The sequence below is a fragment of the Staurois parvus genome, unplaced genomic scaffold (assembly GCF_062004578.1).
Source record: "Staurois parvus isolate SC_StPar_1 unplaced genomic scaffold, SC_StPar_1.0 ptg002668l, whole genome shotgun sequence".
Taxonomy (NCBI): Eukaryota; Metazoa; Chordata; class Amphibia; order Anura; family Ranidae; genus Staurois; species Staurois parvus.
Window position 1 is genome coordinate 191795 of NW_028320464.1, and position 72089 is coordinate 263883.

The 72089-nt window shown below is 45.5% G+C and overlaps 1 protein-coding gene across 1 annotated transcript; it reads left to right on the plus strand.

The window, feature by feature from the left end:
• The first annotated feature begins 31855 nt into the window (after positions 1–31855).
• On the plus strand, positions 31856–33284 carry LOC149429991 (olfactory receptor 1G1-like). The gene has a single exon (XM_089666276.1). The coding sequence runs from the start codon at positions 31856–31858 to the stop codon at positions 32774–32776; it is 921 nt and encodes a 306-aa protein (XP_089522402.1). The 3' UTR covers positions 32777–33284.
• Positions 33285–72089: the final 38805 nt, after the last annotated feature.

Below are 72089 nucleotides of genomic sequence, written 5' to 3' on the forward strand. Positions count from 1 at the left end.
ACTTGTTAATGAGGGCCACAGAATCGTTATTTAGGGACAAAGAAATGCTAGTTAGGGCCACAGAATTCATACTCAGGGACAGACAGAATTTTCACTCAGTGCCAGAGAATTGTTACTTAGGGCCACAGAAACGTTATTAGGGCCACAGAATTTTTACTCAGGGACAGACAGAATTGTTACTGAGTGCCAGAGAATTGTTACTCAGGGTCCGACAGAATTGTTACTGAGTGCCAGAGAATTCTTACTCAGGGCCACAGAATTCATTCTCAGGGACAGACAGAATTGTTACTCAGGGACAGACAGAATTGTTACTGAGTGCCAGAGAATTGTTACTCAGGGACAGACAGAATTGTTACTGAGTGCCAGAGAATTGTTACTCAGGGACAGACAGAATTGTTACTGAGTGCCAGAGAATTGTTACTCAGGGACAGACAGAATTGTTACTGAGTGCCAGAGAATTGTTACTCGCACAGACACAAAATTGTTACTTGCACAGACACAGAATTGTTACTCGCACAGACAGAATTGTTACTCAGGGCCACAGAATTCATACTCAGGGACAGACAGAATTGTTACTGAGTGCCAGAGAATTGTTACTCAGGGACAGACAGAATTGTTACTGAGTGCCAGAGAATTGTTACTCAGGGACAGACAGAATTGTTACTGAGTGCCAGAGAATTGTTACTCAGGGACAGGCAGAATTGTTACTGAGTGCCAGAGAATTGTTACTCGCACAGACACAAAATTGCTACTTGCACAGACACAGAATTGTTACTCGCACAGACACAGAATTGTTACTCAGGGCCACAGAATTCATACTCAGGGACAGACAGAATTGTTACTGAGTGCCAGAGAATTGTTACTCAGGGACAGACAGAATTGTTACTGAGTGCCAGAGAATTGTTACTCAGGGACAGACAGAATTGTTACTGAGTGCCAGAGAATTGTTACTCGCACAGACACAAAATTGTTACTTGCACAGACACAGAATTGTTACTCGCACAGACACAGAATTGTTACTCAGGGCCACAGAATTCATACTCAGGGACAGACAGAATTGTTACTGAGTGCCAGAGAATTGTTACTCAGGGACAGACAGAATTGTTACTGAGTGCCAGAGAATTGTTACTCAGGGACAGACAGAATTGTTACTGAGTGCCAGAGAATTGTTACTCGCACAGACACAAAATTGTTACTTGCACAGACACAGAATTGTTACTCGCACAGACACAGAATTGTTACTGAGTGCCAGAGAATTGTTACTCAGGGACAGACAGAATTGTTACTGAGTGCCAGAGAATTGTTACTCAGGGACAGACAGAATTGTTACTGAGTGCCAGAGAATTGTTACTCAGGGACAGACAGAATTGTTACTGAGTGCCAGAGAATTGTTACTCGCACAGACACAAAATTGTTACTTGCACAGACACAGAATTGTTACTCGCACAGACACAGAATTGTTACTCAGGGCCACAGAATTCATACTCAGGGACAGACAGAATTGTTACTGAGTGCCAGAGAATTGTTACTCAGGGACAGACAGAATTGTTACTGAGTGCCAGAGAATTGTTACTCGCACAGACACAAAATTGTTACTTGCACAGACACAGAATTGTTACTCGCACAGACACAGAATTGTTACTCAGGGCCACAGAATTCATACTCAGGGACAGACAGAATTGTTACTGAGTGCCAGAGAATTGTTACTCAGGGACAGACAGAATTGTTACTGAGTGCCAGAGAATTGTTACTCAGGGACAGACAGAATTGTTACTGAGTGCCAGAGAATTGTTACTCGCACAGACACAAAATTGTTACTTGCACAGACACAGAATTGTTACTCGCACAGACACAGAATTGTTACTCGCACAGACACAGAATTGTTACTCAGGGCCACAGAATTCATACTCAGGGACAGACAGAATTGTTACTGAGTGCCAGGGAATTGTTACTCAGGGACACCTAATCGTTGAATTAAATAGTATGTCAGACAACATGCAGAGGAGTGGCAGAGGAGGCAATGTTTTAGGAGCGAGCAGACGTGGCAGCAGAGGAAGGGGTCGAGGCAGCAGTATTCGCAGCCAGAGGCCAGTGCTCCCGGTGTCATCCAGCGGTCGTGTCTCCACCGACAACCCTGCCGTCATTGATTGGTTGGCTCGGTCGTCTTCCTCTTCCCAGGTCACCTCTGACACCTACAGCCAACGGTCGGTGGGTACGTCAGACACAACCGTTAGTTGGCATGGCCCGGGAGCAAGCCCACTGAAATCACGTGTCCTCTACCTGCCCCTGTCCTTTGCTGTTCCCTCACCAAGCGAAGTATCGCATGCTGTGGGCTCAGCCCCACTGTACAGTGAGGAAGAGCTAACAGAGGGCGGTCAGGAACGGGGGGAGACATCGGCCTTTTCAGCAGCCAAGCGAACAAGTACTGGCGAGGAGAGTGGCTCGGTAGCCGGTCTAGAGACAGGTCTGTCTCCTGACCCAGACGCAGCCGAGGGGGCTAGTAGTGAGGCGGAGACCCTACTTGATGATGAGGAGGTTGATCGCACTTGGCAGCCTCGTCGTCATCAGGCAATTTCTTCCGCATCATCAGGAGAAGAGGGTGGCAGCTTGGCAGCGAGCAAAACAGTCGGTGGGTTGCCCAGGAGACAGCAGCAGGGTCGCATCAGTGTCAGTGGAGCCAAACGTCCACGGAGTAGAGCACCAGCTCCACTGCAGCCTACCACCACGGCCAGTAGTGGTGCCGGTGCGCACGGAGGAAGTAGCAGTCAGCCAGTGAAGAGTAGCGGGGGCAAAGTTTCCTACTCGGTGGTGTGGCAATTTTTCCTCAAGCCGCCCGAGGAAGTAAACGTAGCCGTATGTCGACTATGTGGCCAGAAATGCAAGCGTGGCCAGGGGGCCCATGTTGGGACTACAGCGTTGCGTCAGCATATGCAGCGTCACCATTCGGTGGCCTGGGAAAACCGTGATAAACATACGGCGGTTCTGCCTGCCCCAGCCCCCGCTCCATCACCCGCTCCGTTACTTGCTCCGTCACCCGACGTCGTCAATCGCCCTCTATCAGCCAGTCAAGGCTCCAACACCTCTGCTGAGGGGAGTTGTCGCTCGTTGGCATCTTCCGCTCGTTCAGATGCTCCTTCTCCTGCTACTCCTCTTCTCGGATTCCGTCAACAGTCTTTCTTGGAATCCGTATCCAAGAGACAACAGTTTGCGAGCACGCACCCGACGGTGCAAAAGCTGAACGTCCTCCTGTCCAAGTTGCTGGTGCTGCAGTCCCTCCCTTTCCAACTGGTGGACTCAGCACCTTTCCGAGAAATGATGGCTTGTGCCGCGCCGCGGTGGAGAGTGCCAAGCCGTCATTTCTTTGCCCAAAAGGCAGTGCCAGCCCTGCATTCACATGTAGAAGAGATGGTGGGCCAGTCTTTGAGCATGTCGGTCTCTGCCAAAGTGCACGGCAGCGCCGACGTGTGGAGCTGTAACTACGGTCAGGGACAGTACATGTCATTTACGGCCCACTGGGTGAACGTGGTGCCGGCACAGCCGCACCAGCAACTTGGACAGGTCACGACGCTTTTGCCTCCACGTTTGCACGTCCTTGGTCCAGCAAGCATGTCCGCCTCTACCACCTCTTTTTCCGCCGTGTCCTCAGCCGCCACCCCCGTGCCAAGTCCCATTACCCGACCGGCATATCACATGTGCAGGGCGCAACGGTGTCACGCTGTGCTGCACCTGGTATGCCTTGGCGAACGTAGTCACACAGGGGAGGAACTGCTGAGTGTAATGAACAGAGAAATCGACAGATGGCTGTCTCCGCGCAAACTAAAAATCGGAACCATGTTGACTGACAACGGAAAGAACATGGTGTCTGCTCTGCGTCAAGGAAGGTTGTGCCATGCGCCATGCATGGCTCACGTGTTCAATCTGGTTGTCAAGCGGTTCCTAAAATCCACCATCCCACTGCAAGACATCCTTAAAATGTCACGTAAACTGTGCATGCATTTCAGCCATTCCTACACCGCAAAGAACACCCTCATTGAGCTGCAGCGGCAGAACGGAATTCCACAGCATCGCCTGATCTGCGACGTTGCAACAAGGTGGAATTCAACCCTACACATGTTAGACCGCCTTTACGAGCAGCGAAAGGCCATCACCGATTTCCTGATGTTACAAGCGGATAAAGGTACTCCCCTGTGTAACTTAGATGTCAGCCATTGGCAGCTCATGCGTGACACCTGCCGCTTGCTCAGGCCCTTTGAGGAGGCCACGCTATTCGTGAGTCGGCAGGACTATGGGATGAACGACGTCATTCCTCTGTTGCACGTCCTGGAACAAATGCTGTTAACAATGGCTGGTCAGGGTGCGGTAGACGTGGCGCACAGATCTCAACGCCACATGACCCCTGTGGGGGCAGGACAGGAAGAAGAGGAGGAGGTAGAGGAGGACATTTGTGCTCAGGAATTATTGAGTGAAATGGGTGGTTTTTCCACTCAGCGGACAGGAGTGGAGGAGCAGGAGCATCTGGTAGAGGAGGAGGAGGAGGAGACAGAGGACCCAGACGCACCGTGGCAGTATGCTGTGGAGATGGAGGCAGGGAGTCCCTCGCATTCCTTGGCACAAATGGCCCATAGCATGCTCGGTTGCTTGCGTAGCGACAGCCGAATAATAACCATCAGACAGAGGGATGACTTTTGGCTGTCCACCTTGTTGGACCCTCGCTACCGGTCCAAAATGGTGGCCTTTTTCACACCTGCTGAGAGGGAGGCCAAAATTACGTACTATAAAAACCACCTATGTAGTCAGTTGGTCTCTGCCTTTGTGCGCCAATGTCCATCCTCAGACACTGTGGGCCCTGTGCGCTCGCGTTCCGCTGGCATGGCAGCAGGGGAGGGGTGGGGTGGTAGGAGCAGTGGCAGCTCCACCAGCAGTGGCTGCCTCAGTCTGCAGTCGATGATGAGTAGCTTTCTTCACCAGCGCAGTGAGGAAACTACTAACCAGCCGCAGCAGCAGCAGCAGCATCAGGTGGACCTGGAGCAGGAGCTCAAACAACAGGCTTGGGCCTACTTGGACAGCACCCTGCCAACCGAGGTAGACAATCCCCTTGACTACTGGGCAACGAAACTTGACCTTTGGCCCCAACTAGCTGAATTTGCCCTTGAAAGGCTGTCATGCCCGGCCAGTAGCGTGGCATCGGAGCGCGTGTTTAGTGCGGCAGGAGGTATTGTAACTCCGCGGAGGACACGACTGTCCACCCAAAGTGTGGAGAGACTCACGTTTGTGAAAATGAATCAGGCGTGGATTAGTCTGGATTTCAAACCACCAGTTCCTGACACAACTGACTAAATCCGCCATGAATCATGCCTCAAACATGTGCCACTTTCAGGTCTCCTCACACTGCTGGTGTGTTTAATTTTTTGACATAGGGTGCTGGCAGATTACGGGCCTCCTATAGCTGCTGCCAGGCCCCTAATCTGCCATAGGCCCCTATATACCGCCTCCTCATGCTGCTGCTAGGTCCAGAGTCTCTCATGGGTCCCTGTACGGCCTCCCATTGCTGCTGTCTCCATCGCCACACTCTGCTGCCATGTGCCACTTTCAGGTCTCTTCACACTGCTGGTGTGCTAAATTTTTTGACATAGGGTGCAGGCAGATTACGGGCCTCACATAGCTGCTGCCAGGCCCCTAATCTGCCATGGGCCCCTATAAACCGCCTCCTTATGCTGCTGCCAAGTCTAGAGTCTCTCATGGGTCCCTGTACGGCCTCCCATTGCTGCTGTCTCCATCGCCACACTCTGCTGCCATGTGCCACTTTCAGGTCTCTTCACACTGCTGGTGTGTTAAATTTTTTGACATAGGGTGCAGGCAGATTACGGGCCTCACATAGCTGCTGCCAGGCCCCTAATCTGCCATGGGCCCCTATATACCGCCTCCTCATGCTGCTGCCAAGTCCAGAGTCTCTCATGGGTCCCTGTACGGCCTCCCATTGCTGCTGTCTCCATCGCCACACTCTGCTGCCATGTGCCACTTTCAGGTCTCTTCACACTGCTGGTGTGTTAAATTTTTTGACATAGGGTGCAGGCAGATTACGGGCCTCACATAGCTGCTGCCAGGCCCCTAATCTGCCATGGGCCCCTATATACCGCCTCCTCATGCTGCTGCCAAGTCTAGAGTCTCTCATGGGTCCCTGTACGGCCTCCCATTGCTGCTGTCTCCATCGCCACACTCTGCTGCCATGTGCCACTTTCAGGTCTCTTCACACTGCTGGTGTGTTAAATTTTTTGACATAGGGTGCAGGCAGATTTTGGGCCTCACATAGCTGCTGCCAGGCCCCTAATCTGCCATGGGCCCCTATAAACCGCCTCCTCATGCTGCTGCCAAGTCTAGAGTCTCTCATGGGTCCCTGTACGGCCTCCCATTGCTGCTGTCTCCATCGCCACACTCTGCTGCCATGTGCCACTTTCAGGTCTCTTCACACTGCTGGTGTGTTTAATTTTTTGACATAGGGTGCTGCAAGATAACGGGCCTCACATAGCTGCTGCCAGGCCCCTAATCTGCCATGGGCCCCTATATACCGCCTCCTCATGCTGCTGCCAAGTCCAGAGTCTCTCATGGGTCCCTGTACGGCCTCCCATTGCTGCTGTCTCCATCGCCACACTCTGCTGCCATGTGCCACTTTCAGGTCTCTTCACACTGCTGGTGTGTTAAATTTTTTGACATAGGGTGCAGGCAGATTACGGGCCTCACATAGCTGCTGCCAGGCCCCTAATCTGCCATGGGCCCCTATATACCGCCTCCTCATGCTGCTGCCAAGTCTAGAGTCTCTCATGGGTCCCTGTACGGCCTCCCATTGCTGCTGTCTCCATCGCCACACTCTGCTGCCATGTGCCACTTTCAGGTCTCTTCACACTGCTGGTGTGTTTAATTTTTTGACATAGGGTGCAGGCAGATTACGGGCCTCACATAGCTGCTGCCAGGCCCCTAATCTGCCATGGGCCCCTATATACCGCCTCCTCATGCTGCTGCCAAGTCCAGAGTCTCTCATGGGTCCCTGTACGGCCTCCCATTGCTGCTGTCTCCATCGCCACACTCTGCTGCCATGTGCCACTTTCAGGTCTCTTCACACTGCTGGTGTGTTAAATTTTTTGACATAGGGTGCAGGCAGATTACGGGCCTCACATAGCTGCTGCCAGGCCCCTAATCTGCCATGGGCCCCTATAAACCGCCTCCTCATGCTGCTGCCAAGTCTAGAGTCTCTCATGGGTCCCTGTACGGCCTCCCATTGCTGCTGTCTCCATCGCCACACTCTGCTGCCATGTGCCACTTTCAGGTCTCTTCACACTGCTGGTGTGTTAAATTTTTTGACATAGGGTGCAGGCAGATTACGGGCCTCACATAGCTGCTGCCAGGCCCCTAATCTGCCATGGGCCCCTATATACCGCCTCCTCATGCTGCTGCCAAGTCTAGAGTCTCTCATGGGTCCCTGTACGGCCTCCCATTGCTGCTGTCTCCATCGCCACACTCTGCTGCCATGTGCCACTTTCAGGTCTCTTCACACTGCTGGTGTGTTAAATTTTTTGACATAGGGTGCAGGCAGATTACGGGCCTCACATAGCTGCTGCCAGGCCCCTAATCTGCCATGGGCCCCTATATACCGCCTCCTCATGCTGCTGCCAAGTCTAGAGTCTCTCATGGGTCCCTGTACGGCCTCCCATTGCTGCTGTCTCCATCGCCACACTCTGCTGCCATGTGCCACTTTCAGGTCTCCTCACACTGCTGGTGTGTTAAATTTTTTGACATAGGGTGCAGGCAGATTACGGGCCTCACATAGCTGCTGCCAGGCCCCTAATCTGCCATGGGCCCCTATATACCGCCTCCTCATGCTGCTGCCAAGTCTAGAGTCTGTCATGGGTCCCTGTACGGCCTCCCATTGCTGCTGTCTCCATCGCCACACTCTGCCATGTGCCACTTTCAGGTCTCTTCACACTGCTGGTGTGTTTAATTTTTTGACATAGGGTGCAGGCAGATTACGGGCCTCACATAGCTGCTGCCAGGCCCCTAATCTGCCATGGGCCCCTATATACCGCCTCCTCATGCTGCTGCCAAGTCCAGAGTCTCTCATGGGTCCCTGTACGGCCTCCCATTGCTGCTGTCTCCATCGCCACACTCTGCTGCCATGTGCCACTTTCAGGTCTCTTCACACTGCTGGTGTGTTTAATTTTTTGACATAGGGTGCTGCAAGATAACGGGCCTCACATAGCTGCTGCCAGGCCCCTAATCTGCCATGGGCCCCTATATACCGCCTCCTCATGCTGCTGCCAAGTCCAGAGTCTCTCATGGGTCCCTGTACGGCCTCCCATTGCTGCTGTCTCCATCGCCACACTCTGCTGCCATGTGCCACTTTCAGGTCTCTTCACACTGCTGGTGTGTTAAATTTTTTGACATAGGGTGCAGGCAGATTACGGGCCTCACATAGCTGCTGCCAGGCCCCTAATCTGCCATGGGCCCCTATATACCGCCTCCTCATGCTGCTGCCAAGTCTAGAGTCTGTCATGGGTCCCTGTACGGCCTCCCATTGCTGCTGTCTCCATCGCCACACTCTGCCATGTGCCACTTTCAGGTCTCTTCACACTGCTGGTGTGTTTAATTTTTTGACATAGGGTGCAGGCAGATTACGGGCCTCACATAGCTGCTGCCAGGCCCCTAATCTGCCATGGGCCCCTATATACCGCCTCCTCATGCTGCTGCCAAGTCCAGAGTCTCTCATGGGTCCCTGTACGGCCTCCCATTGCTGCTGTCTCCATCGCCACACTCTGCTGCCATGTGCCACTTTCAGGTCTCTTCACACTGCTGGTGTGTTTAATTTTTTGACATAGGGTGCAGGCAGATTACGGGCCTCACATAGCTGCTGCCAGGCCCCTAATCTGCCATGGGCCCCTATATACCGCCTCCTCATGCTGCTGCCAAGTCCAGAGTCTCTCATGGGTCCCTGTACGGCCTCCCATTGCTGCTGTCTCCATCGCCACACTCTGCTGCCATGTGCCACTTTCAGGTCTCTTCACACTGCTGGTGTGTTAAATTTTTTGACATAGGGTGCAGGCAGATTACGGGCCTCACATAGCTGCTGCCAGGCCCCTAATCTGCCATGGGCCCCTATAAACCGCCTCCTCATGCTGCTGCCAAGTCTAGAGTCTCTCATGGGTCCCTGTACGGCCTCCCATTGCTGCTGTCTCCATCGCCACACTCTGCTGCCATGTGCCACTTTCAGGTCTCTTCACACTGCTGGTGTGTTAAATTTTTTGACATAGGGTGCAGGCAGATTACGGGCCTCACATAGCTGCTGCCAGGCCCCTAATCTGCCATGGGCCCCTATATACCGCCTCCTCATGCTGCTGCCAAGTCTAGAGTCTCTCATGGGTCCCTGTACGGCCTCCCATTGCTGCTGTCTCCATCGCCACACTCTGCTGCCATGTGCCACTTTCAGGTCTCTTCACACTGCTGGTGTGTTAAATTTTTTGACATAGGGTGCTGGCAGATTACGGGCCTCCCATTGCTGCTGCCAGACATGTAATCTGCCATGGGCCCCCGTACCGACTCCTCATGCTGTGACGTTGCAACAAGGTGTAATTCAACCCTACATATGTTAGACCGCCTTTACGAACAGCTAAAGGCCATCACAGATTTCCTGATGTTAAAAGCGGATAAAGGTACTCCCTGTGTAACTTAGATGTCAGCCATTGTCAGCTCATGTGTGACACCTGCGCTTGCTCAGGCCCTTTGAGGAGGCCACGCTATTCGTGAGTCGGCAGGACTATGGGATGAATGAGGTCAAATCGGCCATGGGCCCCCGTACCGCCTGTTCACGCTGATGCTGGTCCCACAGTGTGACCTGGGTCCCTGTACGGCCTCCCATTGCTTCCACTCTGCCATGTACCTCTTTGAAATCTCCTCACACTCCTGCGGTTGTCCATTTTGTCATAGGTTGCTGGCAGATTAGCGGCCTTCCATAGGTGCCGCCAGGCCCCATATCGACCATGGGCCCCCGTACCTCCTGGTCACGCTGCTGCTGAGCCCACAGTGTGACCTGGGTCCCTGTACGGCCTCCCATTGCTTCCACTCTGCCATGTGCCACTTTGAAATCTCCTCACACTCCTGCGGTTGTCCATTTTGTCATAGGTTGCTGGCAGATTACAGGCCTTCCATAGGTGCCACCAAGCCCCATATCGGCCATGGGCCCCCGTACCGCCTGGTCACGCTGCTGCTGGGCCCACAGTGTGACCTGGGTCCCTGTACCGCCTCCCATTGCTCCCACTCTGCCATGTGCCACTTTCAGGTCTCCTCACGCTCCTGCTGGTTTCCATTTTGTCATAGGTTGCTGTATGGCCTCCCATTGCTGCTGCCTCCACCGCCACACTGTGGCTCCAAACACTGGTTTTGGCCCCGTGACTGGCCAAAGGAGTGAAGTGTGCAGTGATTCTAAGATCGACGGCACTCATCTGCATGTCATACTGACAGACAGTATTATTTCTCTTCCCCAGCAGACTCCAAGGGCATTTAAATTAAAGGTACAGTGTTCTGCACTAATATTAAGTCTCTCTGAAGCCTAGAAACACCCTTTTTTAAGTTAAATTCACAGCGAATTTATTCGACTCGAATCGAATATTGTCCACGAATTCGCCGAATCAGTCGAATCGAATTTTTCATTTCTTCGCTCATCTCTACTACCGACCATCATCCTTGGGGACTTCAATATCCCCATCAACGACAACAACCCGGCTACTTCCCAACTCCTCCACCTAACCTCCTCTTTCGCGCTCACACAGTGCACACAGTCCTCCACCCACACCGACGGGAACACCCTGCACCTCGTTTTCTCCCACCTCTGTACCCTCCACCACTTCACTAACACCCCCTGCCCTCTCTCTGACCACCACCTCCTCACGTTCTCCATCTCCCCATCCTCTAACTCCCCCCCAAAGCGTCAAACCATCACCAGCCGTAACCTCCGCAACCTGAACCCGGCCCCCCTCCATTCGGCAGCTGACCGTCTGTACGACAGTATCCTTCCACTGTCATGCCCTGACCTGGCCACTACTGCATACAACGACTCACTGTCAGCTGCCTTAGACTCCCTGGCACCCCTAACCACACGTAACATCAGACTCAGACCGCTTCAACCCTGGCAGAATGACCATACTAAATGTCTCAAACGACGCAGTCGTACGCTGGAGCGATTATGGCGCAAAACCAGGTCCCCTTGAGCGTTCTCCCTCTACAAATCCGCCTTCCTCACTTACACCTCCATGCTGCCAAACAAGCCTACTTCGTAACCCTCATCAACACCCTCTCCACCTGTCCTCGCCGGCTCTTCTCCACTTTCAACTCCCTGCTCTCTCCCCCCCCCCCCCCCCCACCTCCACTCAGTACCTCACTCACCGTCCACGAGATTGCCAATCATTTCCGAAACAAGATTGACGCAATCCATAAGGACATTGTCAATTCACAATCTACCTCTCCACCTAGCCTCCCCCCCTCCATCACCCCCTCAACTCTCCCTCCTCTGACCTCACAACCACACTGCCCCCCACCACACCTAACGTCCTGCACACTATAACCTCCCCAGCACTCTGCTCCTTCAGCCTTGCTACCACCGAGGAGGTCACTAAGGTCTTCTCAGAAACCCACCTCACCACTTGCCCCCTGGAACCTATCCCCTCTCAACTCTTCTGGTCACCCCCCTCCTCCATCAACCACTCCCTCACCCACATCTTCAATCTCTCCCTCTCTACTGGCGCATTCCCCTCCCCCCTAAAGCACGCGCACATTACCCCTATACTTAAAAAACCCTCCCTAGACCCCACCGACCTGAACAACCTTAGACCCATCTCCCTGCTGCCACTCACTTCCAAACTCCTTGAACGCTTAGTCTACAATCGCCTAAGCACCCACCTTACTGACAACAACCTCCTTGATCCACTACAGTCCGGCTTCAGTCCCCTACACTCCACCAAAATCGCCCTCCTCAAAATCACTAACGACCTGCTAACCACCAAAGCTAACAGCCACTACTCAGTGCTCCTACTCCTCGACCTCTCCGCGGCCTTCAACACAGTCGACCACCCCCTCCTCCTTAATAAACTACACTCCCTTGGCATCAGGGACTCTGCTCTCTCCTGGTTCTCCTCTTACCTATCCCAACGCTCCTTCAGTGTTACCTATAACGCTGCCACCTCCCCCTCGCTCCCCCTCTCTGTTTGGGTCCCCCAAGGCTCTGTCCTCAGACCCCTGCTCTTCTCCATCTACACCTCCTCCCTTGGCAAACTTATACACTCCCACGGCTTCAACTATCACCTCTAATGACACACAAATTTACCTCTCCACCCCTCACCTCACCCCCTCAGTCTCCGCCCGCATCACCCACCTCCTAAACAACATATCAGACTAGATGTCGCTCCATTTCCTCAAGTTAAACCTTTCCAAAACCGAGCTCCTAGTTTTCCCCCCAGCCCACGCGCCCCCATCCTCTCCATCATGACCAACAACGCCACCATCAATTCCACCCCGCAAGCCAAAGTCCTAGGTGTCACTCTGGACTTAAACCTTTCCTTCCAACCTCATGTCCAATCACTAGCAAATTCATGCAGGCTCCGCCTCCGCAACATCTCCAAGATACGTCTGTTCCTAACTCCAGACACCACTAAACAACTCGTACACTCCCTTATTATCTCACGTCTGGACTACTGCAACTCCCTCCTCACCGGCCTACCCCAGCGCAGGCTATCCCCGTTTCAGTCTATCCTGATCTCAGCGGCTAGACTCATTCACCTTACCAACCACTCCACTTCTGCCACCCCCCTCTGCCTATCCCTTCACTCGCTTATCGGGATTTATTTTTATTTTACCAAAGACATGCAGCAGAATACATTTTAGCCTAAATTTATGTACATTTTGATTTTATTGGATATGTTTTATGACAGAAAGTAGAAAAAAAAAGTTTTTTTCTGCAAATTTTTTGGTAATTTTTCATTTATATAGCAAAGAAATAAAAATTCAAGTTGTCATCAAATATCACCAAAAGAAAGCTCTATTCATGTGAGAAAAAAAATGTCATTTGTGTACACTGTTGCATGACTGACCAATTGCCATTTAAAGCAGTGCAGTGTTTAATAGTTAAAAAAAGGTGGTAGAACCTTTCGGAGGGCAAATGGTTAAACAAGCAGTTAGCTGGCTTTTAAAGGATAAGTTCACCTTTGGGAACATGTTACATATTCCACCTGTTTTTTGGGTGGAGGGTGTAACATGTTCTCAATACTGCAGCCATTGCCAGATCCCCCCCCCCCACCCTGTGACAGAAGTAGTGAGAAGTTCTCCATACTAACTGTCAGATTTTGAAATCAGTGCAGCCGCGCGAGGCTTCACCAACACGGCCGCGTCATTCATTCACAGAGTTCCGTGAATGAATGAACTACAAGTCCTGACGCCCCTGGCAGCTGTCGACTTGTAGTTTTCAATGAATTACCACGTTGCTGTGGAGCGCCATGGTAGGTCATTGATTCTTCCTCTCTGTATATCTGGTACATCCCGTACATCCTATACAGGCAAGCAGATATACTGACAGGTCTGCAGGAGACCTACATGGCACCAGCGATAAGCTTTACAGGCTCCTTCAACCAAATATAATAAATGCACATTATTTTACATGGAAACAAATGTGCAATTATTATTTTTTGTTAAAAAGAGAACTTATCCTTTAACAAGCTTCAAGTAGTGCTGATGAATAATGAAGCCTGCTAGCAGCTTGCCTAAAGTGATCATCCAAAATTTGTGTTTAAGTTCCCCTAACTGGAGCTGCATAGAGCTGGCAAAACTGCTTTGAGCTTTCTAAAAGTGTTACAAACCTGTTGCATCATCTTGTCGTACAAACTGCTGCAATACAAAGAACAAAGGTATACCGCTCAGGGAAACAATGCAGATCAATCCACAACAGGTGCCGGCTCTGGCTCGCCACCAGGGGCGGACTGACAACTCATGGGGCCCCTGGGCAATAGGGGATCATGGGGCCCCTGTGTCCTTGCCAAAACTAAAAAAAGCCTATGAAAAAGGTAACAGGGGCATCTCATGGGGCCCCCTACTGCCCCCGAGTTTCCAAATGGTCAGTCCGCCCCTGCTCGCCACCACACACGATGCAATAGGAAGAAGGGTCAGCCGCACACCGGAGAAGAGATAAATACAGATGAATACAGGACCTGTTAACGCGTTTCACCACCAATTTTATGAATAAGCACAAGATCATGTGAAACGCGTTAACAGGTCCTGTATTCATGTCCTGGTGTTTTGCGTGTCCTATGAATTAATAAATACACACTATATTCATCTATCCTCCGGGGTGCGGCTGACCCTTCTTCCTATTGCTGCAATACAAGCTAAGGCAGTGTGTACAAGGTCTAAATGTCCTGCATTTACCAAAAAAAAAAAAAATCAGTTTTTATCACTGGTCACACCACTGCGATTTGTGTGCAATTTCAGCGCGATTTCTGAAGACTTTATTGCTACTTGTGAAGATTTTTAATGATTTCTTGCAATTTATATATTTTATGTGTGTGAAATTGCAAAAAAACTGCAGAAAAATTCATGCAAGAACTACTATAGAAATCGTGCTGCAGCAATTCGCACATCTTAAGACACCGACATTCACATTCATTAGATGCAGGGGCGAACTGACCATTTGGAAACTCGGGCACTGCCCAAGGGCCCAGGGTCAGTAGGGGGCCCCATGAGATGCCCCTGGTACCTTTTTCATAGGCTTTTTTGAGTTTGGGCAAGGACACAGGGGTCCCTTGATCCCCTATTGCCCGGGGGCCCCATGAATTGTCAGTCTGCCCCTAATTAGATGTGATTTAATTTCACAAATCAAACCTGAAATCACACCGATACGGCCAGGCACTTAGCCCCCGGTCACATCGGGTGCGATTTGGCATGTGATTTGCATGCCAGGAGACTTGCAAATCACATGCCAAGTTGCATCCTATTGTCCACAATTACAGCGGTCAAATCGGTGCGGTTCTGATTTGGTTGGATCCGCACCGATTTCTAAAGTAGAACATGCACTACTTTTCCTGCGATTTGCATAGACAATTGTGTCAGATGTCTTGCAAATCGCACTTGAAATCGGCGGGTCCCCCGACTTTGAAATTGTATGACTTCACCGTAAGTCACACAATTTCAAAGTTGGGCTTGATGTGACCGGGGGCCTAGACTTGTTAGATAATGAGTTTATGTGAAATCTCCATTAAACACTGTAAATAATATTGTATTATGAATATATTTCAGGTAGAGCTGTATCAGTGTGGATGTGCAATATGTCTTCCCATAAATTCCTCTTCTATAGATACCATAGTTGCCAAAGGGAATATTCTATGAATTACACTTCTTTACTGTATAACAGAAATCTTTGCTGAGAATCCTCTTTCAGACAGTTTGGTGTCAGAGTTAGTTTATCTAACAATGGGACAGACCTGTTGGCTTCCCAAATATGCACTTCAAAGGATAACTCATTTAGATATGCAGTGAAGGTGGCCAGCCATTCATGAATACTTAGTTTCTCAGGAAAATGTCATGAACTGACTTGCTTAAATTCCATAAAGGGTGTGCCAAGATTTGCCTTAAAGGGGGTTGGTGTATGCTAAATACAGGGGATCTGAAGTTGGCCAATTATGAAAGGGAATAGACTGGCCAACCAATCAGAGCTACTCCATGAAATTTAATGGAGGAGAGGACACTAGAGAGAGAGAGGCTCTCTTTGGAACACCAGGGAAGGGAATGGAACGTGTATGTCCAGTTCCATGGTAATTATGGAATATATCCCTTGCACTTATATCTAAATGTTTGTCTTATGTCTTTTCTGTCTCATTGTTTGTGTTTTGTAATATGTTTGAGCTTTCTTAATAATGTTTCTTTTATGTAACTAGATAGATTGTTTGTGTTAGTTTAGACTTCCATCCTATTCACAAATACATTTTGGTTGTTGTGTAAAACTTTTCACTTCTGGGTAAGAACTCTTCATTTACCAAATCATATCAGAGAAATATTATATTTCATAATCTGTAGATTTGGTCAACAAGACTCATGACCCTTTACACAAAATTCACAACATGTAGCAAGATGCAAGTTTTAAAAAAAAGTTTAAAGAAAAGTTTGTTTCAGTTAGTTATGTACCAGGAGATTAGAAGTTTAGCGAAGTTGTAACTACAGATAGTAATAGTTTTGTCCCGGAAGGTTTCTCTTTGTTTCTTGTTCTTAGTAATGATCAGATTATAACATGTTCAGTAGAGGCTGATGTAATGGTTTTGTCTTGGGAGCTTTCTCTTTGTTCTTACCTCGGAGCAGACTATAAATACAGCTTTGTTTGTGTGTCTGATTTGTAGGAAGATCTATATCCTACCTATTGCTTTTCAGGTAGAAGATGTCACATTTCTATTATATACTCACTAGGTGTCTGAGGATTCGGCCGTATTCTCTTCACTGGGTTATCAGTCGGTCCGTATTTGCAGCAGGAAATTCCTACTCTGATATAGACCCGGGATAGACAGAGGATACAATCTCTCTACTACTGAAATATGTCACCGCTTATTGGTAGACACCCCATTGTAGGAAAATGAGATCAGAGTGCTGGGAATGTGAAGATTATGGTGTCCGTTTATGACACAGAGAATAGCTGAGATTCAGAGGATCGCAGCTATTCTCTGGTCATTCCCAGTTTATGACACCCAGGAGAACATGTTCAGCCCTTCACTGGAGATCTGTGTTCTCCCTCCAGATTCTCCATCCCAGAGCTGGAGAATTGGGGGACCGCAAACTAAGCAGAGATAATTTACCTCTGCTTAGTAAACTGATCTTTTACTGTAATCTCGCGAGATTATAGTAAAATCAGCCGCTTTCCAGTGTTTGTAGACCGATCTCCCTTCGTTTGGAGAACTGATCTACATATGCTTCATAAACGGCATTTGCAGGAGAACTGTGTTCTCTGAGAATGCCGGAGAACTGAGCAGCGATCTATTACTGCTGGTTCATAAACCAGCAGTGTGTGTTTTTTTTTCCCTTCCTTTGTCTTCTTTTCTTGCTTTCTTTGTATTTCCTTTTTCTGTGATTTAATTACAAATATGGAACTAATCTCAGTGGGGCTCTGTGGTGCATCCCCCGTGAGCAGCGTGCATATTGTTATTATATAGATTATTTGTCTTTTTTATTTTTTTAAGGGTCTTCAGCCGAGTAGATTCATAACTACAAATATGAATTCTCTATGTTACTTCTATGTTTAAAGTGCAGATATCATATGATACTTAGGCTATAAACTAGAGAAATATAATATATAACTACAAAGACATGCTGGTAAGTTACTTGGCTCCTGTCTAGATTGTCCCTAGTATGTGTATGTATGAATGTGAGTTAGGGACCTTAGATTGTACACCCCTTGAGGGTTAGGGACCTTAGATTGTACGCCCCTTGAGGGTTAGGGACTGATGTGAATGTACAATATATATGTAAAGCTCTGCGTAAATTGATGTCGCTATATAAGTACCTGTAATAAATAATAAATAAATAACATAAGGGGGTTTTAGAGGTCTGATTTATAAGCTATTAAAACTCAAAATGTTTGCAACTTCTTTTTATATTGAATTGTCAATTTATATAATGAATGGAAAAAAAACGTTCTGCTACTTTTTTCTTTAAATATGTATTGTGCATGTTTTTTAATATTTCGCATATATGTGTTTTTTTTTCAACCACACCATGAATGATAGGTATGTATTTAGGTTTTCTTGCATAGCTGCAGTGAGTTTGCATTTATTGGTTATGGGTGTGACATTATTTTATTTTTTTTTTTAATTATTTTTTTTTTTCTTGTTCAATATTTTACTGCTTTAACATCAGACATAGTACAAACAATAGCAATGAAAAAGTCCAGGATCGAAAATGGGTATGGAACAGAATAAATAAATAACATAAGGGGGTTTTAGAGGTTTAATTTATAAGCTATTAAAGCTCAAAATGTTTGCAACTTCTTTTTTATACTGAATTGTCAATTTAAATAAAGAATGCAAAAAAAATGTTCTGCTACTTTTTTCTTTAAATATGTATTGTGCATGTTTTTTAATATTTCGCGTATATGTGTTTTTTTTTTCAACCACACCATGAATAATAGGTATGTATTTAGGTTTTCTTGCATAGTTGCAGTGAGTTTGCATTTATTGGTTATGGGTGTGACATTATTTTATTATTTTTTTTATTTTTTTATTATTATTTTTTTCTTGTTCAATATATTTTTTTATTATTTTTTTTATTGTTCAATATTTTACTGCTTTAACATCAGACATAGTACAAACAATAGCAATGAAAAAGTGCAGGATCAAAAATGGGTATGGAACAGAATAAATAGATAACATAAATGGGTTGTAGAGGTTTAATTTATAAGCTATTAAAGCTCAAAATCTTTGCAACTTCTTTTTATATTGAATTGTCAATTTAAATATAGAATGCAATGCTACTTTTTTTTAAAATATGTATTGTGCATGTTGTTTAATATTTTGTGTATATGTGTTTTTTTTTTCAACCACACCATGAATAATAGGTATGTATTTAGGTTTTCTTGCATAGCTGCAGTGAGTTTGCATTTATTGGTTATGGGTGTGACATTATTATTTTTTTTTTTTTTTAATTATTTTTTTTTCTTGTTCAATAGTTTACTGCTTTAACATCAGACATAGTACAAACAATAGCAATGAAAAAGTCCAGGATCGAAAATGGGTATGGAACAGAATAAATAAATAACATAAGGGGGTTTTAGAGGTTTAATTTATAAGCTATTAAAGCTCAAAATGTTTGCAACTTCTTTTTTATACTGAATTGTCAATTTAAATAAAGAATGCAAAAAAAATGTTCTACTACATTTTTTTTAAATATGTATTGTTCATGTTGTTTAATATTTTATGTATATGTGGGGTTTTTTTCAACCACACCATGAATGATAGGTATGTATTTAGGTTTTCTTGCATAGCTGCAGTGAGTTTGCTTTTATTGGTTATGGGTGTGACATTATTTTATTATATTTTTATTATTATTTTTTTCTTGTTCAATATATTTTTTTATTATTTTTTTTTCTTGGTCAATATTTTAGTGCTTTAACATCAGACATAGCACAAACAATAGCAATGAAAAAGTGCAGGCTCAAAAATGGGTATGGAACAGAATAAATAAATAACTTAAGGGGGTTTTAGAGGTTTAATTTATAAGCTATTAAAGCTCAAAATCTTTGCAACTTCTTTTTATATTGAATTGTCAATTTAATTAAAAAATGCAAAAAAAAATGTTCTGCTACATTTTTTTTTTAAATATGTATTGTGCATGTTGTTTAATATTTTGCGTATTTGTGTTTTGTTTTTTTCAAACACACCATGAATAATAGGTATGTATTTAGGTTTTCTTGCATAGCTGAAGTGAGTTTGCATTTATTGGTTATGGGTGTGACATTATTTTATTTATTTATTTATTTTTTCTTTCTTGTTCAATATTTTACTGCTTTAACATCAGACATAGTACAAACAATAGCAATGAAAAAGTCCAGGATCGAAAATGGGTATGGAACAGAATAAATAAATAACATAAGGGGGTTTTAGAGGTTTAATTTATAAGCTATTAAAGCTCTAAATGTTTGCAACTTCCTTTTATATTGAATTGTCAATTTATATAAAGAATGCAAAAAGTTCTGCTACATTTTTAAAAAAATTTGTATTGTGCATGTTGTTTAATAATTCGCATATATTTGTTTTTTTTTCAACCACACCATGAATAATAGTAGAGATGAGCGAATTATTCAAAAATTCGATTCGGCTGATTCGGCGAATTCGTGGAATAAATTTGATTCGAGTCGAATATATTCGCTGCGAATTTAACTTATAAAAAGGGTGTTTCTAGGCTTCAGAGAGCCTTTATATTAGTGCAGAACACTGTACCTTTAATTTAAATGCCCTTGGAGTCTGCTGGGGAAGAGAAATAATCATGTCAGTCAGTATGACATGCAGATGAGTGCCGTCGATCTTAGAATCACCGCACACTTCACTCATTTGGGCAGTCACGGGGCCAAAACCAGAGTGTGGAGCCACAGTGGTGGAGGCAGCAGCAATGGGAGGCCATACAGCACCCTATGACAAAATGGAACCCACCAGCAGTGTGAGGAGACCTGAAAGTGGCACATGGCAGAGTGTGGCGATGGAGACAGCAGCAATGGGAGGCCGTACAGGGACCCATGACGCACTCTGGACCTGGCAGCAGCATGAGGAGGCGGTACAGGGGCCCATGACAGATTACGGGCCTGGCAGCAGCATGAGGAGTCGGTACGGGGGCCCATGGCAGATTACGGGCCTGGCAGCAGCAATGGGAGGCCCGTAATCTGCCAGCACCCTATGACAAAATGGAACCCACCAGCAGTGTGAGGAGACCTGAAAGTGGCACATGGCAGAGTGTGGCGATGGAGACAGCAGCAATCGGAGGCCGTACAGGGACCCATGACACACTCTGGACCTGGCAGCAGCAAGAGGAGGCGGTACAGGGACCCATGGCAGAGTGGCGAAGCGTAAGCAGCTTAAATTGAAGGCCATACAGAGGCCTATGTTAAAAAAATGGCAGAGTGTGGCGATGGAGACAGCAGCAATGGGAGGCCGTACAGGGACCCATGACACACTCTGGACCTGGCAGCAGCATGAGGAGGTGGTACAGGGGCCCATGACAGATTACGGGCCTGGCAGCAGCAATGGGAGGCCCGTAATCTGCCAGCACCCTATGACAAAATGGAACCCACCAGCAGTGTGAGGAGACCTGAAAGTGGCACATGGCAGAGTGTGGCGATGGAGACAGCAGCAATGGGAGGCCGTACAGGGACCCATGACACACTCTGGACCTGGCAGCAGCATGAGGAGGCGGTACAGGGGCCCATGACAGATTACGGGCCTGGCAGCAGCAATGGGAGGCCTGTAATCTGCCAGCACCCTATGACAAAATGGAACCCACCAGCAGTGTGAGGAGACCTGAAAGTGGCACATGGCAGAGTGTGGCGATGGAGACAGCAGCAATGGGAGGCCGTACAGGGACCCATGACACACTCTGGACCTGGCAGCAGCATGAGGAGGCGGTACAGGGGCCCATGACAGATTACGGGCCTGGCAGCAGCATGAGGAGTCGGTACGGGGGCCCATGGCAGATTACGGGCCTGGCAGCAGCAATGGGAGGCCCGTAATCTGCCAGCACCCTATGACAAAATGGAACCCACCAGCAGTGTGAGGAGACCTGAAAGTGGCACATGGCAGAGTGTGGCGATGGAGACAGCAGCAATCGGAGGCCGTACAGGGACCCATGACACACTCTGGACCTGGCAGCAGCAAGAGGAGGCGGTACAGGGGCCCATGGCAGAGTGGCGAAGCATAAGCAGCTTAAATTGAAGGCCATACAGAGGCCTATGTTAAAAATAATAACTTGTTTGGGGCATGATTCATGGCGGATTTAGTCAGTTGTGTCAGGAACTGGTGGTTTGAAATCCAGACTAATCCACGCCTGATTCATTTTCACAAACGTGAGTCTCTCCACACTTTGGGTGGACAGTCGTGTCCTCCGCGGAGTTACAATACCTCCTGCCGCACTAAACACGCACTCCGATGCCACGCTACTGGCCGGGCATGACAGCCTTTCAAGGGCAAATTCAGCTAGTTGGGGCCAAAGGTCAAGTTTCGTTGCCCAGAAGTCAAGGGGATTGTCTACCTCGGTTGGCAGGGTGCTGTCCAAGTAGGCCCAAGCCTGTTGTTTGAGGTCCTGATCCAGGTCCACCTGATGCTGCTGCTGCTGCGGCTGGTTAGTAGTTTCCTCACTGCGCTGGTGAAGAAAGCTACTCATCATCGACTGCAGACTGAGGCAGCCGCTGCTGGTGGAGCTGCCACTGCTCCTACCACCCCACCCCTCCCCTGCTGCCATGGCAGTGGAACGCGAGTGCACAGGGCCCACAGTGTCTGAGGATGGACGTTGGCGCAGAAAGGCAGAGACCAACTGACTACATAGGTGGTTTTTATAGTGCGTTATTTTGGCCTCGCTCTCAGCAGGTGTGAAAAAGGCCACCATTTTTGAACGGTAGCGAGGGTCCAACAAGGTGGACAGCCAAAAGTGATCCCTCTGTCTGATGGTTATTATTCGGCTGTCGCTACGCAAGCAACCGAGCATGCTATGGGCCATTTGTGCCAAGGAATGCGAGGGACTCCCTGCCTCCATCTCCACAGCATACTGCCACGGTGCGTCTGGGTCCTCTGTCTCCTCCTCCTCCTCTACCAGATGCTCCTGCTCCTCCACTCCTGTCCGCTGAGTGGAAAAACCACCCATTTCACTCAATAATTCCTGAGCACCAATGTCCTCCTCTACCTCCTCCTCTTCTTCCTGTCCTGCCCCCACAGGGGTCATGTGGCATTGAGATCTGTGCGCCACGTCTACCACACCCTGACCAGCCATTGTTAACAGCATTTGTTCCAGGACGTGCAACAGAGGAATGACGTCGTTCATCCCATAGTCCTGCCAACTCACGAATAGCGTGGCCTCCTCAAAGGGCCTGAGCAAGCGGCAGGTGTCACGCATGAGCTGCCAATGGCTGACATCTAAGTTACACAGGGGAGTACCTTTATCCGCTTGTAACATCAGGAAATCGGTGATGGCCTTTCGCTCTTCGTAAAGGCGGTCTAACATATGTAGGGTTGAATTCCACCTTGTTGCAACGTCACAGCATGAGGAGTCGGTACGGGGGCCCATGGCAGATTAGGGGCCTGGCAGCAGCAATGGGAGGCCCGTAATCTGCCAGCACCCTATGACAAAATGGAACCCACCAGCAGTGTGAGGAGACCTGAAAGTGGCACATGGCAGAGTGTGGCGATGGAGACAGCAGCAATGGGAGGCCGTACAGGGACCCATGACACACTCTGGACCTGGCAGCAGCATGAGGAGGCGGTACAGGGGCCCATGACAGATTATGGGCCTGGCAGCAGCATGAGGAGTCGGTACGGGGGCCCATGGCAGATTATGGGCCTGGCAGCAGCAATGGGAGGCCCGTAATCTGCCAGCACCCTATGACAAAATGGAACCCACCAGCAGTGTGAGGAGACCTGAAAGTGGCACATGGCAGAGTGTGGCGATGGAGACAGCAGCAATGGGAGGCCGTACAGGGACCCATGACACACTCTGGACCTGGCAGCAGCATGAGGAGTCGGTACGGGGGCCCATGGCAGATTACGGGCCTGGCAGCAGCAATGGGAGGCCCGCAATCTGCCAGCACCCTATGACAAAATGGAACCCACCAGCAGTGTGAGGAGACCTGAAAGTGGCACATGGCAGAGTGTGGCGATGGAGACAGCAGCAATGGGAGGCCGTACAGGGACCCATGACACACTCTGGACCAGGCAGCAGCATGAGGAGTCGGTACGGGGGCCCATGGCAGATTACGGGCCTGGCAGCAGCAATGGGAGGCCCGTAATCTGCCAGCACCCTATGACAAAATGAAACCCACCAGCAGTGTGAGGAGACCTGAAAGTGGCACATGGCAGAGTGTGGCGATGGAGACAGCAGCAATGGGAGGCCGTACAGGGACCCATGACACACTCTGGACCTGGCAGCAGCATGAGGAGGCGGTACAGGGGCCCATGACAGATTACGGGCCTGGCAGCAGCATGAGGAGTCGGTACGGGGGCCCATGGCAGATTACGGGCCTGGCAGCAGCAATGGGAGGCCCGTAATCTGCCAGCACCCTATGACAAAATGGAACCCACCAGCAGTGTGAGGAGACCTGAAAGTGGCACATGGCAGAGTGTGGCGATGGAGACAGCAGCAATGGGAGGCCGTACAGGGACCCATGACACACTCTGGACCTGGCAGCAGCATGAGGAGTCGGTACGGGGGCCCATGGCAGATTACGGGCCTGGCAGCAGCAATGGGAGACCCGTAATCTGCCAGCACCCTATGACAAAATGAAACCCACCAGCAGTGTGAGGAGACCTGAAAGTGGCACATGGCAGAGTGTGGCGATGGAGACAGCAGCAATGGGAGGCCGTACAGGGACCCATGACACACTCTGGACCTGGCAGCAGCATGAGGAGGCGGTAAAGGGGCCCATGACAGATTACGGGCCTGGCAGCAGCTTGAGGAGTCGGTACGAGGGCCCATGGCAGATTACGGGCCTGGCAGCAGCAATGGGAGGCCCGTAATCTGCCAGCACCCTATGACAAAATGGAACCCACCAGCAGTGTGAGGAGACCTGAAAGTGGCACATGGCAGAGTGTGGCGATGGAGACAGCAGCAATGGGAGGCCGTACAGGGACCCATGACACACTCTGGACCTGGCAGCAGCATGAGGAGTCGGTACGGGGGCCCATGGCAGATTACGGGCCTGGCAGCAGCAATGGGAGACCCGTAATCTGCCAGCACCCTATGACAAAATGAAACCCACCAGCAGTGTGAGGAGACCTGAAAGTGGCACATGGCAGAGTGTGGCGATGGAGACAGCAGCAATGGGAGGCCGTACAGGGACCCATGACACACTCTGGACCTGGCAGCAGCATGAGGAGGCGGTACAGGGGCCCATGACAGATTACGGGCCTGGCAGCAACATGAGGAGTCGGTACGGGGGCCCATGGCAGATTACGGGCCTGGCAGCAGCAATGGGAGGCCCATAATCTGCCAGCACCCTATGACGAAATGGAACCCACCAGCAGTGTGAGGAGACCTGAAAGTGGCACATGGCAGAGTGTGGCGATGGAGACAGCAGCAATGGGAGGCCGTACAGGGACCCATGACACACTCTGGACCTGGCAGCAGCATGAGGAGGCGGTACAGGGGCCCATGACAGATTACGGGCCTGGCAGCAGCATGAGGAGTCGGTACGGGGGCCCATGGCAGATTACGGGCCTGGCAGCAGCAATGGGAGGCCCGTAATCTGCCAGCACCCTATGACAAAATGGAACCCACCAGCAGTGTGAGGAGACCTGAAAGTGGCACATGGCAGAGTGTGGCGATGGAGACAGCAGCAATGGGAGGCCGTACAGGGACCCATGACACACTCTGGACCTGGCAGCAGCATGAGGAGGCGGTACAGGGGCCCATGACAGATTACGGGCCTGGCAGCAACATGAGGAGTCGGTACGGGGGCCCATGGCAGATTACGGGCCTGGCAGCAGCAATGGGAGGCCCGTAATCTGCCAGCACCCTATGACAAAATGGAACCCACCAGCAGTGTGAGGAGACCTGAAAGTGGCAAATGGCAGAGTGTGGCGATGGAGACAGCAGCAATGGGAGGCCGTACAGGGACCCATGACACACTCTGGACCTGGCAGCAGCATGAGGAGGCGGTACAGGGGCCCATGACAGATTACGGGCCTGGCAGCAGCATGAGGAGTCGGTACGGGGGCCCATGGCAGATTACGGGCCTGGCAGCAGCAATGGGAGGCCCGTAATCTGCCAGCACGCTATGACAAAATGGAACCCACCAGCAGTGTGAGGAGACCTGAAAGTGGCACATGGCAGAGTGTGGCGATGGAGACAGCAGCAATGGGAGGCCGTACAGGGACCCATGACACACTCTGGACCTGGCAGCAGCATGAGGAGTCGGTACGGGGGCCCATGGCAGATTACGGGCCTGGCAGCAGCAATGGGAGGCCCGTAATCTGCCAGCACCCTATGACAAAATGGAACCTACCAGCAGTGTGAGGAGACCTGAAAGTGGCACATGGCAGAGTGTGGCGATGGAGACAGCAGCAATGGGAGGCCGTACAGGGACCCATGACACACTCTGGACCTGGCAGCAGCATGAGGAGGCGGTACAGGGGCCCATGACAGATTACGGGCCTGGCAGCAGCATGAGGAGTCGGTACGGGGGCCCATGGCAGATTACGGGCCTGGCAGCAGCAATGGGAGGCCCGTAATCTGCCAGCACCCTATGACAAAATGGAACCCACCAGCAGTGTGAGGAGACCTGAAAGTGGCACATGGCAGAGTGTGGCGATGGAGACAGCAGCAATGGGAGGCCGTACAGGGACCCATGACACACTCTGGACCTGCCAGCAGCATGAGGAGGCGGTACAGGGGCCAATGACAGATTACGGGCCTGGCAGCAACATGAGGAGTCGGTACGGGGGCCCATGGCAGATTACGGGCCTGGCAGATGACGACGAGGCTGCCAAGTGCGATCAGCCTCATCATCATCAATTAGGGTCTCCGCCTCACTACTAGCCCCCTCGGCTGCGTGTGGGTCAGGAGACAGACCTGTCTCTAGACCGGCTACCGAACCACTCTCCTCGCCAGTACTTCTTTGCCTGGCTGCTGAAGAGGCGGATGTCTCCCCCCGTTCCTGACCGCCCTCTGTTAGCTCTTCCTCACTGTACAGTGGGGCTGAGCCCACAGCATGCGATACTTCGCTTGGTGAGGGAACACCAAAGGACAGGGGCAGGTCGAGGACACGTGATTTCAGTGGGCTTGCTCCCGGGCCATGCCAACTAACGGTTGTGTCTGACGTACCCACCGACCGTTGGCTGTAGGTGTCAGAGGTGACCTGGGAAGAGGAAGACGACCGAGCCAACCAATCGATGACGGCAGGGTTGTCGGTGGAGACACGACCGCTGGATGACACCGGGAGCACTGGCCTCTGGCTGCGACTAGTGCTGCCTCGACCCCTTCCTCTGCTGCCACGTCTGCTCGCTCCTGAAACATTGCCTCCTCTGCCACTCCTCTGCGTGTTGTCTGACATACTCTTTAATTCAACGATTCTGTGTCCCTGAGTAACGATTCTGTGTCCCTGAGTAACAATTCTGTGTCCCTGAGTAACAATTCTGTGTCCCTGAGTAACGATTCTGTGTCCCTGAGTAACAATTCTGTGTCCCTCAGTAACGATTCTGTGTCTGTCCCTGAGTAACAATTCTGTGTCCCTGAGTAACAATTCTGTGTCCCTGAGTAACAATTCTGTGTCTGTCCCTGAGTAACAATTCTGTGTCCCTGAGTAACAATTCTGTGTCCCTGAGTAACGATTCTGTGTCCCTCAGTAACGATTCTGTGTCCCTCAGTAAAAATTCTGTGTCCCTGAGTAACAATTCTGTGTCCCTGAGTAACAATTCTGTGTCCCAGAGTAACGATTCTGTGTCCCTGAGTAACAATTCTGTGTCTCTGAGTAACGATTCTGTGTCCCTGAGTAACGATTCTGTGTCCCTCAGTAACAATTCTGTGTCCCTGAGTAACGATTCTGTGTCTCTGAGTAACAATTCTGTGTCCCTGAGTAACAATTCTGTGTCCCTGAGTAACGATTCTGTGTCCCTCAGTAACAATTCTGTGTCCCTCAGTAACGATTCTGTGTCCCTCAGTAACAATTCTGTGTCCCTGAGTAACAATTCTGTGTCCCTCAGTAATGATTCTGTGTCCCTCAGTAACAATTCTGTGTCCCTGAGTAACAATTCTGTGTCCCTGAGTAACAATTCTGTGTCTGTCCCTGAGTAACAATTCTGTGTCCCTGAGTAACGATTCTGTGTCCCTCAATAACAATTCTGTGTCCCTCAGTAACGATTCTGTGTCCCTCAGTAACATTTCTGTGTCCCTGAGTAACAATTCTGTGTCCCTCAGTAATGATTCTGTGTCCCTCAGTAACAATTCTGTGTCCCTGAGTAACAATTCTGTGTCCCTGAGTAACAATTCTGTGTCTGTCCCTGAGTAACAATTCTGTGTCCCTGAGTAACGATTCTGTGTCCCTGAGTAACGATTCTGTGTTCCTCAGTAACGATTCTGTGTCCCTCAGTAACAATTCTGTGTCCCTGAGTAACAATTCTGTGTCCCTGAGTAACGATTCTGTGTCCCTCAGTTACAATTCTGTGTCCCTGAGTAACAATTCTGTGTCCCTGAGTAACAATTCTGTGTCCCTCAGTAACGATTCTGTGTCCCTCAGTAACAATTCTGTGTCCCTGAGTAACAATTCTGTGTCTGTCCCTGAGTAACAATTCTGTGTCCCTGAGTAACAATTCTGTGTCCCTGAGTAACGATTCTGTGTCCTTGAGTAACAATTCTGTGTCCCTGAGTAACGATTCTGTGTCCCTCAGTAACAATTCTGTGTCTGTCCCTGAGTAACAATTCTGTGTCTGTCCCTGAGTAACAATTCTGTGTCTATCCCTGAGTAACAATTCTGTGTCCCTGAGTAACAATTCTGTGTCCCTGAGTAACGATTCTGTGTCCCTGAGTAACGATTCTGTGTCCCTCAGTAACAATTCTGTGTCCCTGAGTAACAATTCTGTGTCCCTGAGTAACAATTCTGTGTCCCTGAGTAACAGTTCTGTGTCCCTGAGTAACGATTCTGTGTCCCTGAGTAACGATTCTGTGTCCCTCAGTAACAATTCTGTGTCCCTGAGTAACAATTCTGTGTCCCTGAGTAACGATTCTGTGTCCCTCAGTAACAATTCTGTGTCCCTGAGTAACAATTCTGTGTCCCTGAGTAACAATTCTGTGTCCCTGAGTAACGATTCTGTGTCCCTGAGTAATGAATCTGTGTCCCTGAGTAACAATTCTGTGTCCCTGAGTAACAATTCTGTGTCCCTGAGTAACGATTCTGTGTCCCTAAGTAACGATTCTGTGTCCCTAAGTAACGATTCTGTGGCCCTAAAGTCTCTTTTGCCCTAACTCTGTCCCTAATACAGCCAGGTCTGTCTCTCTTGAATGACTGGAGGCTAATGGAGAATTGTAAGATGGCCGCAATTTATAGCTCCACCATTACACAGTGCTGGCTGGCTGGCTGCTGATTGGCTAATGCGATCACATGTCATGAATGAATGCATTATGGGTCAGCGCGCCTTGTCTGCGCGCCTTCCCAGAGATCCCCGCTCCGTCGCCACACATGTCGCCGCCATTTTTGGGAAAATTCGATTCGTGCATCCGAAGTTTGCTAATTTTCGGATTCGGCGTGAATCAAATTTTTCCTGAACTTCGAAACGAATTCCACTTCGCCATGTTCGATTCGCTCATCTCTAAATAATAGGTATGTATTTAGGTTTTCTTGCATAGCTGCAGTGAGTTTGCATTTATTGGTTATGGGTGTGACATTATTTTATTTATTTTTTTTTTTCTTGTTCAATATTTTACTGCTTTAACATCATAGTACATACAATAGAAATGAAAAAGTGCAGGATCAAAAATGTGTATGGAACAGAATAATACCAAATATACTAATCAGGTAGATGATAACGATTGATCTAGTCATATGATAAAACATTATTTTATGTTCAAGGCAGCAATGCAGGGAGGAGGAGGAAGAGGAAGGTCGTTATGTTGTATTATGAAAGTTGAATTAAGTGTTTTCATGTTTTTTATACATTGTTTTTATTGCTTAGCACTGCATACATTACTTCATGTAATTTAAAGAATATTCATGTCAAGAATATTTAAAAAAAATTTTCTCCATTTTACTTTTTGTAAAATACTTTTCTCTTACTCTGTACTCTGCATGTTGTTCAATATTTATCTCAGTGCTTTATGGGCAATTTAAAGTGTATCTAAACCCCGGAACAACAATGTCATTTATTGCAGCTCACCAGTCCTTGTGTGGTCTCTGCATTAGTGTCCATGCACACATAGGCTTTAATCAGCATTTTTTGGCTGGAAAAACCACAGAATTAGTGAGTTTCTAGAGGAGTTTTTTAGCAGTAAAACGCGGCAAACCAGCGTTTTTGGACTTTTTTTAGCAAAATTCTTTTGGTTTAAAAAAAGCTTAAAAACGCAAACGTGGAAAAACGATGCTAAACGCTAATGCAAAAATGCGGAAAAATGCATTTTTAACATGACTGCCAGCATTATTAAAACAACCCGTGTGCAGGGAGCCTTAGTTTTCATTTTCAGTTTTTTTTTTACCTGGTGATCCTGTCAGTAACAGGCTTCCTGTCCAAGGGTGACAACGCTGTCTCGCAGCACGGTGTCTATGGAGGGGCGGTGTTCTGTAGTTCACAGAGTGAACTCAGGCAGGGCTGATAACAATGTTTGAGATTTCAGTGCAGCATTGTCAGCTCACTACATGAATTTAGGAGTTCAATGGATTTCTGGCGGGATCCACAACTCATTTTTTGCAGTTATGAAACAGACCGAACATTACACCATCAACTGGATATTTCAGACCTAAAATTCATTGTTAGGTTCATCTTCTTACTGCGAGGAGATATTACTACATGCTGACAATCATTTCATTAACAATGCATTGACTTTAGTGTGATTTACATGATCCAACTGGCAACCAATAAGGGTGACTTACTTAAGGCAAATAGACTGAGCACTTTGTAATTGCAGTTTCTCCAGAGCTCAGTAAATGAGGTAAAACTTCACCTTGCAAAGAAAATACCCAATCGCATGCAAGGAAAATTAAAACAGCACGTTTGCTCGCACATGATTGGATGATGGAAGTCAGCATAGCGTCTGCCCAATCAGTAAGCTCTTGCAGAATGCAACTGAAGTTTACAAAGTGCACCGTTTATTTGCCTTTAGTAAATCAACCCCATAGTGTGATCTCTCAGCAGCACCAAAAAAACCTCTATAGGGAGAAATACCTAGGCTTCCATCGCTGACCTCCTTTTTGAAAATGCTAGGTGCCTGGCTGTTATGCTTTTCCAATGTCCAGACGGTATGTCAGTCAGGAGTTCTGACTTTCTAAGCTGAATGATTATTCCGGGTTCAATATCTCATGAAGCAAGTCAGAGACAGCCAGGCAATCTGCATTTTCAGGGGGAGAGAACTGCATTAATACTTTATGTTTCTCAGTATAGAGTAGGTTCCCTTTAAGGGGGTCACAGCCCATATGGAAGAAAAATATATTTTAAATATATTTTAAATATATTCTTCCCAAATAAATTGCCATATATTTGAAATGCTGCAATTTTGGTCATATTAAATATATTTCAAAATATATTTTAATAAATATATATACTGCATGTTGAAATTAGTTTTTATTACAAAATATATGAAAAATATTCTAAATATTTCTAAAAATGCATTTCAAATATACTGTATGTTTTTAAAAATACAAATCCACATTTTTGGAATGCATTTACAAATATTTGTAAAAATATATATTAAAATTACTTTTTTATATGCTAAACAAAATCTGAAGAACATATTTTTTTAAAAATACATTTTTAAAAATATATATTTTTAAAATATATTCTTCAGATTTTTTTTAACATATAAAAAAGTCATTTTAACATATATTTTTACATATATTTGTAAATGCATTCCAAAAATGTAGATTTGTATTTTTAAAGACATACAGTATATTCGGAATGTATTTTTAAAAATATTTTTCATATATTTTGTAATAAAAACGCATTTCAACATGCAGTATATATATATATTTATTGAAATATATTTAGAAATATATTGAATATGACCAAAATTGTAGCATTTCAAATATATGGCAGTATATTTGGGAAGAATATTTTTAAAATATATTTCAAATATATTTTTCTTCCATGTGGGAGGGGCTGTTGAAAGACCAGGATTTGTGATTATACTTATGTGTATGAAAACATATCAAGGAACAGAGATTCTTTTTTTTTTTTAATTACACCTTTGTTTTACATTCGGTTAATTTCTGGATAAAGAAAGAATGTTTCTTCGCTTTGTATTGCATTTTAGTTATATATGACATTCATGTTTACCAATAAGAAAACCATGACGTTAAACATGTAATCCCATTTCACTTACACAGGTATTAGGAAATTGTTGAAATGTTTGGTATATATATATAATATTTTGTCTTTGTGTAGAAATGTACCCACATCCCATGGAAAACACAACATCTCCTCTAGATGTGCACATTTTACCATTTTTCATGAAAACTGACCACAAATTGTTCATCGTCAGCACTGTCTGCTTTTCCTTCATCTATATAATTGGAATGCTGATGAACACAGTTATCATCGCAGTGATATGTTTGGACCTCCATTTGCACACCCCGATGTATTTATTTCTCTGCAACTTGTCTATTATTGATATGTGTTCTACAACTGTCACCATTCCAAAACTCCTCTACATCTTACTATCTGGAAATAATACAATGCCATTTACACAATGCCTTATCCAGATGTATTTTATGTTTACAGCGGACAGTGCTGAGATCACCATTCTGTTTATAATGGCGTATGACCGATATGTCGCAATTTGTCACCCTTTACACTATCATCAGATACTTAATAAGAAAATCTGTATATTACTTATATTAGTCACCTGGATTGGTGGGAATATAAATTCATTTTTTTTTACAAGTCCAATCTTGAAAATGATTTTCTGTTCTTCTGTTACCATTCACCAGTTCTTCTGTGATGCTAAAGCTCTCATCAACATTGCCTGCGGTGGTACTGAAATGTTTTATATCATCTTATATGCAGAGTATTTAGTATTTGGGTTCTGTCCAGTTATGTGCAGCTTGCTGTCCTATGTACAGATTATCAGGGTCATACAACGTATTACATCTAAGGATGGCCAAAGAAAAGCCTTCTCCACCTGTTCATCCCACCTCATTGTTATGGCCATCTACTATGGATCTGCTATATCTGTATACATGATACCACCATCAGACCGCTATGACCTACTTGAACAGATCTTAACCATGTTCTACTCCACAGTGGTCCCCGTGTTGAACCCTCTCATATACAGTCTACGAAACAAAGAAATGAATAGTTCTTTGCGAAAACTAGTGTCATAACACTCACCAGCAGGGATGAGGTTTGGGTTTTCCACCACCATGGACTTGCATCAAATTCTGCATTGTCCCCATTCAAGGGCCTGAAATATTTATATGAGAATTCACCAAACCCAATTCATTGTCACCAGAAAAGACTGCCTTGTCTTTGAACATAGGTCGCTTGATTTAGAAGAACCAGTAACAGGGATTTCAGACAGGCCAGCCCCCTCACTATAGAACTACATTTCCACCATGTATGAGAATGTGATTTAGCTGTGATAGGGAACACATAGGGAGAGTCACTGATAGGGAGCTTTGATTGGTGTAAGGTTTGTAGGCACTGGCAGGTCTGGTAAAGAAGGGCTTGGGGCTCACATTCCCTCAGCCTGCCCGTGCCGTGCCGATCTGCGAGAAACATCGTTCCTCATCCCACAGGAACCGGTAATCTGACAGTTCTGGCTTCTGACAGTACATCAGTGGCTCCTGCTCATCCTCCTTGTCCTCACCTGCTCATCCTCCTTGTCCTCTCCTGCTCATCCTCCTTGTCCTCTCCTGATCATCCTCCTTGTCCTCTCCTGCTCATCCTCCTTGTCCTCTCCTGCTCATCCTCCATGTCCTCTCCTGCTCATCCTCCATGTCATCTCCTGCTCATCCTCCATGTCCTCTCCTGCTCATCCTCCATGTCCTCTCCTGCTCATCCTCCATGTCCTCTCCTGCTCATCCTCCTTGTCCTCTCCTGCTCATCCTCCTTGTCCTCTCCTGTGGGCATATTATGGCTCAGAGAATTTGTTTTTAATCTTGGAGTTGATGCAGCTGTCCAATCAGGAATGGAGGGATCAGGATGACAAAGACTGGCAGCACTTGTGACAGACGTGTGTACATCTGGAAAATCTGAGTGCATTGGATTCTTTTATGTTTGCTCGGAATAAAGAAAGGTTTCATGCTAGGGAACCACTTCCTCTGATTTTTTTTTTCTTCTTTGGATTAGATTCACATTGTCCATACAAACCTTGTTGGCAATCTGGGGAAAGCAGCCGTTATCCTGGCTTATCCGTTGGAGTTTCCCAATAGTGGATGGACTGGAGTCTCATGAATGCAGGAGTGGAATTTTTTCCATATGGTTTTACCTTTTTTCATTCTTACATTTGAATCAGGGGCGGACTGACCATTTGGAAACTTAGGCACTGCCCAAGGGCCCAGGGTCAGTAGGGGGCCCCATGAGATGCCCCGGTACCTTTCTCATAGGCTTTTTTGAGTTTGGGCAAGGACACAGGGGCCCCATGATCTCCTATTGCCCGGGGGCCCCATGAGTTGTTAGTCCGCCCCTGATTTCAATGTATCCTCTTTACAACCTGTCCCTGTTCACATGCACTAAAGTGATAACAAGGCATATTGTCTTATTGTTGTTGGCTGCAATTGTGTTCTCACGTGCCTTTTTTAAAAAGACCTTTTCGTGAAAATGAAAGATGTACCCTATTTAAAGTCCCCTACCCCTCTACCCCCCTCTACCCCCCCCCCCCCAAAGTCAAATCACCCACAAAGGTGATTTATCAAATGAAACGGTTTTAAGTAAAATATTTACCTTGACCCGACTTCTGATCCTCCCAGGAGGTAAGAGTACTGTTGTGTGGGTATCATCAGGTGACATCGCTGATTCCTGGGATAGCTGGGGGCAGGGCTAATATTAGTACATTTTCATGGCAGGTCTGCTTTAGACAGTGACAACAGTGGAAATGCCTTTATAATTTACTTCAGCATAGCAGCTTCTAGTTTTGTTTGGATAAGCATGTGACATACATGTGATTTCCAGGAAGGCGATTGTGGGAGACAGAAGCAGAGCATTGTCACCCCGTTATGCAATGTGCCCAAACAAGGATCTTTATATCAGCACCACTAGATGTTATTTCCATGAGAAGTAATGATTAAAATAAAAATAGACTTTCCAGGTGATATTATCATGTTAACGCATATAGGAGATTTTAGTGGTTGGGTTTACAGCTAGTTTATCAAACTATGTTAGAGATCTTTAACCGCCTCCCACCCGCCATATAAGGTAATGACGGGCGCAAGGCGGTTCTCTCATTCTGGGAGGACGTCATATGATGTCCTCCCACTCTAACCACATGTGTGCGGCTCCAGGAGCACACAGCACGGCGATCAGTGGTGCGCTATGTCCCTTGGACACAGCAGATCACCGATCAATGGAAAGAGCCAAATACGTCGGCTCGGTCATGTGATCAGCTGTGTCCAATCACAGCTGATCGCATGCAAATAAGGAAATGCCGGTTATCAGCATCTCTCCCCTCACAAGCTGTCACGCTGACAGAGGAGAGCCGGTAATCAGCATTCCTCAGAGGGGACATGTGCACTGATCATCAGGGCACTGATGAAAGTATAAATGTTTGTTTTTATGTTTTTATATTTTGTTGTAAATTTATGAATGGTGTAGACACAGCAGTACATAAGTGCTCTATTATATGAAAGGCTTCTGTCACTTAAGGGTTCATTGAAATCAAAGATATATGGGAGAACCCCACAAGTCCCTGTGTCTATAGTTCTGAGGAAGAGAAAAGTTTTTTCCTTGAAACAGGTAGACTGATTGACAGCAGACCCAACTACAACAATCTGCATGCGCATGCACAAACTTGATGGAATTCATCACTGGATTACATTCAGTAGGAAGGATCTGCAAGAAGGTCCCCTCACTGGATGACATCCATCTGTAAGGTTTCAGCTGGACAACTACATAGTACAGGTACAATCATTAAGCCGGTCATGATGGTTTGAATCTTGGCCTGTTCAGAAGAGACTGACTGAGATTTGAACCGTCTATGGGCAGGCTGATTGTACCCACTTCAATTGTTGTACGTCTTGGGTACAACCAGCATTTTGGATTTTTCATGAGCTTATTGACAGTAGCTATAGCCACTAGCAATAATCACTGTGATCTTCTGGCAGGGACGACCCCCCCACGTTCCCCCATAGGCATAACACATAAGCTCCACGGGAGGGAGTCAGTGCTGATGGGGGAATGAAGCCATTTTCTTTCCTGCAACCCGTGATTTATTACAATAGATTCATGTGAAATATCCATTGGCAGATGTAGATAAACATGAGTAGAAGAAGTGTAAGTCTATGGAAACTGGCTTTATATTAATGGAGACTTTGAATGGTAAAATTAATCTTGTTTTCCATAAAATGTAAATTTAGTGGTAAATATTGTATATACTGTATCTATGTACCTCCACATAGTCTGCAACAGAGTCACCTCTAGATTAACAGCCCAGTTATGTGAACTGTCCAACCAGACTTCTGATACTCCCACCAAGTCAAACTGTTCCTTAAGTTACAGAACTTCTAGATTTTCTATTTTGTTTTCCAGACTTTTCATGTTTGGGATCATACATTTTAATTTAGTGCTAGTGTTTAATATTACATTTTTGCTCCCCCTTGAATTACACTTTGATTCTGCGGCTCTTTTATTGTTGTGTTTAAATAACACAGTTGTCCTGCTGTCTAGTTTGAAGCCCATAGACTAGAAAAACACCAGCAGTAGTCATTTATTAAATTATCAATGATAATTTATTTCAATCAACAATTAAAATATATATGAAACTATTAAAAAGATCTTGATTACAAATTGTAAGTTTTTCATTCCTCAGTTCCTTGTTAATTATGTTATAGTTTACAAAGTCACTATCAAATGGATTGTTTATTCTAAAAAAGAATTATTTTAGCCTTGATGTATTATTACTAATATTTTTATTATCCAATGTATTAATAAATAAAATGTGATGAATGCCTTTAGTGTGAAATGACTTGTTTTTTTTTCAATTTCATTAAGCTTAATTAGAATTATAATAAACATTTGCAGTCATTTATAATGTTCACGTTTACAGTTTTCTCGGTACTTTCAGTACTCATTCAGTAAATCTTCATTTCATATGTTAAAATCTTGATATTGTATGACAGGGAAAAGAATAGTTCACAAAGTGTGTGTCTAATTCTCCACCATTAGCATTATCCATTATGAATCATTTTAGCAGTTTCTTATAGAGATTGAATGATTGAAATGAAATGTATACCTCACTTCAGTACAAAATGATGTGGGGACAAATCTTCAATATTTCAGCTGTCTCCCATTTACTTACATAAAGCAATAATAGTCTTATTGAAGGCAAGGTTCTAAGTCCTAAATGCTGATTCTTAAGATCAGTACCCATAGCAATCAATTAGAATCTATGTTGTACTTGTTTAACCTCAACATAATATATTCTGATTGGTTGCTATGGTTTGCTGCACTTAAAATGGAGTTCCAGTCTTTTTTTAAACTTCAAATATTTTAAATGCCCCTCCAATGTACAGTGCGAAATGGAAATTATTTTTTGTTAGTTTGTTTCTAAATACCTTTATTACAGTTCTTCGGGCGGCACTTCCAGTCCCGGCCGCCTAGGCGATGATGTCATTAGGCAATTCCCATTGACTCCTGGGATATCGGCATCATCTATCAAAGGAGTCTTTGGGAAGTCTAATAATGTAATGTGATTGACAGGTTGCCATAGCAACAAGAGGGGAACTTCCGTGACGCCGCCATTGCTACGGCAATCTGCACTAAACACAATGCGCCAATCAGTGTCATTACTGCACATGCTCGAGATCGGGAGGTGCATGCTGGGTAGCCAGCTGTACTGAATCCCAGAAAAAGACACAAGTGGGCTTCAAATGCCCACATCCTAAATGGCCACCTGTCTGCATCTGAGATCAGGTACATTTTTAAAGATTTTAAGCTAACCAGCACGAATAATGTTCTAACGGTATTCTAATTTAAATGTAAAAGTAATATCAATCACAAGGGAATTGAAAAAAAAAATGATTATGGGGCTTGGAGCTCCGCTTTAAGGATTAGTACCTAAGAATAATAATTATTTCTTGAAAAAAACCCATAAATATCTCCTGTCTATCCTTTTCTTTTAAGTGTATTTCTATTCTATTTTATTCTATTATTTTCTAAAAAAATTGTCCAGTTCTACAAATTTGTTTATCATCTATTGATGCCCATTCATTTATTTTTAATCCTCTGTAAAAAAAGATCAAAACGCTAGTTAAAAACTTGTACATTTGGTAAAGACTTTACTAACATCTTAAAGTTCATCATTCTAAAAAAAATTATTTTAGTTTTGTTTTGAATTAACTAACATCTTTTCATTGTTAGAGGCCCAGTAATATTTCCCAGCAGTAGTTTCTCCCACACGGCCAAATTCTCATGTTGCTGGACTCTCAAATTCCTTGTTTATTCTACATATTGATTAGTAGCAGGTGACTGTGACATTATCTTTGCTGCCCTCAGACAATGGGAAGAAATGAACATTCCAATGTGAACGGATCCCTAGAGACATCTATGAAAAGCAGCTCATCATTTCTCTTACTATCAGCCACGTGGAAGTAAAAATATACCAGTCTTGAGTAAAATGGCTTTTAAATCACGTTAACCTCTAACAAACTAGTAATAAATGTTTCCTACACAACTGGCCTATAACACTGTTCAACAAATTTTTATTTTTTGCCAGTTTTGGAAACAAAAGGATCCATTTCTTAATGAATTTCACATTCTGAGTTCAAATATAACAATGAAATTTGTCAATTGGCTCTAGTTTTTCTGTAAACGGAAAGTTTTCTACTATAGGCGTAATGACTACATAATGCACAATAATTATATAGATAGATGTCTTTCCACAAATATAAAGCAAGTGATATTGACTACATAACAAAGCCTAAATGGCATAATATATTGCATAGGATTACCAAGAAAAATTATAGCCATAAGCTAAGTTGAATCATTTTAATACTTAGGATTCTCACTAGTTTTGTCTTCAGTTTGTGTCGGTTTTGCGTCTCTTGGCTTTTCTCTTGTATTCGAGGAAAGGGCTATCTCTTACAACTGCACGTGACTACACGCTTCAGGTTCTTCCTCACTTGACTCAACCACAAAGGATTCTGGTGCTTTAGGAATTGGTAGCTCCTCTCCATGAGGAACTGGATGTATTGCCGATGGAATATTTGGATAGTGCACAGATAACTTTTTCTTCTTATTTAGCCCTTTTACAATTGGAGGCACCATACAAAAGTAACAATTACTAACATGATCTGTTGGCTCTCTCCAAATCATTGGCACAGCGAAAGGCATAGATGCCTTTTTTCCATTCAACCATTGCTCCAGTGCCGTCCCACAAGAATTGCAGCATATATGTGGTGCCCAGCTCTTGTCCTAGTCTCCTATCTTGCAGCCAAAATACAAGTTGTAGGCTTTCTTAATCATTCCTGTTATCCTCCTTTTTTGTGAGATAAAAGTTATATCACCGCAGATATAGCAGAAATTATCTGCTTTATTCACACAAGTTCGAGGCATTACTGAGTAGCCTATATAAGCATAAAACGAAATGTAAAGACGCTGTCGAACTACAATCAGCTACAGATACTGCAGCTTTTATGCAGTGAAGTGATGCAATTAAAGGCTAATATTGCATCATCTCAGTATACATGCGATTTTCTATTGGTCACCAGTATCAATTGCGCAATATGCAGCTGAAGTTGCATCATAATTTTGAATGGCTTACGTCATTATATGGGTGAATATATCATGGAAACTAGAGCCAATCAACATTTTTTAGGGTCATTTTCATTTTCAGCACCCCAAAATTATGTAAGATTAGCTAATTTTATGCCCAAAACTTTTTACCTGTTGAACAGTGTAATTACTGCCATCTGTGAAGGTACAAAATCCCCACTTACATACTTCAGTGAATGTGTGAACTAAGTAGTAAAGCTGGAACATGAGTATGACAACCCCAAAACACACAAGTGTTAATACAAAAGAACATGGAGCCCACGTACAATGAATGAAGTGCAGCTCAATCCCCAATTTGTGAGACCTCTCAGTCAAAGAAATTGACCACGGGACTTTAAAGAAGCTGCACCAAACAACAACAGATCACATAAAAATCTTAAAAAGCCTGATTTTTATTCACGTACAAAATTGAAATCAAAGCCATAATAAAATACCATGACATATCAGAACATGATGGATAGTTACAGGATAACATATACATATACAGGGGCGGACTGACAACTCATGGGGCCCCCGGGCGATAGGGGATCATGGGGCCCCTGTGTCCTTGCCCAAACTCAAAAAAGCCTATGAAAAAGGTACCAGGGGAATCTCATGGGGCCCCCTACTGACCCCGGGCCCTCGGGCAGTGCCCGAGTTTCCAAATGGTCAGTCCACCCCTGTACATATATCAAACTGGACATTGATATCCTGACTAGAGATGAGCGAATCGAACTTGGCGAAGTGGAATTCGTTTCGAATATTAGGAGAAATTCGATTCGCGCCGAATCCGAAAATTAGTAGACTTCGGATGCGCGAATCGAAATTTTTCCAAAAATGGCGGCGACATGTGTGGCGACGGAGCGGGGATCTCTGGGAAGGCACGCAGACAAGGCGCGCTGACCCATAATGCATTCATTCATGACATGTGATCGCATTAGCCAATCAGCAGCCAGCCAGCCAGCACTGTGTAATGGTGGAGCTAAAAATTGCGGCCATCTTACAATTCTCCATTTGCCTCCGGTCATTCAAGAGAGACAGACCTCTCTATATTAGCGACAGAGTTAGGGCCACAGATACTTTAGGGACACAGAATCGTTACTTAGGGACACAGAATTGTTACTCAGGGACACAGAATTCTTAGTCAGGGACACAGAACTGTTACTCAGGGACACAGAATTGTTAATCAGGGACAGACACAGAATTGTTACTGAGGGACACAGAATTGTTACTGAGGGACACAGAATTGTTACTGAGGGACACAGAATTGTTACTCAGGGACAGACACAGAATTGTTACTGAGGGACACAGAACTGTTACTCAGGGACACAGAACTGTTACTCAGGGACACAGAACTGTTACTCAGGGACACAGAACTGTTACTCAGGGACACAGAATTGTTACTCAGGGACAGACACAGAATTGTTACTGGGGGACACAGAATTGTTACTGAGGGACACAGAATTGTTACTCAGGGACACAGAATTGTTACTCAGGGACACAGAACTGTTACTCAGGGACACAGAATTATTACTCAGGGACACAGAATTGTTACTCAGGGACAAAGAATTGTTACTCAGGGAAACAGAACTGTTACTCAGGGACACAGAATTGTTACTCAGGGACAGACACAGAATTGTTACTGAGGGACACAGAATTGTTACTGAGGGACACAGAATTGTTACTCAGGGACAGACACAGAATTGTTACTGAGGGACACAGAATTGTTACTGAGGGACACAGAATTGTTACTCAGGGACATAGAATTGTTACTCAGGGACACAGAATTGTTACTCAGGGACACAGAACTGTTACTCAGGGACACAGAATTGTTACTCAGGGACAGACACAGAATTGTTACTGAGGGACACAGAATTGTTACTGAGGGACACAGAATTGTTACTGAGGGACACAGAATTGTTACTCAGGGACAGACACAGAATTGTTACTGAGGGACACAGAATTGTTACTGAGGGACACAGAATTGTTACTGAGGGACACAGAATTGTTACTCAGGGCGCAGACACAGAATTGTTACTGAGGGACACAGAATTGTTACTGAGGGACACATAATTGTTACTCAGGGACACAGAATTGTTACTCAGGGACACAGAATTGTTACTCAGGGACACAGAACTGTTACTCAGGGACACAGAATTGTTACTCAGGGACAAACACAGAATTGTTACTGAGGGACACAGAATTGTTACTGAGGGACACAGAATTGTTACTGAGGGACACAATTGTTACTGAGGGACACAGAATTGTTACTCAGGGACACAGAATTGTTACTCAGGGACACAGAACTGTTACTCAGGGACACAGAATTGTTACTCAGGGACACAGAACTGTTACTCAGGGACACAGAATTGTTACTCAGGGACAGACACAGAATTGTTACTGAGAAACACAGAATTGTTACTGAGGGACACAGAATTGTTACTGAGGGACACAGAATTGTTACTCAGGGACAGACACAGAATTGTTACTGAGGGACACAGAATTGTTACTCAGGGACACAGAATTGTTACTCAGGGACACAGAATTGTTACTCAGGGACACAGAACTTTTACTCAGGGACACAGAACTGTTACTCAGGGACAGACACAGAATTGTTACTGAGGGACACAGAATTGTTACTGAGGGACACAGAATTGTTACTCAGGGACAGACACAGAATTGTTACTGAGGGACACAGAATTGTTACTGAGGGACACAGAATTGTTACTCAGGGACACAGAATTGTTACTCAGGGACACAGAATTGTTACTCAGGGACAGACACAGAATTGTTACTGAGGGACACAGAATTGTTACTCAGGGACAAAGAATTGTTACTCAGGGAAACAGAACTGTTACTCAGGGACACAGAATTGTTACTCAGGGACAGACACAGAATTGTTACTGAGGGACACAGAATTGTTACTGAGGGACACAGAATTGTTACTCAGGGACAGACACAGAATTGTTACTGAGGGACATAGAATTGTTACTCAGGGACATAGAATTGTTACTCAGGGACACAGAATTGTTACTCAGGGACACAGAACTGTTACTCAGGGACACAGAATTGTTACTCAGGGACAGACACAGAATTGTTACTGAGGGACACAGAATTGTTACTGAGGGACAGACACAGAATTGTTACTGAGGGACACAGAATTGTTACTGAGGGACACAGAATTGTTACTCAGGGACAGACACAGAATTGTTTCTGAGGGACACAGAATTGTTACTGAGGGACACAGAATTGTTACTGAGGTACACAATTGTTACTGAGGGACACAGAATTGTTACTCAGGGACACAGAATTGTTACTCAGGGACACAGAACTGTTACTCAGGGACACAGAATTGTTACTCAGGGACACAGAACTTTTACTCAGGGACACAGAACTGTTACTCAGGGACAGACACAGAATTGTTACTGAGGGACACAGAATTGTTACTGAGGGACACAGAATTGTTACTGAGGGACACAGAATTGTTACTCAGGGACAGACACAGAATTGTTACTGAGGGACACAGAATTGTTACTCAGGGACACAGAATTGTTACTCAGGGACACAGAACTTTTACTCAGGGACACAGAACTGTTACTCAGGGACAGACACAGAATTGTTACTGAGGGACACAGAATTGTTACTGAGGGACACAGAATTGTTACTCAGGGACAGACACAGAATTGTTACTGAGGGACACAGAATTGTTACTGAGGGACACAGAATTGTTACTCAGGGACACAGAATTGTTACTCAGGGACAGACACAGAATTGTTACTGAGGGACACAGAATTGTTACTGAGGGACACAGAATTGTTACTCAGGGACACAGAATTGTTACTCAGGGACACAGAACTGTTACTCAGGGACACAGAATTGTTACTCAGGGACAGAACTGTTACTCAAAGACACAGAATTGTTACTGAGGGCCACAGAATTGTTACTGAGGGACACAGAATTGTTACTGAGGGACACAGAATTGTTACTCAGGGACACAGAATTGTTACTCAGGGACAGACACAGAATTGTTACTGAGGGACACAGAGTTGTTACTCAGGGACACAGAATTGTTACTCAGGGACACATAATTGTTACTCAGGGACACAGAACTGTTACTCAGGGACACAGAATTGTTACTCAGGGACAGACACAGAATTGTTACTGAGGGACACAGAATTGTTACTGAGGGACACATAATTGTTACTCAGGGACAGATACAGAATTGTTACTGAGGGACACAGAATTGTTACTGAGGGACACAGAATTGTTACTCAGGGACACAGAATTGTTACTCAGGGACAGACACAGAATTGTTACTGAGGGACACAGAATTGTTACTGAGGGACACAGAATTGATACTGAGGGACACAGAATTGTTACTCAGGGACACAGAATTGTTACTCAGGGACAGACACAGAATTGTTACTGAGGGACACAGAATTGTTACTGAGGGACACAGAATTGTTACTCAGGGACACAGAATTGTTACTCAGAGACACAGAACTGTTACTCAGGGACACAGAATTGTTACTCAGGGACAGACACAGAATTGTTACTGAGGGACACAGAATTGTTACTGAGGGACACAGAATTGTTACTCAGGGACAGACACAGAATTGTTACTGAGGGACACAGAATTGTTACTCAGGGACACAGAATTGTTACTGAGGGACACAGAATTGTTACACAGGGACACAGAATTGTTACTCAGGGACACAGAATTGTTACTCAGGGACACAGAACTGTTACTCAGGGACACAGAATTGTTACTCAGGGACAGACACAGAACTGTTACTCAGGGACACAGAATCGTTACTCAGGGACACAGAAACGTTGAATTAAAGAATATGTCAGACAACACGCAGAGGAGTGTCAGAGGAGGCCATGTTTTAGGAGCGAACAGACGTGGCAGAAGAGGAAGGGGTCGAGGCAGCACTAGTCGCAGCCAGAGGCCAGTGCTCCCGGTGTCATCCAGCGGTCGTGTCTCCACCGACAACCCTGCCGTCATCGATTGGTTGGCTCGGTCGTCTTCCTCTTCCCAGGTCACCTCTGACACCTACAGCCAATGGTCGGTGGGTACGTCAGACACAACCGTTAGTTGGCATGGCCCGGGAGCAAGCCCACTGAAATCACGTGTCCTCTACCTGCCCCTGTCCTTTGGTGTTCCCTCACCAAGCGAAGTATCGCATGCTGTGGGCTCAGCCCCACTGTACAGTGAGGAAGAGCTAACAGAGGGCGGTCAGGAACAGGGGGGAGACATCCGCCTCTTCAGCAGCCAGGCGAAGAAGTACTGGCGAGGAGAGTGGCTCGGTAGCCGGTCTAGAGACAGGTCTGTCTCCTGACCCACACGCAGCCGAGGGGGCTAGTAGTGAGGCGGAGACCCTAATTGATGATGATGAGGCTGATCGCACTTGGCAGCCTCGTCGTCATCAGGCAATTGCTTCCGCATCATCAGGAGAAGAGGGTGCCAGCTTGGCAGCGAGCAAAACAGTCGGTGGGTTGCCCAGGAGGCAGCAGGGTCGCAGCAGTGTCAGTGGAGGCAAACGGCCACGGAGTAGAGCACCAGCTCCACTGCAGCCTACCACCACGGCCAGTAGTGGTGCCGGTGTGCACGGAGGAGGTAGCAGTCAGCCAGTGAGGAGTAGCGGGGGCAAAGTTTCCTACTCGGCGGTGTGGCAATTCTTCGTCAAGCCGCCCGAGGAAGTAAACGTAGCCGTATGTCGACTATGTGGCCAGAAAGTCAAGCGTGGCCAGGGGGCCCATGTCTCCATCGCCACACTGTGCCATGTGCCACTTTCAGGTCTCCTCACACTGCTGGTGGGTTCCATTTTGTCATAGGGTGCTGGCAGATTACGGGCCTCCCATTGCTGCTGCCAGGCCCGTAATCTGCCATGGGCCCCCGTATCGACTCCTCATGCTGCTGCCAGGCCCGTAATCTGTCATGGGCCCCTGTACCGCCTCCTCATGCTGCTGCCAGGTCCAGAGTGTGTCATGGGTCCCTGTACGGCCTCCCATTGCTGCTGTCTCCATCGCCACACTCTGCCATGTGCCACTTTCAGGTCTCCTCACACTGCTGGTGGGTTCCATTTTGTCATAGGGTGCTGGCAGATTACGGGCCTCCCATTGCTGCTGCCAGGCCCGTAATCTGCCATGGGCCCCTGTACCGCCTCCTCATGCTGCTGCCAGGTCCAGAGTGTCTCATGGGTCCCTGTACGGCCTCCCATTGCTGCTGTCTCCATCGCCACACTGTGCCATGTGCCACTTTCAGGTCTCCTCACACTGCTGGTGGGTTCCATTTTGTCATAGGGTGCTGGCAGATTACGGGCCTCCCATTGCTGCTGCCAGGCCCGTAATCTGCCATGGGCCCCCGTACCGCCTCCTTATGCTGCTGCCAGGTCCAGAGTGTCTCATGGGTCCCTGTACGGCCTCCCATTGCTGCTGTCTCCATCGCCACACTGTGCCATGTGCCACTTTCAGGTCTCCTCACACTGCTGGTGGGTTCCATTTTGTCATAGGGTGCTGGCAGATTACGGGCCTCCCATTGCTGCTGCCAGGCCCGTAATCTGCCATGGGCCCCTGTACCGCCTCCTCATGCTGCTGCCAGGCCCGTAATCTGTCATGGGTCCCTGTACGGCCTCCCATTGCTGCTGTCTCCATCGCCACACTGTGCCATGTGCCACTTTCAGGTCTCCTCACACTGCTGGTGGGTTCCATTTTGTCATAGGGTGCTGGCAGATTACGGGCCTCCCATTGCTGCTGCCAGGCCCGTAATCTGCCGTGGGCCCCTGTACCGCCTCCTCATGCTGCTGCCAGGCCCAGAGTGTCTCATGGGTCCCTGTACGGCCTCCTATTGCTGCTGTCTCCATCGCCACACTGTGCCATGTGCCACTTTCAGGTCTCCTCACACTGCTGGTGGGTTCCATTTTGTCATAGGGTGCTTGAAGATTACGGGCCTCCCATTGCTGCTGCCAGGCCCGTTATCTGCCATGGGCCCCCGTACCGCCTCCTCATGCTGCTGCCAGGTCCAGAGTGTCTCATGGGTCCCTGTACGGCCTCCCATTGCTGCTGTCTCCATCGCAACACTGTGCCATGTGCCACTTTCAGGTCTCCTCACACTGCTGGTGGGTTCCATTTTGTCATAGGGTGCTGTATGGCCTCCCATTGCTGCTGCCTCCACCGCCACACTGTGGCTCCACACTCTGGTTTTGGCCCCGTGACTGCCCAAATGAGTGAAGTGTGCGGTGATTCTAAGATCGACGGCACTCATCTGCATGTCATACTGACTGACAGTATTATTTCTCTTCCCCAGCAGACTCCAAGGGCATTTAAATTAAGGTTTCAGTGTTCTGCACTAATATAATGGCTCTCTGAAGCCTAGAAACACCCTTTTTATAAGTTAAATTCGCAGCGAATATATTCGGATCGAATCGAATTTATTCCTCGAATTCGCCGAATCAGCCGAATCGAATTTTTGAATACTTCGCTCATCTCTAATCCTGACACTTGACGTGTTTTGTGAATCAACATTTACTTCCTCAGGAGATAGTAATGTTTCATAGGATATCTGTGGTGAAGCCATGTCAGTTAGTCCAAAAAAAATTAAAAGATTAATAATAATTATCCTGACATGGACTCTCATAAATCCCAAAAAGCATTAAATATCATAAAATATACAACATATGTACCTAAATACAAAATAATCAAAGCAAATGAAACAGGTAAAAATGGTTTTAAAAAGTTTTAATACAAGTCAGCAAAATCAGCTGCCAAATATTATTATAGAGAGGTTTCCTTAATGATTAGATGGTATTCTTTACTATTTAGTCATTTTATTACTACTAGTTAAATAAATATATTTATCTAAAGGGTATAAATTGGGGCAGTGATCATAGTACTGTTTCAGTATAAAATTAACTTTGCTATATTATGTTTCAAACTAACTTTTTGAAGTTGTCAATTAAATTTTGAGAAGTGCATAGTAAGAAAATGATTTATTTTGTAATATTTTCATTGAAATAATTGATCTACACAGACTCCATTGTTGTACATTGTTGGTTGACAAGAACATTAAATAAACAATTTGAACAGATTTTCCTGCTTGATTTATGCTCAACACACATTGATAACGTGTAAAAAAGAGTCAGCATGTATCCATGAGTAAAATTTAAGAAGTATCACAAAACTTGTCCGGGAAGCTCTGGGAGGGGTAAATTCACTCAAGGCCTGACAAGACCACTTTATGGTACTGTTCTATTCATGTATTGGAAGTCCAGAGATTAATAATAGCGATACTTTCTTGTGTTTAGAAAGAGCTGCACACATTATTAAATATGGTTTGCCATTGATAGTAACTGGCTATAGTAAATCACTTTTTACTTTCAATATTTGTATTACTTTCACATAAAGGCAAAGCCCACAGTAGTACAAGAATCAACCGTTGCAGACCCTTATATAAAAAGTAGGAACAAAGAGGGGGGTAAGGCCCCTATCTCACAATATTTTAGTAAATGAGAAATCGAAAGGCAGATATTGGTCAGACTCAGTAGTGCAGGAATTAGTAAATCGATTCCCTAGGCAAACAATAAACAAGTACATATTCCCATGTGATCACACTTCCGGTGGAGAACGTTTCAATGAGCCCTCAGGGGCCCTAGGAATCAAGTCAATCAACAAGGTAAGAGAAGAGAGAGAGAGAAAAAAAAGAAGAAATAGAAGAAGAGTGGATTTGAACCAAAGAAATAGGAGAACTTCTCAGTACACGCACAGTGACATGCATTAGGTTTCAAAGGAAAGATGCATAAAATTGGCCCACGGATCCAAGGTTTTTTCAAATTTGCCAACCGAATTCAGAAGAATGCGAATAATGTTTTCATGCAGCATAATCCACGTTATTTTTTTCTTTGCCTGTGCAAAAGACCCGATAGATTGCTTCCAAGTTTTAGCAATGGTCACTTTGGTACCAGTAAAATAAACAGGAACAAGCATTGGAGGGGGTTAGGGACACCATCCACCAGGACGTTAAGGAGGGCAAGTTGGGGCGTCTGAGGGACCGACACTCCCATAACTCTCTGCACTAAGGAAAAGACTTCAGAAGCTACAAATCCGTGGGCATTCCCTCCATGCATGGTACATAGGCCCTTGCAGGTTACACCCTCGAAAGCATTTTTGCAAACAAATTTATGAGCCATACAGGCAAAATGTATGCTAAATGTCTACTGTACCCTGGACACAGCATGTATGGTGCTTTCTTTTTGGAGGGACGGTCACTTTGGGCGCTCACAGGGCTGGAGGAGATGTATAGGCTGCCCACCCCCCAAGCTGACATCATTTCCTCCCTTTACACACAGAGATCCTAGAGCTTCCCACATCTCCTCCAGCTCTGTGAGGACCACAAGCGGCCATGGTTTTGGACTTGACATGTAAGATATATTATGTACTTTTAACATGTGAGTTGTTATAACATTAATAACCTGTTTGCCCATTTCTGTACTTCTTAGATGGTGCTTCATTGTCTTTCCCTAATGGGATCACACAGGAGCGATGGGGAAAACACAAACGATTCGAACAATTACAAAGCTTTCCTGTTCAAATCGCATGCGATTCTTTACAGTGTGATCTGAGCCCATTCATTCTGTATGGGCTTAAATTGCACCTCAAAGGTATTGGTACTCGGTATCGGTGAGTACTTGACCAAAAGTATCAGTACTCATACACACCAGTAAAAAAAATTGGTATTGGTGTAACTCTATTAGCAACTCGTATCAGGTCACTCTGAATTTTTTATTTGGGTTTAGGTGAGGGCTTTGACTAGGCCCTTGATAGCAATTTTGTTTATACACAATAAACCAATAATTAAAAATAAGAGAAGCACGTGTTCATGTTCTTAGTCGGCTCCTGTTTATTTCATATATCTTGAAGACTTCAGAGTGATATATCCCTTCTATAGTTCCCAACTCTGTTCCTTCTTTCCTGGAAGTTTTGGGTTTTCCAGCTCACCTTTGTGTGTTCCTGTCTTCCAGTTAGATTTTCCACAGTGTGATATGATAGTGGGATCCCCTTATAATGGGCAGATGGTGAGCAAACTTGGGAACACTGCACAAAAATTCTGCCAATAGAGTCCCTGAGAAATAGACTGTCAGGGAGTGTAATGTCTTCTTCAGGTGTTTCAACTTATATGACAGCAGTGTGTACAAGAAGCTTTTGGAAAGAATTTACAAAGCTTTAAAAAAAATGTGAAGGACTTTGTCCAAGCCTATATAAGAATAAAGCTGGACTGCTGGATTCATCAGTTTTGTCCCCCTATTGACCACAATTGAATGAAGACACAGACCACGTGCACCATGGACTTTAAAAGGCTACAACAGCACTTTTTTAACCATTATTATGAAATAATTGAAAAAATAAATAAATAAAACATTCCGAATAAATAGCATTACCATTGGTGCATTCTTAGAGAGAGTCTTTGTTGTCTGCTAGCCTAAGCATTGGCTATGATCCGGCCTTTCCCAGGCTGCACCCTGCTAGCTTGAAAACATTTCCTGCCATTCCGAGGGATGAGCCCTGGTGAAGACAAATGATACCAAAAGGGAAAGCATCATACTACCACTTAGCCCCCCCCCCATTTTGAAACCACCCACTTTTTCACAGAACCACAAAGACCCCCTAACCACCAAGTTGCCATGACAAGCCTTTCTGTAGTATTACCCAGCTGGTGTACTAGAAATGAGGGGGTGGGGTTAAACATGTTTCCCCCCTTGTTCACATTTCTGGAATTTTCAATTTCCAGACAATTAGCACAGCTCTTACTCCTGTGGCTCCTCCCAAGCACTTTATCATTAACCTCCAATCAGGTAGGACCTCCCGCACCTATACAGCCACACACATTTGAACTCATTTTTGGGACTATTTCTTCCTCGGTCTTGTAACCCCTCTGTTAATTTTATTCATCTGGATATTTGTTCAGCTCCAGTATTGGAATCTATTGGGATACATCTTGATGGGGGTGCTGCCACTTCATACACACAATTAGCAGGCTTTAGCAGGATTTCAACAAGCTTTGAGTAGCGCTGACACTTAATGACGTCTACAAGAAGCTTGTTCAAAGTAGACACGTGCAGATTGTTTTGTTCCGAATCCAAATTCAGATGAAATTTTCATTATTTGGAGATTCAGATGTATCTGAATTTTTGAATTACAATAGTAATGAATTGAAATGAATCTGAATCAACTAAACAAAATTTTGTCTGAAATTCAAATCAAAGTCAAATTGATTTAGAAAGCAAACAGCAAATGTGAAATATAAACTTATTATTGACTATTGCTGATTTCATTCTATCTATCTATCTATCTATCTATCTATCTATCTATCTATCTATCTATCTATCTATCTATCTATCTATATCTCTATCTATCTATTCCATCTATCTATCTATCTATCTATCTATCTATCTATCTATCTATCTATCTATCTATATCTCTATCTATCTATCTATCTATCTATCTATCTATTATCTATATCTCTATCTATCTATCTATCTATCTATCTATCTATCTATCTATTATCTATCTATCTATCTATCTATCTATCTATCTATCTATATCTCTATCTATCTATTATCTATCTATCTATCTATCTATCTATCTATCTATCTATCTATCTATCATCTATCTATCTATCTATCTATCTATCTATCTATCTATCTATCTATCTTATCTATCTTATCTATCTATCTATTTATCTATCATCCACAGCAAGTTCCTATATCATTGATAAAGTCAGTACACAGACAGCAATTTAACAAAGGTAAAGATTTATTTTTTGCGTAAATATTAGCACATTTTCTGTATGCTGAATCAATAGTGTCATTACACATTGTGCAAAATAATCAATAAATTGCATCAAGTTAACCACTAGAGGACCGCCCACAGTACATTTACTGCGACAATGCGGCCCCTGTGCACAAGATCACGTTTATAAACGTCATCCTGTTTACATGGTAGGGGGTGTGCGTGAGGCGCACGACTTTGTTTGGGTACAGCATTGCATGACCGCGCAATTGTCAGTTGAATTATGCAGCACCGAGTAGCAAAAAGAGGCGTGGTCATTAAGGGGGGTAAATCCTCTGGAGGGCGAGTGGTTAATGTGGCAGTTGTTATGGTGACGCCTCGTCTGACAGACCCCTATACCCTGCTGGAACCCCGGGACATGTGCAAGGTTATACCAAGCCCTATGTTTTGCTATTTTGACCCAAATCTTACCCCTCATTGTGAGTCCGGTTTACAATTCTCACCAGTGCCATAGCTCTGTAATATAAATGAGCGGCTGGCAGTCCCAGACTCCCCACACCTTTGGGGGTTTTTAAGGTTAGAAAAGATATTCTATGGGGGGTGGCCGGCCGCGGACGGAGATGGCAGCATAGCAGGAGAGCTCTGGGAGCCACCGAGAGCTGCAGCCTTTCAAAGTGACGAGCGACAGCAGGAAAACCCGCCGACACTACTATTCACCTCCGGGTGGTGGGGGCCAACAAATTAGAGGGATGGGAAAGTGGAAGATAAAGGGGGGCCCCACAAATTAACAGAGTTCTTCACTCCGGTGGGTGCTCCCTCCTCCCAAAATGGCGCCGGTCCCAGCTCCTCTCCGGACCTGCAGGGACATGTGGGGGGAGACAGACACAGCTCCCCCCTGCACACCTCTAGCCCTGCAGTGAATGCTGATTCTGCATTAATATCACCAACAATCAGAAGAACAAACAGCGATCTTCTCCAGATGTGCAGCATGTGGGGGAGCAATCTAATGATTCCTTGTCACATAACACCACAAGAGAATTCATAGAACATGTGGAGGATTCCCCCGCAGAGTCCTCCCCACTTACTGCCGCAGTCATGAAAGATATGTTAGTTACTATTAAGGGAATGGTTCATCTTTTGAAAACTTTCATTTTTTGGCACAAGGTTTGGATGAATCTTTTGAAGACTGAATTTTTCTGCCACGAGCTTTTGGAAATTGTGGAAAGAAAATGAAAATGTATTTTTTTACACAAAGCAGTAAATTAATAAGATCCGTCCATCACACAGCATGGGCATAGTTGGGATTACACCTCAAAGCACATTCCGCTACTCTTCCCAATCATGGGGATACCGCGGGTGTGAGACGCTTTCAATGTTTGGACTGATTATGTACCGACTGATCTTGTATTACAAAAATCAACATTGTATAAAAAACAGTGAACTGTAATGGTTGCCTTTGTCCAAGTGGTCATGGAATATAACTTAGTGTAGTCTCATCTATAGCAGTCCCTATACCTATAATCCTAGCATGCCTAGCCTACTGGTGTGTGACTATCCCCAGGAATGCCGTGTTCACTGACAGGAGGCTGAACAAAGGGTGATCAAAGGACTGTCTGTGGTTCCAGGAGAGGACTTGTTCACAGGGGATGGCTGGGACTGGTGTCTCGCAGCAACGTGATCAATAGGACATGCAGATGGATAGGCTCAGATGGCAGGCAGAGATGTGTTCAATAAACAGGTGAAGGATCGGTCCAAGTGTCAGACAAAAATGTGGCATAGCAGAGCCATACAAAGCAGTGTGCTTACCAGGGGCAGACTGACAACTCCTGGGGCCCCCGGGCAATAGGGGATCATGGGGCCCCTGTGTCCTTGCCCAAACTCAAAAAAGCCTATGAAAAAGGTACCAGGGGCATCTAATGGGGCCCCCTACTGACCCTGGGCCCTCGGGGTTTCCAAATGGGCAGTCCGCCCCTGGCGCTTACAGTGAAACACAGCACACTTGCTAAAACACACACAGCACACGGTTAACCCTTTGATTGGCCCACATGTGTCATTAGTACAGTGTCAGTGCTTTGTATAAGCACTGATCACTATATTGATGCCACTGTGGATGTCAGTGACACCAAGTCAGCCCCCCCCCCCCCCCCCCCAGTGATTACTCTCCGGCACCTGGTGATTGCTGAGTATTATCAATGGGGGGAGAGAACTGTATGTATACAGATCTCTCCCCTTTCAGCTCCTGCACACTGCTTTTTATGGCTCTGTATACCACAGTCATACAAAGCAGTGTGCTTACAGTGTAAAGCACACACACACACAACAAAACAGCACACAGTTAACCCTTTGATTGCCCCAGATGTTAACCCCTTCCTGCCCAGTGCCATTAGTACAGTGTCAGTGCTTTTCATTAGATCTGATCACCGTATTGATGTCACTGGGGATGTCAGTGACACCAAGTCAGTTCCCCCCAATGTCAGAATGCCCGCCGCAGTCCTGCTATAAGTCGCTGATTGGCACCATTACTAGTAAAAAAAATATTCCAGTATCTATACCGCCATTTGTAGACGCTATAACTCTCACATAAACCAATTAATTTACATGTATTGGGATTTTTTTTAGCAAAGACACGGAGCAGAATACATTTTGGCCTAAATTTATGACGAAATTTGATTTTTAAAATTTTTTACTGGACATGTTTGTAGCAAAAAGTAAAAAATATAGTTTTTTTCTCAAAACTTCTCAAAATCTTTTTTTTTTTTATAGGGCAAAAAATAAAAAACACACAGGTGATTAAATACCACCGAAAGAAAGCTCTATTTGTGGGGAAAAAAAGGATGCAAATTTAATTTGGGTGCAGTATTACATGACCGCGCAATTGTCAGTTAAAGTAACGCAGCGCCGTTTTGCAAAAAATGGCCTGCTCAGGAGGGGGAATCCTCTGGAGGGGGAGGGGTTAAACAAAAATTGTTGTAATAATAAAGTGATAAGGTAAATATATCCAGTAGGTCCCTGAGGACACTGAGGACACTGAGGACACTGAGGAGACTGAGGACACTGAGGAGACTGAGGACACTGAGGAGACTGAGGACACTGAGGATACTGAGGAGACTGAGGAGACTGAGGACACTGAGGAGACTGAGGACACTGAGGACACTGAGGACACTGAGGAGACTGAGGACACTGAGGACACTGAGGAGACTGAGGAGACTGAGGACACTGAGGACACTGAGGACACTGAGGACACTGAGGAGACTGAGGAGACTGAGGAGACTGAGGACACTGAGGACACTGAGGAGACTGAGGATACTGAGGACACTGAGGACACTGAGGTCCCTGAGGACACTGAGGACACTGAGGACACTGAGGTCCCTGAGGACACTGAGGACACTGAGGAGACTGAGGACACTGAGGACACTGAGGACACTGAGGAGACTGAGGACACTGAGGACACTGAGGACACTGAGGACACACGGGTACTTTGTCATAAGAGGCTGGGCAGTTTATAGGTCTGTAAGATCAGAAATATATTTCATCATTAAGTACTAAAATCTGTAAATGTATTGATGAAGGTTTTTTAGTACAATTTTCAGTTTTTAAATATGTTTCATTTCAAGAGAATGAATTTTACATCATCCAGCACTTTACAAGGATGACACTAAAGAATATATACATTTGGTGTGTATGTGTGTGTGTACATGTATGTGTGCATGTACGTGTGTGTGTGTGTGTACATGTGCCTGTGTGCATGTACGTGTGTGTGTGTTTGTGTGTATGTACATGTGTCTGTGTGTATGTACATGTCTGTGTATGTATGTACATGTGTTTGTGCGTGTGTATTTCTGTGTACGTACATGTATGTGTGTCTGTACATGTGTCTCTGTGCGTATGTGTGTGTTCATGTCTGTGTGTGTGTGTAAAGGTGTCTGTGTGTGTGTATGTACATGTGTCTGTATGTAAACTTACATGTATGGGTGGTTTGGTCAGGTTCAGGATGATGTGGTTATTATGGGTGGTGGAGGATGGGGGGGCACTTGAGGTATTGCTGGGTTGGATAGTAGGTAGGATCTGCTTGGTAGAGTTATAGTTTTGTGAGTGAAAGATTATGGGGGGTTATGGCTGTGAGCGGTGCATGGTCTAAGTATGATGGAGTGTTTAGGTTGACATTGGAGGCCCTGATGTAATGTGGGGAGACTCTGGGGACCCTGATGTAAGGTGGGGAGACTCTGGGGACCCTGATGTAATGTGGGGAGACTCTGAAGACCCTGATGTAATGTGGGGAGACTCTGGTGACCCTGATGTAATGTGGGGGGACTCTGGGGACCCTGATGTAATGTGGGGGGACTCTGGGGACCCTGATGTAATGTAGGGAGACTCTGAAGACCCTGATGTAATGTGGGGAGACTCTGGTGACCCTGATGTAATGTGGGGAGACTCTGGTGACCCTGATGTAATGTGGGGAGACTCTGGGGACCCTGATGTAATGTGGGGAGACTCTGGTGACCCTGATGTAATGTGGGAGGACTCTGGGGACCCTGATATAATGTGGGGGGACTCTGGGGACCCTGATGTAATGTGGGGGGACTCTGAAGACCCTGATGTAATGTGGGGGGGACTCTGGGGACCCTGATGTAATGTGGGGAGACTCTGGGGACCCTGATGTAATGTGGGGGGACTCTGGGGACCCTAATATAATGTGGGTAACATTTAACAGTGTCATTTCATGAAATAATTTATGAGGGTGTGTTTAGGGGTGGAATTAGGGGTGTAGCAGGGTAGGGGATGGGTGGGGCAACTGGTGGCGAGTAACTCTTAAGGCTTGGCTAGTAGCTCAGAACTTGAAATTTGAAGCCCTGTTGTATCCAATTATATTGTACAATTAGCCCACAGCTGACATCCCATAACCCACCAATCACAGAGATTCATTCCAATCAATGATTAATTATAGTACAGATGGTACCAACAAAGTATTCCTTCAGGAGGGTGGGGGATATTCAAGCTGTGCAGGCAGTACCCCCGACATGTCCCCGACATCTCCCCCACCCTCCTGAAGGAATACATTGTTGGTACCATCTGTACTATAATTAATCATTCGTTGGAAATGAAGCTCTGTGATTGGTGGGTTATGGGATGTCAGCTGTGGGCTGATTGTACAATGTAATTGTATACAAGATTGGTTTTAGAGGTGATGTGATGTTAATAACGGAACATTGATTTTATTCCATTGTGTGCTGAGCTTCTGGGCCTGAAAAGTCCATTCAATATTCTTCTTCACTTTATAATATCTAAACCTTCCACACACTATCCAAAAGTGAGGAAAATGTCTACAGATACACACTTTTCATTGTTTATACGATTTAAATGATGTCATGTTTATTATTGCTACACACTTAATCAGGGCTTTATTGTCTCAGAGAATAGGTGCAGGAACTCCCCCTTTCTGAATCCCCCCTCGTCTCAGCCCCCTACCCACCCCTGAGCACCGTCCCTTGGTTCCACCCCCCTACCCGCCTCCCAGTATTGCCCATTTTAGAGAATGCAGAACCAAGTATTATTTTGTGGTGCTCAGTAATTTGTATAGAATTTGTTAATGATAACAAAAAAAGATGTAAAATAGACCCCTGTAGTCAGCAGCAATAGATGCCCCCAGCAACAATAGATCCCGATCAACAATAAACCCCCCGGCAGCAACAATATGCCCCCCCCCTGAAAAATAGATATCTCCACAACAATAGACCCCAGCGACAATAGATCCATAGCAGCAATAGCCCCCCAGCAACAATAGATCCACAGCAACAATAGGCCCGGCAACAACAATATGCCCCCCAGCAAAAATAGATCTTCCCACAGCAATAGACCCTCAGCAACAAATAGATCCCCCACAACAAAAAACCCCTGCAGCAACAATAATACCCCTGCAACAAAATATAAACTCAGCAACAATAGATCCACCCCAGCAATAATAGACTTCCAGCAGCATCAACAGATCTCCCAGCCACCAGCATGAATAGACCTCTCCCTGAACATTAGATCCCTCCCACAACAGTTGACTTCCCCCAGCAACATAAGGTCTCCCCAGCAACAATAGATCCACCCCCAGCAGCAATAGATACCCCCAGCAACAATAGACCCCCTGGCAACAACAATATGCCCCCCCCAAAAAAAATAGATCTCTAAACAACAATAGACCCCCAGAAACAATAGATCCACAGCAACAATAGCCCCTCCAGAAAAAAATCTCCCCACAACAATAGACCCCCCAGCAACAAATAGATCCCCCACAACAATAAACTCCTGCAGCAACAATAATACCCCTGCAACAAAATATCAACTCAGCAACAATAGATCCACCCCAGCAATAATAGACTTCCAGCAGCATCAACAGATCTCCCAGCCACCAGCATGAATAGACCTCTCCCTGAACAGTAGATATCTCCCGCAACAGTTGACTGCCCCCAGCAACATAAGGTCTCCCCAGCAACAATAGATCAACCCCCAACAACAATAGATCCCCCAGCAGCCAGCATCAATAGACCCTCCAGCACACCCCAGCACTCCTTGGCAATACATATATCCAGTGCTGGAGGTGCTGGAACTGTGCTCCCCCCATTTTTCTGCTGAAAGAAAATCCCTGCACTTAATGCTATCAAACAGCTTAGTTCTAGAAAGGTTGATGATAAAACATTTTTTCTATGTATACAGAGGGGACTATACTATGTCTGGATGGGAATTGCTGTTCCCAGAAGGCCTCCCTTTCTATCACAGTGACTGCACAGAGCAGAGATTAGAAGAGTATACAATGAGCCCCGTATTCCCGTATTCACTGGTTACCTAAGAAGGGCCACAGAAGCTCATTCTGCTCCAGTCTGTATATTCCCCCCCCCCCCGTGGTTGTGTGAGTTCCCTCCGGGGGTTCTGATGTTCTCTCACAATCCAAAAAGTGAGTGACGTGGCTTCACAATCTACTATATTCCCAATATGATATCCCTTTACATACACACATTCATCAGTCACAGTCTGTACCCCCTCGCCCTCCAGAGGATTTACCCCCCTTCCTGACCGGGCCATTTATGTGATACAGCGCTGCGTTACTTTAACTGACAACTGCGCGGCCTTGAAGGTAATTAACCTCTTGCTGCCCAGCCACTGCATTAAAACGGTGGCAGGGTGGCACAGCTGCGCAAAAGCACATTTTAAAACGTACTCCGCGCTCCCGAGGTTTTCGCGGGCACAATTTGTTCCCGGAGGAATCTATCATCCGGTTTCAGCCTGTGATGTCCAGCTGAAATCAGATGATCAGTCCCTGTCCTATCCTGTCCTGTGTTGACATTTACACAGGACAGGATATGATGTCATTCTTCTCTGCCTGGGCACATTCGTCCCAGAGAGAGAAGAAGACAGAAAAATTGTGAGTACAAAAGCACTACACAGACAGTTAGAACACAGTCTAGGACACATTTAATCCCCTGATCGCCCCCCCCAGTTAACCCCTTCACTGCCCTGTCACCAGTGTCATTGTCAGTGAACAGATTTTTACTGATCACTGTATCAGTGTCGCTGGCGACTTCAAATAGTGTTAGCGCCCCTCCCAGATAGCGCCAGTTTGCCCGCTAGTACACGAGTAATCCCGTTTAACCCCTTGATCACCCCCCCAGGTAACCCCTTCACTGCCCTGTCACCAGTGTCATTGTCAGTGAACAGATTTTTACTGATCACTGTATCAGTGTCGCTGGCGACTTCCAATAGTGTTATCGCCCCTCACAGATAGCGCCAGATTGCCTGCTAGTACACCAGTAATTCCATTTAACCCCTTGATCGCCCCCCCCCCAGTTAACCCCTTCACTGCCCTGTCATCAGTGTCATTGATCAATGAACAGATTTTTACTGATCACTGTATCAGTGTCGCTGGCGACTTCAAATAGTGTTAGTGCCCCCCCCCAGATAGCGCCAGATTGCCCGCTAGTACACCAGTAATCCAATTTAACCCCTTGATGCCCCCCCCCCCCCCCAGTTAACCCCTTCACTGCCCTGTCACCAGTGTCATTGATCAGTAAACTGATTTTTACAGATTTTTAATTATTACTGTATCAGTGTTGCTGGCGACTTCCAAAAGTGTTAGCGCCCCTCCCAGATACCGCCAGTTTGCCCGCTAGTACACCAGTAATCCCGTTTAACCCCTTGATCGCCCCCCCCCCCCCTAACTTTGAGTTTACGATATATTTTTTTATAGCTGAAAGTAGAAAATACTGTTTTTTTTTTTTAATTTTTGTGTTTTTTTTGTTTATAGTGCAAAAAATAAAAAGCGCACAGGTGATAAAATACCACCAAAATAAAGCTCTATTTGAGTGAAAAAAGGACGTAAATTTCGTTTGGGTACAGCATTGCATGACCGCGCAATTATCATTTGAACTAGTGCAGCGCTGTATAGCAAAAAAAGGCATACATTACAGTATCTATACCATAGTTTGTAGACACTATAACTTTCACACAAAGCAATCAATATACACTTATTGGGATTTTTTTTACCAAAAACATGGAGCAGAATACATTTTGGCTTAAATTTATGACTAACTTTGAGCTTACGATATATTTTTTATAGCTGAAAGTAGAAAATATTGTTTTTTTTTCAAAATTTTTGTGATTTTTTTTGTTTATAGCGCAAAAAAATAAAAGCGCACAGATGATAAAATACCACCAAAAGAAAGCTCTATTTGTGTGAAAAAAAGGATGTAAATTTCGCTTGGGTGCAGCATTGCATGACCGCGCAATTATCATTTGAATTAGTGCAGCGCCAAACAGCCAACAAAGGCCTAGTCATTAAGGGGGGTAAATCCTCAGGAGCTCCATCCCTTGTGCTGGCTGGTGCTGGGATTTCTTGTTATAGGGGTGTAATAGAAGGAGTTGGCTGTAAAATCCAAAACTGAACTTCCAGAGTATCATCCTGTATAATGGAAAATGTTTGAGTAAATAATAAATGGGACTTTAACCATGTGCCCTCATGAGGATTTACCCCCCTTCCCGACCACGCCATTTTTTGCGATACAGCGCTGCATTACTTTAACTGACAATTGCACGGTCATGCAACGCTGAACATAAATGAATTTTTTTTCCCACAAATAGAGTTTTCTTTTGGTGGTATTTCATCGCCTCTGCGTAAACAAAAAAAGACCGACAATTTTGGAAAACAAACAAAACAATATTTTTGACTATTTGCTATAAAACATGTCCAGTAAAAAAATTTTAATGATTACATTTCGTCATAAATTTAGGTCAAAATGTAATCTGCTCCGTGTCTTTGCTAAATAAAAATCCCAATACGTGTAAATTAAGTGGTTTACGTGAAAGTTATAGTATCTACCAATGGCGGTATAAATACTGGAATTTTTATTTATTTATTTTTATACTAGTAATGGCGGCGAACAGCGACTTATAGCGGGACTGCGGCGGACATTCTGACACTGGGAGGGAACTGACTAACTGTTACTGACATCCCCAGTGACACTAATACAGTGATCAGTGCTAATAAAAAGCACTGACACTGTACTAATGACACTGGAGAAGAAGGGGTTAACATCTTATGAAAGAGTTAACTGTGTGCTGTGTGTATGCATGCTACTTTGTATGTCTTTGGTGTGCAGAGCCATACAAAGCAGCATGCTGGAGCTGACAGGGGAGAGATCTGTATTGTTTACATACAGACCTCTCCCCTGTCAGTGATACTTGGCGATCGCCGGTGTGCTGGTGGGGAATCATCGGCCGGGACCCAGTGATAGACATACGTGATTTTGGCGGCCCTGACGCCCTGCAGCAATAGTTCTGCTATAGGGTGGTTGGGAATCGGTTAATAAGGTGATGTTTTGTCTTGATTCAATATCCAATATCCTGAGCAAAGGAAAAAAAAAAAGAACATGTGTGCTCACAAATGAAGTGAACAGAGCTTCAGAGTATTCAAGTTGGCATTCACTTGGCACATTCACTTGGCAATTGGCTTTGCTATTCAAACAGCCTCCATTCCTTTTAATAAATGAATCCCATTGTCTTCTCACATGTACATCACAGCTCATGTGGTTTGGATCAGTAAATACTTCTAACACTGAGCTGTGAAGAACAGGCCTAATCTTCAGAAAGCAGTAATGTGAGTTTTATCTTACATCTATAAAGAGAAGGATTTCTGAATGAATGAACATGAATATCATATCACCTCTGTACAGGTCACTGGGAGATTTTGCATTGTGAGTACAAAGTCTGGGTCTGAAAAGGGTTCAGATACAGGTAATCTGATCAATTAAAAGCAATAGACTTGTTTTGTTGGGAAGCAAAAGAGAACTCCAATATGACATGAAGTTGGTATGATACGAAGAGAGTGAAATATGTCGCATTAAATAAAATATAGTGCTGTTGTGCTTAGGAATAGATATTCATGCAACTTTGATACGTATACGCTGCAGCCCTAATTTGTGAACCAATAACACAAAAACAAACACAAAAATAAATGAAGTGCATTCAATTTGACAATACACGATTAATAAAGCTTTACATATACAAAGTGAACAATTGTAACATTCAGTCCAATTCGGAAAAATAAAGTGCCCAGGTGTTGAATACTGATTGGTGCAAAAAATGACAGGTGCTCGTCTGTGCTCAATCAGTGCCCCACATGGATGTGCACTCACCGTTAGCCGCGGACCACCTATCTCTAGGGTGTCTGAAGCGCCTGGTCAGGGACTAGCCCAATGCGTGATGGGAAGAATGGCACCAATATTCATTCCTGGGAATCATGCGATCTGGCTGATAGGATGATGACCAGCGTGGATATAAATGACAGTGTAGTTTCAAAAGAGCCTTTTTAAACTTTCTCCTCTCCTCCCAGGCAGTAAACCAAGTTTCAGCATGTGAACAGAAACAAAAGCAAACATCCCATAGTGTAAAACCATCAAAAACTTTAATGATGGGGAGAAATGATAAGAATAAAACTCACAAGCAAAGTGCCCATAACCTGGCACTCCGTGTATTCAGCCTTTCTGCCTGTGAATAGGAACCAAGATGGCCGCTGTATTGTTGCTGTATTGTCTCCCGTTATATTGTAGCGCTGAGCAAACTGTTGGCGCCATATAAATCCTGTATAATAATAATAATACCAGCACTGCAGTATGACTTGGTGACGTGGCGAGTCCCATAAGTGCAGTACAAGCTGGTGAGGTGGTGAGTACAAGTATTGTCCCGCAACCATCAAGAAGTCGCACACAGGCCCATAGAGCCCCTAGTGTCCTTCCGGATGTGCTTGCAAGTCTCCATTGGCAGCCCACAAATTCTGCAGCACCCGTACTTCCCCCATTCACTGCCCAACCCAGAATTCAGGTGGAAACAGCACATTTAACTACTCCCCTTGATATTTTTGGAGCTGTTTTTCACAGAATATCTGTATGCATTGATTGTGGATCAAAGCAGTTTATATGCACAACAATTTATCGCCGCCAACCCAAATTCAAACTATGCCAGACCATTCGCATGGAAATCCATTACTGTTTCCGAATTTACATTGTTTTGGGGGCCTAATTCTCAACATGGGCATTACTAAAAAAAATCGAATTGCGGTTGTATTGTTCCACAGACCCGATTCATCATATGCCGTGTTCTCTGCTGCCATGGCCAGGCATAGATATGAGATTATAATGTGTTTTATGCATTTCAATGACAATACTCTCTGTCATCCTCGGGGTGACCCTGAATTTGACCGGCTCCACAAAATTTAGCCCCTCGCAAATCACCTTAACCAAAAATTTGCAGATGTCTATACTCCCCAGCAAAACATCTGCGTTGATGTGTCCCTCATTAATTTTTTTGGCCGCCTCGCATTCAAACAATTTCTCTCCTGCAAGTGTGCCAGATATGGGGTCAAGATGTAGAAGACCTGTGAGAGGGCAACAGGCTATACATATAAGTTTCAGATTTACGAGGGAAAAGATAGTCACGTGGAGCCCCCCGGATGCCCAGACTACATGGGGAGCAGTGACAAGATAGTTTGGGACTTGGTGTCATCATTTCTCCATATGGGGTACCACTTATACAGGGACAATTTTTATTCAAGCGTGCCACTATTTAGACATTTGTACAATCTTAGAATTGGTGCATGTGGTACCGTGTGACCTAATGTGTGCCCACCATTAGAAGTGGGTGGATGCAGGGCAGTATGTTCTAATGGTGGGCACACCACACACTTTTTCTGGCAGAGATTTCTTCTCTTTTTTTCATTTAGTCCACAGGCTGCATACAAAAAATAAAAAGAACATAGCATATACACCCAACAAGGATCAGCGATGTACTGGTACATCCCTGGACTTTGAATGGTTATACCAGGATGATGCTTACAGCTGCAGGCATCATCCTGGTATCGTTTTATTTCAACCGGCGATCGGCTTTCATGTAAAAGCAATCCTAGTGGCTAATTAGCTGCAGGATTGCTTTTACAAGCAGCGGGATATGATGACCGCCCTCCCCCGCTGCCTTCCACAGCCTTCTTGGGCAGTCTCGTGCCATCGGGGGAACCTGAGAATGCAGCCGGTGTTTCTGCCAGCGGACCATAGAGCTGATTGGAGACCAGAATGGTGCCAATCATCTCTATAGTCTAAGAATTCGGAAGCTAGGAGCATTTCATCACTTCAGTTTCACAGGATATAAACAGCGCCATTTGTAAATTGGGAAAGCATCTGATCACACCAATTTTGGTTTGATTAGATAATGTAAGGGCAGAGGGGATATCTAGAGTCTGATAGACCCCAGATTTCTCAAAAAAGAATATATGACAATGCCCAGTGAAGTTATCGGGGTTATTTGCATTCCCTGTTATAGCATTAAAAGTGATAAAAAAAAAAAATGAAAGGTACAATGTAAAAATATTTAAAAAAAATCAAAATAACTAACTAAAAAAAAAAAAAAAAAATCGCCCCTCCCATGCACGCACACCTGTGTGCAAAGGCCTTGACCCTGTGCCAGTATGTAAACAGTGGTTTCACCATGCATGTGAGGTATTGCCGTGAACGTCAGATCAAGGGCAGTAATTCTAACACTAGACCTCCTCTGTAAGTCTAAAATGGTAGCTTTTAAAGGCTTTTAAAGTGTAGGATATTATGGATATTAAAAATGTTTGCAGTTTGTCGCCATTGCACGGGGCATGTGCAGTTTTAAAGCATGTCATGTTTGGTATCTATTTACTCGGCATACCATTATCTTTAATATTTTACCAAATAATTGGCCAATATATTGTGTTTTTGTGCATTAAAAGTAAAAAAAGTGTTTTTTTTTTTTAAATTTGCTTTTGAAAAATCGCTGCTCGAGTACTATGTGCCATAACAAAAATTGTAGTACCCACCATTTTATTCACTAGGGTGTCTGCTTTAAAAAATATATAATGTTTGGGGGTTTAAATTAATTTCCTAGCAAAAAATACAGATTTTTTCATGTGAACAAAAAGTGTCAGAAAAGGCTTGGTCTTCAGGTGGTTAGATGAGTGAGTGATGTGTGGCATAAACTTCTAATGCTGGGCATAGAATGCCCCCACCCCCCAAAACGACCCTATTTTTAAAAGTAGACACCCCAAACTATTTGCTGATAGGAATGTTGAATCAATAGAAGAATTTATTTTTTTACCACAAGTTTTTGGAAAATGACAAAAAAATATATTTTTTTTTTTCTTTACACAAAATTGTCACATAAATGATTTACTGCTCACACATACCATGGGTATATGTGGAATTACTCCCCAAAATACATTCTGCTACTTCTCCCAAGTATGGGGGTACCACATGTGGGAGACGTTTTGGCAGTCTAGCCAAGTACAGGACCCCAAAATCCAATAAGCACCTTCAGGCTTTTAAAGGGCTTTATTTCCTCATTACACTTCCAGACTACCTATCACAGGTTCGGAGGCCCTGAAATGCCAGGATAGCACCTAATCCTGCCAAATGACCCCTTTTTGGAAAGTAGACACCCCAAGGAATTTGATAAAAAGCATTGTAAGTATTTTGCAGATCTCATTGTTGCCACAAGTTTTTGGAAAATGAAGAAAAAAAACCAAAAACATATTTTTTCTATTTGTTTTATATTTCAAAACCTTGTGAGAAAAAATGAGATCTGCAAAATACTCACCATGCCTCTTTTTAAATTCCTTGGGGTGTCTACTTTCCAGAAAGGGGTCATTTGGGGGGGGGGGTTGGTGCTATCCTGGCATGTCAGGGCCTTCGAAACTGTGATAGGTAGTGAGAAAGTGTAATGAGGAAGTTACGCACCTTCAGGCTTTCAAAGTGGTCATTGGATTTCAGGCTCCTGTATGTGGCTAGGCTCCCAAAACGTCTCAAACATGTGGTACCCCCATACTCGGTAGAAGTAGAAGAATGTATTTTGGGGTGTAATTCCACATATACCCACGGCTTGTGCGAGAAATATATAATTTAAATGACAACTTTGTATATAAAAAAAAAATGTTTTTGTCATTTTCCAGAAACTTGTGGAAGAAAACAATCTTCCATGGACTCAAAATGCCTCTCAGCAGATAGCTTAGGGTGTCTACTTTCCGAAAAGGGGTCATTTGGGGGTGTTTTTACTATCCTGGTATTTTAGCACCTCAAGAAATGTGATGGGCAGTCAGAAAGTAAAAGCTGTGTAAATTCCATTATCTATCCCATAGTTTGTAGACGCTATAACTTTCACACAAAGCAATCAATATTCACTTATTGGGATTTTTGGAACCAAAAACATGTAGCAGAATACATTTTGGCCTAAATTTATGACAACATTTTAGTTTTTTTGGATATTTTTTATGACCGAAATGAGAAAATATTGTTTTTTTCAAAAAAACATTTTTCTTCAAAACTTTTTCTGGTTATAGCGCCAAAAATAAAAAGTGTACAGGTGATCAAATACCACCAAAAGAAAGCTCTATTTATGTGAAAATAGGACATAAATTTAATTTATGTACCGTATTGCATGACCGCACAATTGTCTGTTAAACTAGTGCAGCGCTGTATAGCGAAAAAAATGGTGTAAACTGCAGTATCTATAACATAGTTTGTAGATGCTATAACGTTCGCACAAAGCAATCAATATACACTTATTGGGATTTTTTTTACCAAAAACATGGAGCAGAATACATTTTGGCTGAAATTTATAACTAACTTTGAGTTTACTATATATTTTTTATAGCGAAAGTAAAAAAATATTCTTTTTCTTCAAAATTTTTGGTCTTTTTTTGTTTATAGCGTGAAAAATAAAAAGCGCACAGGTGATCAAATACCACCGAAAGAAAGCTCTATTTGTGTGAAAAAAAGGACGTAAATTTCGTTTGGGTGCAGCATTGCATGACCGCGCAATTATCAGTTGAATTAGTGCAGCGCTGAGTAGCAAAAAGAGGCGTGGTCAGGAAGGGGGGTAAATCCTCAGGAGGGGGAGGGGTTAATGGCAGATTCCACAGCGTACCTTCAGCGGTCTAGTGGAGTCCATGCCTCAATGGGTTATGGCAGGTGGTCATAATATTATGGCTGATTGGTGTATGTGAATTCATTTGTTCATATAAATGTGAACTCCAGAAATGATACCGCTCAAACCTCCAGGCCATTGTAATGTAACTAATTAAACAATCGTCAAGGGGAAAATATAATTAACTCATCTAATGAGTTCAGCTAAAGATACACCAGAGAATATACAGTGGTGATTTGTTGTTTACCTGCAACAAAATGTTTGCTTTTGGTTTTGATATCACTTTATTACTGTCATGTTCTGAAAGGTTAATATGAGATTATTCCCATGAGAAGCAAGATCAGTGTTGTATAGCAGGTTGATACAATGTGGAAAACACTGTTGCTTTTTTTTTTTTTTTTTAAATTTGCACTGCTACATAGTAACAGTGAGAAATGAACAGATATGCCTGTATGGGTACAGTGTTGCATGACCGCGCAATTGTCATTCAAAGTGTGACAGCGCTGAAAGCTGAAAATTGGCCTGGACTGGAAGGGGGGGAAAGTGTCCGGACTGGAAGGGGGGGGAAAGTGTCCGGACTGGAAGGGGGGAAAGTGTCCGGACTGGAAGGGGGTGAAAGTGTCCGGACTGGAAGGGGATGAAAGTGTCCGGACTGGAAGGGGGGGAAAGTATCCGGACTGGAAGGGGGGAAAAGTATCCGGACATGAAGGGGGGGAAAGTATCCAGACTGGAAGGGGGTGAAAGTGTCCGGACTGGAAGGGGGGGAAAGTGTCCGGACTGGAAGGGGGGGAAAGTGCCCGGACTGGAAGGGGGGGAAAGTGTCCGGACTGGAAGGGGGGAAAGTGTCCGGACTGGAAGGGGGGGAAAGTCTCTGGACTGGAAGGGGGGTGAAAGTGTCTGGACTGGAAGGGGGGGAAAGTATACGGACTGGAAGGGGGGGAAAGTGTCTGGACTGGAAGGGGGGGAAAGTGTCCGGACTGGAAGGGGGGGGAAAGTGTCCGGACTGGAAGGGGGGAAAGTGTCCGGACTGGAAGGGGGTGAAAGTGTCCGGACTGGAAGGGGGCGGAAAGTGTCCGGACTGGAAGGGGGGAAAAGTATCCGGACTTGAAGGGGGGAAAATATCCGGACTGGAAGGGGGTGAAAGTGTCCGGACTGGAAGGGGGGGGAAAGTGTCCGGACTGGAAGGGGGGGAAAGTATCCGGACTTGAAGGGGGGGAAAGTGTCCGGACTGGAAGGGGATGAAAGTGTCCGGACTGGAAGGGGGGAAAGTATCCGGACTGGAAGGGGGGAAAAGTATCCGGACTTGAAGGGGGGGAAAGTATCCGGACTGGAAGGGGGTGAAAGTGTCCGGACTGGAAGGGGGGGAAAGTGTCCGGACTGGAAGGGGGGGAAAGTGCCCGGACTGGAAGGGGGGGAAAGTGTCCGGACTGGAAGGGGGTGAAAGTGTCCGGACTGGAAGGGGGCGGAAAGTGTCCGGACTGGAAGGGGGGGAAAGTATCCGGACTGGAAGGGGGTGAAAGTGTCCGGACTGGAAGAAGGGGGGAAAAGTGTCCGGACTGGAAGGGGGGAAAAGTATCCGGACTTGAAGGGGGGGGAAAGTGTCCGGACTGGAAGGGGATGAAAGTGTCCGGACTGGAAGGGGGGGAAAGTATCCGGACTGGAAGGGGGGAAAAGTATCCGGACTTGAAGGGGGGGAAAGTATCCGGACTGGAAGGGGGTGAAAGTGTCCGGACTGGAAGGGGGGGAAAGTGTCCGGACTGGAAGGGGGGGAAAGTGCCCGGACTGGAAGGGGGGGAAAGTGTCCGGACTGGAAGGGGGGGAAAGTGTCCGGACTGGAAGGGGGGGAAAGTGTCCGGACTGGAAGGGGGGGAAAGAATCCGGACTGGAAGGGGGGGGAAAGTGTCCGGACTGGAAGGGGGGGAAAGTGTCCGGACTGGAAGGGGGGGAAAGTGTCCAGACTGGAAGTGGTTAAAAATCAAAACACACACACAGACCCCCCCCCCCCCCCAGGGGTCTGCTATATATTTTGGGAGGACCTTCTAGGAGAGCTGTGTGCTGATTTTTCTTTTTAGGTGCTGGCAATGAAAGTCATTGGTATCATTTTTTCATTGTAAATGGTATTTTTGCTGTAGTGCATCCTACAACGTAAGCAAAAACAAAAAAGATTGCGTGACGTCCCCCAGAAAATCTATACCAGTACCCTAAACAGGAACTCCACTTTTCTGAAAAGAAATGCAAATTTAAAACAAATATATAACCAATACAATTGCGACACAAACCATATTGGCATTTAGCCCGGGTTCACACTGATGAGGTGTGGAATTTGCAACGTTTTCTGTTCGCATTCCACACCGCATCAGAATCGCACCCCATTCATGCGAACTGCTGTGGGTGTGTATGGTAAGTTAACAACACTTCGACATCGTTCCACAAAATGTGGTGCGATGTGCAGAATCGGATCTCATAGGTGTGAATACCCAAGCGATCTAATTTTAGTGCGGACCCAAAAAATGGTCCTGCACCTTTTTGGTGCGGATGTGGTGCGATTGGAGCCATACATAATGTACGGCTCCAATTGCACCGCACAGAATTCGTATGTGATTTGCAGAGGAAAGCGGTGCAGTTCCTGTGTGAATCACATGTGATGGACCGCACCGCATTAGTGTGAACCCGGCCTTAATGGTACTTATTACTGGCCTCCCTGCCAGGCGCGTATTTGCCGCGATGCAAACAAGGCATTTGCCTAGGGTAGCACTTTTTAGAGGGGGGGCGGCACGGGGCGGCGTGGTAGGGACACTAAGTACAGGGGCGGGCAGGGGGCTGCTGTGTCTTACCTGGCTCCAGTCCCAGTCCCACGACGATCCAGTCCGGGAAGCGCTGCTCCTTCATTCACTCCGGCTCCCTCACTCGATGTTCGCGCTGCCGCTCGGCTCCGCCTCCTCACCGGTGATTGGACGCCAGAACTGTAGCTCAGGAAAGGCACACAGTCGGCCAATCACCTGCGAGGAGGCGGAGCCGAGCTGCACTGCGAACATCGAGTGAGGGAGCGCCCGGAGGGAATGAAGCAGGACAGCTGACCGCCCGGTAAGTGTGCCGTGCTGATGGTGCTGCTGTAACAAGGTATGCTGGCTGCAGCAGCACTTAGGCTGGAGCAGGGGTCAGCAAGTTAAGTGTCATTGGTGACAGTGGGAGGAATAGTGCCCCATCATTGGTGTCACTGATACTAATGATGGGGCACTATTCCTCCCACTGACACCAACGATGGGGCACTATTCCTCCCCCTACTGACACCAATGATGGGGCACTATTCCTCCCCCCACTGACACCAATGATGGGACACTATTCCTCCCCCCACTGACACCAACGATGGAACACTATTCCTTCCCCCACTGACACCAATGATGGGGTACTATTCCTCCCACTGACACCAATGACGGGGCACTATTCCTCCCACTGACATCAATGACGGGGCAGTAATCCTCCCACTGACACCAAAGACGGGGCACTATTCCTCCCACTGACACCAAAAATGGGGCACTATTCCTCCCACTGACACTAAAGATAGGGCACTATTCCTCCCACTGACACCAAAGATAGGGCACTATTCCTCCCACTGCCACCAATGATGGGGCACTATTCCACTGACACCAATGACGGGGCACTATTCCTCCCACTGACACCAATGATGGGGCACTATTCCACCCACTGATACCAATGATGGGGCACTATTCTTCCCACTGACACCAATGATAGGGCACTATTCCTCCCACTGACACTAATGATGGGACACTATTCCTCCCACTGACACCATTGATGGGGCACTATTCCTCCCCCCACTGACACTAATGATGGGGTACTATTCCTCCCACTGACACCAATGACAGGGCACCATCATTGGTGTCAGTGGGAGGAATAGCGTCCCCATCATTGGTGTCAGTGGGAGGAATAGTGCCCCATCTTTGGTGTCAGTGGGAGGAATAGTGTCCCATCTTTGGTGTCAGTGGGAGGAATAGTGCCCCATCATTGGTGTCAGTGGGAGGAATAGTGCCCCGTCATTGGTGTCAGTGGGAGGAATAATGTCCCCATCATTGGTGTCAGTGGGAGGAATAGTGGCCCATCCATCATTGGTGTCAGTGGGAGGAATAGTGTCCCATCATTGGTGTCAGTGGGAAGAATAGTGCCCCGTCATTGGTATCAGTAGGAGGAATAGTGTCCCATCATTGGTGTCAGTGGGAGGGATAGTTCCCCATCATTGCTATCAGTGGGAGGAATCGCGCCCCATCATTGGTGTCAGTGTGAGGAATCGTGCCCCATTATTGGTGTCAGTGGGAGAAATAGTGCCCCATCATTGGTATCAGTGGGAGGGATAGTTCCCCATCATTGGTATCAGTGTGAGGAATAGTGCCCCATCATTGGTGTCAGTGTGAGGAATCGTGCCCCATTATTGGTGTCAGCAGGAGGAATAGCGGTCCATCGTTGTCAGTGGGTGGAGCCCTAATAGGAAGAGGTGGGACCTAAAGAGGAAGGGGTGGAGTTTGCAGGTGAAAGGGCGGGGCAAATTTAGATGTGGGGGGGTGCCCGATTTTAGTCTTGCCTAGGGCAGCACAAAACCAAAATACACCACTGATCACTGCGATCGTCAAGAGCTGTAGAATTTATTTTGGGTTGTTCTTTGGTGGAAGGTTATAGTAGTAACAAGAAACACACAGCTAAATAAAAAAAATTATTATTTTTTTTACTATTTTGGTCCAGTTTTCCTTTCTTAATAAAAAAAAAATCAGGAGATATCCATTACCATTTACCACCAAATGAAAGCCCAATTTGTCCTGAAAAAAACGCGGTATAATCCACCTGGATGTACGAAGTAGTTGTGATGATATGGATGGATTTACTAACAAATGTCAACGTTGCAGAATTGTGCTTAGGCATTTAGATTTGTTTTACTCTCAGGCATGAAGGGGTTAATCTCCGTCCTCCAGTAATACAGGCCAAAGCCCGGAGACACTCACTGTGGAAACATGAACTGTTGCATTGTCTTATATCAGTGCCTTCAAAATAATTGTCAGCTTCCTTTACCGCTCATCTAAAAGAATGCGCCTGGACGGGATTATATATATTGGGCGTGTATTGACCCCCTATAATTAAGGGGTCAAAGGATCTGGTAAGCCCCCATTTGATATCACGGTGGTGCAAAGTCACGTTGGAGGTTATATTGGAATGAGGATTTTTCATCATTCCTCACAGAAAAAAGAGGACTGTTCTATACACTCTATAAGGACTGTTTTATTTATATTTATTTCATGTATTGTTTTGTGGCAATGGTCCAATCATGAGCACTTTCTTGTTTATCCTTTATTGGACATATATTATTTGTATATTATTCATTAATTTTTTGAGGTATTTGTATTTCATTGAGCGAGTTTTTTATTTAATTTGTGATTTAGAGGGGATATCCTCTTGGTGTGTTTGCTGCTT

Coding starts and splice junctions, on each gene's coding strand:
- LOC149429991 (XM_089666276.1), top strand. CDS start 31,856: ATGGAAAACACAACATCTCCTCTAGATGTGCACATTTTACCATTTTTC.